This window comes from Amblyomma mixtum, chromosome 2, assembly GCF_055824585.1.
Source record: "Amblyomma mixtum isolate Tamu chromosome 2, ASM5582458v1, whole genome shotgun sequence".
Taxonomy (NCBI): domain Eukaryota; kingdom Metazoa; phylum Arthropoda; class Arachnida; order Ixodida; family Ixodidae; genus Amblyomma; species Amblyomma mixtum.
In genome coordinates this window covers 28,950,561-29,021,860 of record NC_143013.1, presented here as the reverse complement: position 1 = coordinate 29,021,860, position 71,300 = coordinate 28,950,561, and the positions used below count along the sequence as shown (strand labels likewise).

The following is a 71,300-nucleotide window of genomic DNA, read 5'->3' as shown; positions in this document are numbered from 1 at the left end:
TCAAAGTGAGTGGTGGGGGTTGTGAAAGTAAAGGGCTGTGAGTTGTGCCTTAAAAACGGAATGAAAGACCCATTGAAGAGAAGATCTCAACAAATGCGCACATGCCGCAAATGTATCATGTAAAATACACCACCTCATTAAAAGTTTTATTACAATCCTGGCAGGGTAAGATAAGGCGAAAGCTAGTGTTTGTTGCAGCTCATCGACAAGAGCAAAAGCGGCTTCAATTACAAAATAAACAAATGCAAAAACTCAGAAGCCCGCTTGCATCATTGCATAAAAGTATCAGCATGAATTACATACACGGCACTGTCCTCCCATTGGCTGCAGCTTACCCTACTCTCCTCCTAACCAACCGGAGCTTACCCGAGTTACTCCGATGCTTGATACACGACAAGACAAGATTCTTGCTCGAGGTTGGTACGTCTGGAGCAGCGCTTTCGCACTAATATGGATAACGGAACAAAGCTGCTATTTATGCCTGCGAAGAACGCATCTACTTGTTTATAGCGATTAACTCTGCGTCATTAAAACCAACTCATTTTTTTTTCTCCCTTTCTTTTCACAGAGCCTGTTTCAACGTGCCAGTTTAATATTACGCATTAGAAAGCAATTACTCATGAAAAACGTGATCCCAGAATATCCCGGGGATTTTTTTTAACGTTTACAGGCCTTTACCTTAAAAGACCGAAATATTCGTCGATGCGGTCTGGGCGTTCGACTGTATACAGCCAGGCAGACGTTATGTACGTGATAGAACTCAACTTCTTCCTCGTTGTCATCATCATCAGCCTGATACACCCACTGCAGGGCAAAGGCCTCTCCCATGTCTCTCCAATTAACCCTGTCCTTTGCTAGTTGCCGCCACTGTCTCCCTGCAAACTTCTTAATCTCATCCGCCCACCTAACTTTCTGCCGCCGCCTGCTACGCTTGCCTTCTCTTGGAATCCACTCCGTTACCATTAAGGACTGGCGGTTATCATGCCTTCACATTACATGCCCTGGCCAAGCTCATTTCTCCCTCTTGATTTCGACTAGGATGTCATTAATCCGCGTTTGTTCCCTCACCCACTCTGCCCGCTTCCGATCTCTTAACGTTACACCTATCATTTTTCTTTCCATAGCACGCTGCGTTGTCCTTAACTTGAGCTGAACCCTCTTTGTTAGCCTCACGTTTCCGCCCCATATGTGAGTACTCGTAAGATAGAGCTGTTGTAGAGTTTTCTCTTGAGGGATATTGGCAAACTGCCATTCATGATCTCAGAGATCCTGCCATATGCGCTCCACCCCATTCTTATTCTTCTTGTTAATTCCCTCTCATGATCCAGATCAGCGGTCACTACCTGATCTGAGTAGGCATATTCTCTTAATACCACCAGCACCTTGCTACCAATTGCGAACTGCTGTTCCCTTGCTAGACTGTAGGATATTACTCAACCTAAAGACAATTAAATAACTAAAATTAACTAATGAAATTTTAGATCTTTGGCTTTAGGGCGCGAGATTATGTTCCGAAATTGAAACCCGTCAACATCGAAGGCGAGCGAATTTATCAATTTTATGAAGTTTATGAATTAAGCGTCAAAAACACGCTTTTGTGAGCCTTTTGTGTCCGCTTCTCCGCGATTAACGTTTACAAAACATCGCCGGTGCACATGGTATCGTTGCCGAAATCGCGTTTTCTCCATATAGATCATAAGATACACCTACGACATCTGTATTTGCTGCATTAAAAATGCTAGCGGTGCCATTTTTAAATACGAAATGCGGGAAAGCGAATTATTGATCTCACAAACGCGTATTTTTAATGCCTGATAATTCGAACCACAATGCCGATTCACAAACTTAATAAGCTGGGTTCGCGTTCCATGTTGATGGCTTTCAATTTTGCAATATAGTCTTGTGGTATAGAGCTAGAAATTAAAAGTTAGTTATTTATATTTAGAAAATTAATCATGCTTTAGTTCAGCACTATAACGTACATAATGTCCATTTTGCTGCGCAATCCAAATGCACTGACCGCACCGACGTATCTCTCATTGTTGATAGAATAAAAATGCGTAAACATAAAAAACCACTATGTGCAAAGGCATTGTCTTTCATTAATGACTTACTTTTATCCGTCATGATGGCTTTCTTAAAGACAAAAGTTCGCGCTGTTAACTAAAATGTCCAAGTGAAATAGAAACTTTGAACAAGTTTCGCACAGTTTGCAGTGTCCGTTGGAGAGGTGTTTTGTTCTCCAGGATACGTGGTTACGCTGATGATGACGATAATGATGCTTCAAACAGTTATTACACAACAGAGTTGCAAATATTTAGGATTTATCATTACTTGCGTAACGCATTGAGGATTATTATGAAGGCGCGTACTCAGGAAAGTCCTTGGCACAAATGATAATGAACATGTGCCGAATGGATTGGTGGGAATCTGTGCGTGGTGGGAAAACGATGAGTTTTCCCACCACGAACAGATTTTCTGATCACACAATGCGTCACGGACTCGTCCACAGGTTTATGGGCGTCGCTGACACCTGTTTTCGTTTTATACTCTTTCGTTTCTTTCTACCTATTAACCTACTCCCCCGCCTTCTTTCCTACAAGCCGATTCTCACTGCAGAGTCTTCAGTTACGAATCAACAATGGTAGCAGATACGCTGTGCCTGCTGAAGCCCGAGAAGGAAACGAAGGTCGCCCGTCGCTGTATAAATACGCACGTAGATCACGCACGTGTCACTAGCTTTGCCGCCTGTGTGCGTGCTGCCTACCCGACGAACCCTGTATAAAAGCCAACATTGAGGAAACATGCCCCGAGTAGCTGCTTTTCTTGCGGGCGTGCAGACACTCGCCCATCAGGCACGTACTGGACGCAAGTGAAGTGCAGCAATATTCCCAGCAGCTGGCAAACTCGTCTCTTCTTAAAAGCCTCCGCAAGCCGGTCGTACAGCCTTCGTCCATCTGTGCACCGACGGACCAGTAGTGCGCAGGACCAGTGGTGTTCCAGTGGCAGGACCAGGCATGGCGGCCAGCGTGTTAGCATCGGTGCAGGACCTGTACAGATACGTGTGGTCCTTCCGCGACACCCGGATAGACGGATGGGGCTTGGTCACCGAAGGCCGGTTCATCTGGCCGCTTCTGGTGGCCTACGTCTACGCGGCAAAGATCGGTGGTCCCCGATGGATGAAGGACCGGAAACCGTACCGACTACAGGGTGCCATCCTGGCGTACAACGTTGCCACGGCGGTCGCGAACGCCTACTTCTTTTACCGCTACGCCAGGCTCACGTATTTCGGTGGTGGATACAGCTTCCTGTGCCAGGGTGTCAGCAAGGGTACCGACGAACAGTCTATGGCTATCCTGAATTTGAGCTATTGGTACCTGTACGTTCGCATCGCCGACTTTCTCGACACTTTCTTCTTCGTGGCTCGCAAGAAGTTTTCACAGGTGTCCGCGCTTCACGTGATTCATCACACCCTCGTGGTGTTTAGTGGCTGGCTGTGGATCAACTTCAGCAACGACGGTCAGAGTATGCTGGGACTACTCATCAACCAGGCGGTGCATGTTATCATGTACACGTACTACTTCCTAGCGGCTCTTGGGCCTGTGACGCGCCCGTACCTGTGGTGGAAAAAATACCTTACCACTCTGCAGATTGTACAGTTCGTTGTGGTACTTGGACACATTACTATCCCAATTTTTTACGACTGCGGCTACCCAAAGGCTCTCGCCTTTTTGGCCATTGCTCAGCTTCTGCTCGGACTTGTACTCTTCATTAATTTCTACGTTCAAACGTACAGCCGGAGGAAGAACGTCGAAAAGGACCTAGACTCTACTGGTGCTAAACCTAAGCAGTTATAAGTAGAACCTGAATTTTTGTTTTGCTGATCTTGGATAACGTTTTTTGGTGATGTGAAGCTTTACAGAGCGGCAGCCAAGCTTGTGCTCTTCCAATGTTTTTTTTTTTTTTACATTGTGGTTGGTCGACGTTAGCTGAAAGTGAAACGTAGCCATTTGCTTCTCCCAACAAGCCAGCGTTACGAGGGACGGAAGAGATAAGACTTAATAAGCCCAACTTGAACGTGTGCTTATTTTGAGTCATTTCTTAAAACCAAAGGTGTAAAAAAATGATTCAGTAAGCCTATAATCAACTGTCCATGGCCTAGTGAAGTCATATTTGTTAAAGGTTTTGTATAGTGACTAACATCACGAAACATACGCACTTTGTATTTGGTAATAGCCATGGAATATTTCAGTGCCTTAACAAAATGCCTCACCGCTCAATAATTGTTTAACGTGATAGCGTGGACAGTCTAACGTCAAAGGACGCTTCGAATGCATGCACAGTAGGAAGGGGAAAGCCGCACGAAGGAGAGATGGTTTCCTGTTAGTGAGGAAGGATTATATGAACGTTGGATATCGCTTCTCTCAACAACAACCTCGCGGTCTCCCCTGATGTTTATGTGTGGTTAGGTCTCGGTCTGAGATGAACTATGTAAAGGCTTTTTTTGTAAAAAGAAATTTGGTACTGTAAGTAAAGCTGTGGGTATATTTAGAAGTGAAAAGAGAACCTTGGGCCAAATGATGCACATCTTACTCAATGCAAACCGGTACGCAAATACAGCTGAAAACAGAAATCACAAACAGGCAAATCCCTCAGCCACGTCATTTCGCGTACTTCTGCTCCCGTTTACGCCACATAATGCTCTTCAGAACGAGGTACCTCAGCTGTTCAGGACTAAGCAGCAATGCAAGTAGAACTGAGGAACTCATTAGCACAAATCATTTTAGCGCATACTGTGACGGCATTAACAAGATAACCGTCTTATTTATGAGAACTGTGAGCATTTAACCATCGTGTCTTAGCAAATAAAAAGAAATGTTTCCAATTGTACTTGCATGATTCTTACATTGTTAATGCATTCATTCATCGACAGAGTGTTAAACTAACTAAACAATCTACTAAGATGTTCGTGAACCAGACAGGAAACAGATCTACGGGTTGCACCCTCGCTGATAGTCTTTGCTCCTGGTTTTATATCGTAACCACGAATCACGGTTGCGACTTGTGTATTCATTTCGTCGACTTCTCCTTTGTGGCAATACGAACAGATTTCGTTTGTAGTTTTCATTTAAGAAAGAGCAGTCGCAAGATGACGAAAGAACAAATGAATTACCGAACAAAAAACAACATCTAAGACCTGGAAACAATAGGCAATGAATAAAGAAAAGAAAAAAAAAAGTGAACAGCGGGTTCTAAAGAAAAAGAAAAAAAGAAGGAAACGGCATGGTACAGGCATGATACAGGCAATAAACTAGGGTTAAGAAAGAGAGAAAATTTGAATATATTCAGAAACAAGACTAATTGCTCGCAAAGTACATAATAACATTCCAAATTACAGACAATGGAACAGTCTCTATGGTGTTCTTAGCAAGATATATAACAGACTCATGGTGATGATCCCGTGCGAAGGACTTACTTTTTTTTTTTTTGCTGCGGCAACACGCCCTTTGACATAAAGGAGCATTCTAAACCTTCGAAACAAAACCTCTTCCCAGCGTCTGTGCGAAACGGCTAACTAATCGCTGACGCCTGAACGTGCTCGAAGCCTACAAAGATCGACGTAGAAGAACAGTGCGTGCGCGTGAGGCTCGTGTCCTCTGGACCTCAGAAGTAGAAGATGAAAGAATCATGCGGGCAGCACCGCAGCCCAGGCCAACCAACCAACCAACTAATCGGACATCTCTCCAGTGCTGCCGCGGTCCGTTGTTCTACATTCTGAGCCTCCTGTGCCTGATCCCGGTGGTGACTGCACTCTGCGCTCTCATCCTCATGGCAGTGAGGGCGTCCCATACGGGCTACACTTCACGCACCGATGCATCGTGCTGCGAGGAATATGTGGCATTGCTGTCGAGAATCGTCAACCGCAGCATCAACCCCTGTGAGTCTATCTACGACTTCATATGCGACAGATACAGCGCTCAAGCAGCGCCCGGAGCCCATCTCGACACCCGACTACTCGAAGGCTCCTGGGGCTTCAAGCCTGCCAAAACTCTCGCGGGCAAGCTCGCTTACCAGTACTACCGAAGCTGTGTTACGAGCACGGTTCAAGGGGAACGCCTCGGTGCGCAGACCGTCTCAGCCTTACTAGGATTTCTGGGTCCGAGTGTAAATTTTCCCCTCCGTCTAATTGTTGAAATCAGCCTGAAGTACGCCATAATGTTTCCGGTACTGTTCTGGAGCGAGAACATGTTCAGACTATGGCCCAAGGAACTCCCTACGAGAATGTACTTTAGAATATATAACCTTGTTGTTACCTTGAACACCAATCCGGAACCAGCAATGAGCACAGAGGCCAAGCAGATCTACCTTCGAATTCGACGCGATGCGCTCCGCGCAGTAAACGAGGCTTTGTTCTTTAATGTGTCTGAACGCGAAGTTGACGAGATGGATATGGCCCTTCGCGTGAACCTGCATCCAGCCTACGTTGCCTCCAACCTGACACATCTGCACAACATAGTTCCAGACCTTACTGTAGAAGAGTGGCGGACGCTGTTGGAAAATGTGACAAGGTCCAAAATCACGGGCGATGTCTTCTTGATCTCCGACGTGGCCATGCTCAAGCGCTCCTTGCACATTCTGCTGGATGAAACTTCATGGCCGAAGAATGTAGTCTTCTCGCTCGTCAAGGCGACGTCTCAGCTCTTGATTGGCACTGTATTAGAGAAAGACAACAGGGATATCCGGAAGCGATACTTTATTTATTGCCACAATTTATCGTACGTAATGGTTCTGCCTTTGCTGGTAGTGAACTTAATGCAGACGTTGACCGCCGTGAAACTACATGACGCCATGTTGCAAGCTTACTTCCGCGCGGTTACGACGGCAGTTAAAGAAAGGGCAGCAACTCTAGTCGCGCAACAAGATATGGAGTCTGTGAGAAGGTACATCCAGAGCACACGTCCCCTCCTTCCCAGCGAAGTTTTCACTCTGGACTTGCCTCTGCCAAAGCTCACGAATAATTACGCGCAAAATTATCTACTTATGCACGAGTCTCAATGGACGCTGTACAGTGTCCCAATTCCTGGCGACGTCCCTAGACCAAGGATACTGAAAGGAACGTTGGGATGGCTGCCACAAAGCTACCGAGGCGTTGTGATCCTTCCAATCAGTATTTACTTCGTTGTCAACATCACGTCGAGAGTTGATCGCGTTGTTCCATTGGCGACTTTCGGCATGTTGATCGCCGACGCTATCTGGAGAAGTGTTTTAAGGTCGACCTGGAGCGACGCGACAACACGAAGACTTCAGCGTCGCCAATTGTGCCTGGCTAAAGAGAATAGGACTCAACGAATCTTCCCTTTCCCTTACCCTTTCTACCATCCCGAGCTGAGCTTAGACGCCGCTCTTGACGCCGCTCGAAGAAAACACTGGAATACCACGCTTACATTCTATTCGCATCAACTTTACAAGACATCCCGGAGCCAACTGTTTTTCCTGCTTATCCTTTTCCACTACTACTGTCCAGCTATGAAGAACGTGCCACCTGGTCGCCGACGCTTCCAAGCCAACAATCTTTTTCCTCGCTCTGACGACTTCCGCGAAGCCTTCGGTTGCAGTGTCAAAGCAGAGGATGCTGGTTCCAGTGATTGTTAGAACGAACTTTTAATTCCAAGCTCTCGTGCTTCCTTGAAGCTAATAAGCAGGACTTGTTTTGTTCGAACATTGACTACGAATAATGGATAGCGACTAATGAACATAAATTTGGTAATCAGATTTCTTTTTTTTTTGCGGTACCTTCTCTTCGCAACCGTGAATAACGAAGCCAACGCATGTATCTTTTGTCCTGGAAACCTAATAATTACTGGTTAACCATTTGGGAGCTTCTCAGCTTGATGCCTTGCGCCATCATTAATTCGTTTGTTTTTGTGTTGCTCCAATTATTACGGTATCTATTTGTTTTGAGCCTAGAATGCGAAAACGCATGTCACAGATGCAGATTCTGTATTTAACCCGCATTGCTTTGTACCACCGTAACCATTGTATTTTAGTCGCTTACGTTACTTCCTTGGATTTTGGGCTTTGCATTTAAGATTGTATTCTAATTTTTCATAATAAAATGTACGCACTTCAGGAGCTTATATATTGCCAGTTGAATTTAGACGCATAAGCTGTACGTGGTTACATGTCTAGCTGGTGAGCAAGTGGATGCTGTTAAGCTACTAGAGCTGATCCAATCCACGGGTACTGGTAGCCTGGGTTGATAAAAATGTACATCTCCTCACTACGGAGAAAACGTTCACTTCTGCACCCGCACAGCAAAATAACTTAGGGGGAGGCTTCAGTGGATCGTCTTGACAGGTACCGCTTAGCTGCAGGGCTGCCACTGCTTGCATAATTTTATCGACAACTTTCATGGCCTTCTGGATATGTTGCTCGTTGAGCGGGGAAACATGGAAGGAAAAAAAAAGGCAGAATCAAAGAAGAAATTGTTCTTGGTATTATCCCTGCTTTACCTGGTGAATTTGTGCTCGTACTTTCATGGCGGTGTCTTTGTACGTAAGAAAGCTTAGCAGAAAAGTAAACTAACTAGGAAACAGCTTTTCGCCCTCGAGTATCGTTTGGTTTCTTCGGTTGCTTTTATTTTATAGAATACAATCTGGCACACGTCAAATATTTAACTTCGCAAAGAAGTAGCTATGCGGACTCTTGCTGCGTTAATTTAAGGCCTTGGACGCCTAAGTCATTATGGCAATGTGGGCTTTAATACTTTCAGTATAGAGAATAATCAACGGCAAGTTATAATGAAATGCTAAATTACAGACGATATAGCAATAGTAGGGGCTACTGCCTAGAAATAAGAGCGACCTGAAGAATGTGAAAAGATGCGATGTGAACAATGCAGCGCTTCGCACTTGCACACGGCCGCAGATTCTGAAGAGCTAAAAAGATAAATACGATTCGTTGCCCGTGGTATCCATCGCGCAGCGTTTTCGGCTTCTCCGACGAAGACAAAGAACATCATGGGGGATGCGTCCTGTCCTAGTCATTAAGCCTGAGGACATCATCATTATCATCATCATTACGGGCTTTACAGCGGGGCCACTTTACGTTCTGTCTGCTGAGCCCAGTGTGCTCCATCTAACTCCCGTTGGTGACCGTCGGCGCTTTCATCATCGCAGTGAAAGCGTCCGAGATTCTTTCTTCTTCAAGCTAGGAGACACTGTTCTGCTATTGTAACGCGATTGCTTTAAAACTTGAGGGGACGCGTTCTGCCTTAAGGGTCAAACGCGATCATCCTCTGCTTTCACTCACAGATCGTGCAAAGTCCTCACAATACCCATAGTGTCACCGGTTAAGCGATGCGGCACAGCCCCCCAGCAGGTGCTGTTCACAACATAACCAACGGTGGGGCGTGCGACACCTAGGTTGCTCATCCCGTGCGGCCTCTCGGAGCAAATCATTAATTTAACTGTCACCTGTTACGGTGGGCAGCTAGCTCACAATCCGGAGACACTTCAACAGCTACCATGGTGAGGAAGTTGCGTGACGTCACAAGGTCACGTGACCTAGGTAGCAGGTGGGCCGCACACTTTTTCGCTCACAACGTCGGCAACCTCGACAACGACACACACATATTGGACCTTCCCACGTGCCAAAGAGTGACCAAACTACTCACAACACAGATTCCTACCCACCGAGCTAACCTATAGTCGGGAGAGCTGCTCCACTCTTCCTGTTACACTCCCACCAAAACTGTGGGAGATCAAGACTCTCACCCAGAATTCCTCGACATCTGGAAACACTTTACCATTGACTTCGTCTGAATGCTGCATATACAAACGGCTTGCGATACCGTTTTGGACAAATGAACAGTCCGCATTGTGACAACTGTGCCTCGATAGAAACTGTGGAACATATCTTGCTTGAGTGCCCTGCGTATGCTAACGAGCGTGCGTAATATGAACATTACATGCAGAAGCTCTGCCCAGTGCCCCTAACAATGGACAAAGTTTTAGGTCCCTTAGCCTGCCTTAGGCAACAGAGACTTGCAATTAACTTTCTATTCACATATTTAAAAGACACTGCACATCTCGATAAGCTTTAAATTCACTTGCACGTTACCTTCATGCATTCTTCATGCAGTGAACTTCGTCAGCCCATTTGTCGGACTATGCACTCCATCATTCCATAGGTTACATCAATACTCGCCATTGCATCCTTAGTACCCATTTCATGGCCGCATTTTAACTTCGTTTTCTTTACCTCTTCTACACTGCTCTCCTTCTGTCTTTATCTCCCAAATTCCCCTCCCTACGCAGAGTAGCATGCCAGCGATTTTTAAACGCCGGCTAAGTTCTATGTATTTCACTAAAGAGTCTCTCTCTCTCTCTCTCTCGCGATCCCCAGTTGCAGTGATGATGATGATGTCTTCAGGCTTAATGGCGCTGTGGTTAAAAAAAAGCACGTCTTCTGCTTTCACCCAGTCAACCTTGAAGAAGGCGCTGCGTTGGCAACGCAACGTCGGTTCTCCCATAAGAGTTTGGTCGGAGTATCACAGTTCTCTCTCTGATTTCTTGACAGTACCGAGAAAACCGAGGAAAAACAGGATTATTTTCAGTTTAACCGTTGACCTATATTTATTCTGTGGCAGCTTGGTGTTTTCTTCCTTTTCCTAACTAGTCCCCTGGCCACTACTGCCATCATTTTGCAGCGCATGCAGCGCGTGAATCTCGCAATTTTGTTTCAGCTGATCTGCCCTTCTGACAACTCGAATCTGTGGTAATCTGCATCGACCTGCATCGCTTTAAAGGTACCGCCGTCCACGCTTTTTGAGAGCCTCTTTTCATAGATCAGGAATGTTCTCAGGCCTCATTCTTCAAAAGACTGGGTGGCAGGGCAGGGCACCCTCAAGCCGCACTAGCGCGGCCCCGTCGTCTGGGTCCCTGCTGAGTGCTATTTACTTGAAGACTGGTTGCGTTGGGTAACGGCGACGGCCGCGGCTTTTATAAGTGGAAGTCCCCAATAAGCACTTCGAAGAAAACCCGAGAAGCTAAGGAACGAATTCAATTTCAAGGAAATGTGAAAGGTGAGCTAATGTGCTACTCTTAAATTTCTTCGCTGCTCTCGTTGGTTTTAGGGTAACTTTTTTTTCGGGATGACACCCCATAGTCTTGAAGGCGTTCCCTTATCAGCGGCAGAGCGGTGATCAGTAGCTTTTGAAATATCCAGGTTACCTAAGCAAGATAAATTTGTCGTCTTCGTGATAATGAGTCCAGGATTCTTAACCAAGCCTTTTCGATAGCACATAACGCTGAATGCGCAACTCTCGTCCCGCGAACACACTTCGCAGGCGGATGCAGTCTCCAACTCCCGTTCCGCGTGCGAATGCCAATGCCCAGCCCTCGGGAAGCGTTGTCGCGCCAAGAAAGCACCGAGGACTCGGTCGGCCACGAAGAGGACCTGTCGGAGATCATCGGCAGAACCGGTCCCTTCCACAGGATGATGCTAGCCTACACCACGTTTGCGGCGGTGGTGTTCGCCCTGCACGCCATGCTGTACGCCGTCTCCAGCCCAGAGCTCGTGGACCACTGGTGCCAGCTGCCGGACGCTCCTCCCAATACGACGCTCGACGAATGGAAAGAGATGAACATCCCCAAGGGACCGGACGGCTCCTTCAGCCGGTGCCTGATGTACGTGCGGCCGACGACGGCCGGGCCGCAGCTAGACGATAACGAAACTAGCGATACCAAGCCATGCTCCACGAGGTTCTTCGACGTCCCTCGTGACACGCTATCCGTTGTCCAGGAGGTGAGCCGAGCTTGCACGTAATGTCCATGTGGGCGTGCATATACTTGAATTCACTGACCAGGAACAACCGCTGCTTCCTGTTTTGTTTCTTGTCAAAAAAAAAAAGAAGTTTATGGTTTTATGGTTTATGGGGTTTAACGTCCCAAAGCGACTAAGGCTATGAGAGACGCCGTAGTAGAGGGCTCCGGAAATTTCGACCACCTGGGGTTCTTTGACGTGCACTGACATCGCACAGCACACGGGCCTCTAGAATTTCTTCTCCAAAGAAATTCCAGCCGCCGCGGCCGGGATCGAACCCGCGTCTTTCGGGTCAGCAGCCGAGCACCATAACCACTGAGCCACCGCGGAAAAAGAAGTAGAGGGGACACTTAAGCTTCGCCTTAAAGGCATGACGTGATAGTGCATAGGGTTAATTAATGCCCATATTTTCGGGATTGTTCGTTCTCGACTTTACACTTAAAGATCTCTGGTGCAGTTGTGGGGCGGTTAAGCGATGCGCCACTGTCCTGCCATGGTACTTGCTGGCACAGGTGCGGCTTGTGCGAGACCAGGCTGCTCTTTCTGAGCGACCAATAATTAATTTTACTGCCACCTGCCACTATGGTAAGTTTACTAACCATGCGGTGGGCAAGTTGCGATGATGATACAACAAGGTCACGTGACTTAGGTCGTCCACCTGGTTGGTTCTGCCGGGATTTTTCGCTCGCAAGTCTTATTAAAATTGTGTATAGACAGCGTATAGACTTCTTATAGACTCCATTGCTTTCCTATACATATTTCTTTTTGTTCATTCCTAGTCTATAGACTGTCTACAGACAAAATTCTACTAAAAGTGTATGGCCATAAATCTATATCTTGTCTATGGACTGTCTATGACATTAGTATTACCTATAGACTGTTCTCTAGGATTCGTCTGTAGAGAGTCTATAGACTTTATATGCAGAAGTCTATGGACAGTCTATATACTGTATAGAAAGTTTTTGTAAGGCAGCGGGGACGAAGACGGATCTTCTGCAGGACGGGAGCCTTAAGGCTTTCGCGTTAAAACCGACAGCATAACTGTTGGACAGTGTGGAGCAGGAATGAGGACATGCATACGCATACGCACAAATTACGAACAATGGGGAGGCTCTGAGGCAGACATTTCTAGCATAGGTCTGTCTTCGTATCAGTATATCAACGCAGGTCCACTTGCCTTCATCGGTAGGTCAGGCGCACATGTGCCCGGGCACATGGTGTCGAAACACGTGAATGCCTGCAAACTGCACGGAATGCATGAGGATATGCTGGATTTGGAGCCCAATTATTTCTCCTAGCTTTCAGCTAAGCCACACAGTTTCGCTTTAGTTGATAATTGATCCAAAACAGCATTTTATACAGAGCTCTAGGAAACATCAGCATCACCATCGTCGACGTCATAGTTGTCTTTTAGTCAGCACTTTTTTTGTGTGTTCAAATAGAACCGTTGCTCTCATCTTGTGTGGTCGCGTACTATTGGGGACAAAATTTTCCAGGACGAGTGAACTGCAACTGAAGCTGATGATTCTCTTATTAGACGCTGAGCTTACCCAATATGTGTAGGTGAAGGTCAGATTCACGTGTTGGGAAGTGCGATAGTGAGATGAAGCTTCCATTGCCGTAGAAGCGAGCAATGTATCTGGACCCATTGTCTTGTGTCCCGGAGAATTCTGTCGTTAAGATGCAAGTTCCAGGTACAAGTTCCACTGGAATACAAGTGACTACATCTGTGATATTAGTACTCTACAGATTCATACCATCCAAGTGCTACGGGTTTTCTTCATTGAAAAGGAAAAGAAGTACTTTACAGTGGCGTAACGTTAGGTTGTCAACTTATAGTGAAGTGGTGATGCCCAATTTTTTATATACAGAGTATACAACCGTTTTCAGCTCCTGAAGCCACAGGTGCGTCGTGTTTGTGTTCATTACCCATATAGTGCAATCGGAAATTGTGAGGGAAGGTAAACCACATTGAACCGGATGCACGGAGCTCCCAAGAAAAGCCCCTCAAGAAAACTCAGAACTATAAATGTTCTTTTTGATTTCTAAACATCATTTAATTTACCACGCTTTTAAAAGCAGAACGCAAAGCTCCCGCAATACTTTGGACTTTAGTTACATCGTCTCTGACACATAGGCCGGCACATTATGGCTTCAAAGCGGTAACACAAAATTCGTGCGAACAGGTTGCCTTGTGCTTTAAGGCCGTGCTTTTTCAAATGAAATCATCACTCGAAGCTGCCAACACTTGAAAATTTAACACTGCGCAGTGGGATCTGGTGTGCGACAGGGAGTGGCTTTACTCTGCAATCAACACAGCCTTCCTGGTCGGCTCATTCTTTGGGCTCACCGTGTCGGGTCTTCTGGCGGACAGGTAGGTGCAGCCACCTTGTATATACTTCATCGCTGAGATGGCGACACATTATATATGTTACGACCGGTCTGTGCCGAGTCTTGATTCAAGTCGAGTTTCACTCCAACTGGGGGGAAAGAAAGGGAAGTAACGCCACAGAGACTTTTTTTTGCCTGTTTCTGTCCGCCGATTATTCAATTGAATCAACAAATGTACCACATACATCAAAGTTCGTCGTCTCGGCACGTAAAATTTAATTAATTAATGAATCGTGTTGGGGCAAATGCTGCTTCCCATGAACCTACTCTTCCAAAAACCTTTCAGGTAGTAATATCGGGCTTGCATTTAAATTCCGAGAGCTGTATACGTCACAGCGCTACACTTGTAACGCGGATCCGAAGAAGAATGTGCGAGTGTTAGTTTTAATTCGATAATTCTGATCTCTGTGTGTCACAGAATCGGACGAAGGCCCGTGGTGTGTTTTTGCGCCATGCTCCTGGAAGTGGTGGGAGTGTCGATGTACAGCGTCCAGAACTTCATCCTCTTCAACATTTTGCGGTTTGTGGTTGGTGCGGCCCTATCGGCACTCTGCTACACAAACTACGTCCTCTGTAAGTTCACCGCTGCTTTGGATGGTCATTAGTACTTATTACACACGACTGCGTTTTTTATTTCTGCTCAGACAGGGTTTCCTTAACATAGCGCCATTTTCTGAATGTGGAAGTAAAGGCATTCTTCGACGAGTAGGAATAGAAATTACAATCACTCAGCTAGTAAGCACATGGTGATTTTTCGGAACCCTTGGGAGTTGCTAGTTTGCACGAGGCTACGCCCTTAATAGGAGATGGGAGATAAGCTTTTCGCTCGCTCTCTAAGTCTGCATCATATCGCTATATATAAATGATAACTTCGGCATAACATAATCATGTCAAAGACGAACGCCTAACACTCTGATGAGTCATCTGGATATATTGACTTACAGGGGCTTTAGTTCCGCTTCCTTACGACATGTGTTCAGCACAAAAAGAACCCTGTCAAATCTTTAACGAAGTCTTTTTCCGGCTGTCTGCGTGCTTGTACAGTCAAACTTAGAGAAGTTTACCATGTGGTCACTTTGATGCATTCCGTGCGTGTCTAAACCGCAGTGGTGGAGTTCGTCGCACTGCCTTATCGAGCCCTTTACGGCACGACAACGTACTGTGGCTACAGCGTCGGCATAGCCTTGGGCAGTGTGATCCTGGCTCTGGTGCACGAGTGGCGAAATGCGCAGCTGACAGTCATGCTGCCAAGCGCGGTACTCCTAACCAGCATCTGGTGAGTGTGGCCATTAAAACGCGGTACGAAAAAAACGGGACATTCACATGAAGAACATGAGTCCCCCCCCCCCCCCCCCCCCCCCCCCTGTTTTTGTTTTTGCAATCAAGTGCTCAAGTGCCCGTAAGACTGACTTTACAGACCTTTATTATGAATTGCACGCAGGCGTTTTTTTCTTCATATTTGATTGGAGAGTAACATGGAGCAGTGTAGTCACGGTTAACGTGTATAGTTGCCGAACTTAAAGAATTACATCGGTAATTGGCTCGCACGGTGTTTTGAAAAGGTGGAATAGTGCTCAATGGTCATGTACGAATCCGGCGTAATACAGAACCTGCGGTGCGCTTGACTGCGTTTTGGTGGTGATAATGAGTAATTACTTTTGTATTTCAGTATTGATCATACTGATCAGGACAATTCGGATACTCTGCGACACGAATCCGTTATTATTATCACTCAATTCCTCCTATTGATATGGATGTGGTTGATAAAATGATAACTAGAAAGTCCTAGCTTAATAAAGGCAAACTAGATTATTACTCGAAATGGGAACAAATGCTTGGAAGTGTATACCCAAATATATGGCAAGGGCAGGGCTTCCACCTAATGCGAACCAAAGCATTTATGTTACAAAATGAATACGCCGGCATCATGCGAAGAAATTCACTGCTGCAAAGCCTATAAATGTCTTTGTTATTAGTGAAATTTCTAAAAATCACTAAAATATGCAAACATTACCTTAATTCTTTTTTCTGGTTTTAGATGAGTAATTCTCTTTCCTATGCCGCCGTCATGCTGCCAACTGCCGCGTTTTACCTCAGTATCTGGTGAGTGTGGACGTTAAAATCTGGAACGAAGAAAGATTGACAGGCGATCGTTGGGCCGATCCAAGGGAAATGGGTAGCATTAGACTTTCTTCCCGCATTGCATGACACAACAAATGACTAAAATTTCTTTACATCCACATTTATTGCACACTTAGTCATCCTTGTACTACCCTGCACACTTAGTATTCGTTTCCGTGTTTGATCTCCAGTATCCATCGATACTCTGTGGCAGAGGTGGATCACACATAGGAGCTTCAAAGAAAGAGCGGCGTCCGGAGCGCGCGTACAGCTCTCCTATCTCTGCTGATCCAGCTCCGTGTTCTCCTTGCCTGCATAAGAGTACGCAGATCCACGGGGGTCTTGGGCTGTACACAGATACTGGTCCCGCAGTTTCTGTGCCAGTTGAGTTGTGTTGCCAGGGAAAACATGCATGGCTCGCTGCAAATGTTTTTGTGTTTCTGTTCGTGTTTGGGTTGGGTCGATTAGGGCTCGAAAGAGACGCCACGTGTTGCGGCTGGATATTTGTCGCGCTGCCGTGTTACATCTATCCACGCAGTTGGAGTCGGCGAGTTGGGCCGCGTACTCTGCCGCTTTCTGGGTAAGCTCGGCAATTCGAGCTTTAAGCTTTCTGTTATATTTCTGGCGTCGCCAACGGTGGACGAGGCTGCGACGGGCTTCCCAGAGGTGTAGAAGGTGGTTATCCACGTCCGTGACCGCCTCTGAGAGCTGGATCTGAGTTTCATGCGAGCATAGGTGTGTCAGCAGCTGTTGGGACCATGCGGGCGGCCCTCGCCAAAATGAAACGGGGCACTGCGCCAGGAAGGGATAAGGTCACCGTCAAGCTTTTGACGAACCTGCCCGACTTGGCATACCAGTCCCTCCTCGCCTACATCAATGCAATTTGGCGCGGGGACACCCCCCTGCCAATTGATTGAAAAACGGCTCTGGTCACTTTCATCCCTAAAACAGGCAAACCAGTTGACACAGATAACCTCCGCCCCATCTCTCTCACCTCTTGTGTGGGCAAACTAATGGAAACGATGGTGCGGGATCGGTTATCTGGATATCTTGAACACAAACATGTCTTTGCGAGCACCATGTTCGGATTCCGCCCACACAGATCCGCACAGGATGTCCTCCTGCAACTTAATCGGGAAGTCCTTGACCCCCTCGAATGCCCCCATAATGACCGGGTAGTACTCGCCTTGGATCTCAAAGGGGCATTTGACAATGTAACACACGAGATCATACTCACTAACCTAAGTCAGACCGACTGTGGCCTTAACACATTCAGATACATATGCCAATTTTTAATGGATCGTCAATCCTACGTCCGCAGCCAAGATAGAGAGCATGGTCCTTACCTACTCGGCACGAGGGGAACCCCCCCAAGGGGCGGTACTTTCCCCGCTGCTCTTCAATCTGGCTATGATGCACCTGCCCGCACAGCTGGATGGTGTCGCCGGCGTGCAGCACGCCCTGTACGCCGATGACATAACCATATGGGCCACGCAGGGCAGCACAGGAGACATTGAAACCAGCCTGCAAACAGCGGCGACGATAGTAGACCACTACGCCCGCCGCTGCGGTCTTCAATGTTCCCCTCAAAAATCGGAATTTGTGCACCTCCGCCCCTCACAGAAGTGCGCAACTAAAATCTCTCTTTCTCTTGAGAGTGGTCCCATACGCGAACGTGACGAGATACGTGTACTAGGACTCTACATCCACAAACACAGACGGCCAGACACTACATTGGCCAAACTCCGAAAGGTGGGGGACCAGGTGGGCCGTATGGTCCGCCGGGTTTCCAACAAACGCGGGGGGTTACGAAGTAAGGATGCCTTGCGGCTGGCAAACGCCTTTGTAACCAGCCGAATTCTCTATTCGACTCCTTATCTCCACCTACGGAAACAAGAGGAGGATGCGCTTGAGGTCATCCTTCGCAAAATTATTAAGCGTGCCCTTGACCTCCCCGTAACTACTTCAAACAGCCGGCTTATGGCTCTTGGGGTGGTGAATACTTTCCGGGAGCTCCGGGAGGCGCACCTTACAAAACAGTACACGCGTTTGTCGCTAACGGAATCGGATCGCCGCCTTCTTGCTCGACTCCATATCCAACACACCCCTCCAATGGAAGACAGGTTTCGCATACCAGAACTGTGGAGACGTGCCCTCCACGTGCGGCCTCTTCCAGCAAACATGTCACACGAAGACCATAATGGTCGGCGCCTGGCACGAGCGGAAGCGCTAGCCCGACATTATGGCAACAAAACAGGCGTATACTACGTGGACGCCTCCGGTCCTCACCACGGGGGATGGTACACGGTCGCGGTAGTTCACAACAGCAACACGGTTAACGGCCTCAGCTTCAGAGCCAGAAGTGCAACACAAGCAGAAGAGGTCGCGATTGCTCTCGCGGCCTCACATTCCGATTCAAAATACATAATCACCGACTCGCGAGGGGCCTGTCGGAACGTCGAACAAGGCTGCACTCCCTTCCTAGCCTATCGAATCTACCAAAATTGCATACGGGATACGGACCCCGCACACCGTTACCTGATATGGGCCCCTGCTCATCAGGGGTTGGCAGGAAACGAGGCAGCAGACGCAGCCGCCCGCGCGCTCTCTCACCGGGCTGTTTTCTCCTCCTCACCCGATCAGGAACCCGATTTTAATCCGGTGTATACATTCAAAGAAATTACAGCCTACTATCAAAACAGTCATCGCCTTTACCCAAGCCCATGTAAAGGCCTCAAAAAGGCGGATGAGCGGCTCCTTCTCCGCCTTCTCACCAATACATTACTGTGCCCGGCAGCACTAAAGCATTTTGATCCCTCCTGTAACGGCAGCTGCCCGCACTGTAGTGCGGTGTCTTCGGACACCTATCACATGGTGTGGGCCTGCCCCTCCAACCCGGCTATTCCCCCCATCCCCAACCCAACCCGGGAGGACTGGGAGGCGACCCTGCTCGGCTGCCACGACTTACAGGCCCAACAAGCCTTAGTCGGGCGCGCCCGGGCGGCGGCCACCGCCACTGGTGTCCCATACTAGGGACCTCCACCTAGTGTTTGTAAGGATCGGTCCCTTACGGGCTGATCCAAGCATACCTCCTGTCCTTTCTTAATAAATGTTTTCACCACCACCACCTATCTCTGCTGCTCTTCTCTCTACTCCTACATTCCACGGTAGCCACCCGCCGGGTTGTTTCTGTGGCAACCACGTTCAGGCCTCACTCTCTCCACTACATGGAAACAGGGATTTACCTCTTTCCACTTTTTCACTTGCCAACCATGGCAGGAGGTTTTCGGAGGATTCAGAGAGCACTGTTCTTCACGAGTTCTAATGCTATCGCAATAAAAGGTCGTGACGTTTGCTTGAAGAACAATGCACCGCACCCATTTTTGGAAGCTATCAGCAAGCGCCTAAGTTTTCCTAAGGCTTTGCAAAAGTCCATTATTAGAAACTGCATGTCATCCTTTTTTATACATTCGGATTGAGAGTGAGCTTGCGGCAGTGTAGTGAAGGGTTACAGGTATGATTGATTAGCTTATGAAAAGTAATGAAGGTGGTCATCAAGACGAACGTCAGTCACTGGTTGGCTTGGTCTGAAAAGATGCAGAATGCTCATTGGCCAAGTAGGAATTCGACACAAGAGAACTTATTATCGCAAGGATGCGTTTGGGCAGAGGCTAATCAGTAATTACACACGTATTTAAATATTATCACTACTATAAGCCTTACTATGCCAGGGCAAAGACCTATCCAATATCTCTCCAATTATTTGTCCAGTGAACCCAATCCTGTGCTAGCCGGCGCCACGTTACCCCCGAAAAACCTCATCTCATCCGCCCACTTAAGTTTCTGCCGGCCCCTGCTTATCAAAGCCATGCAGAAATTTTGCGTAATACGAAGTCGTCGTCATTGCTCGATTCCCCCTGCGGAAGTTTTGCCATAGATGATAAAAATATTTCTCGAAATGGAAACAAGTGTCCAGAAGGGTGTCTGAATACATGACACGGCTAAGTTTTCCATCTGATGTGAATAAAGAAATTTAATGTAATAAAATCGCGATACGCCCGCACCATGCCACTAAATGCGCCGATGTAAAATGTGGAAATGCGATTGCGACCCTAATATTTGTAAAGTTCAGAAAACAAGCTGCAGACATAGACGTACATTTCTTTTTTTTTTTTTTGCGGGGGTTCAGAGACTCCTTTCTCGAGTATCCATGCCCCAAAATAGTGCTTCACAATAATAGCAAAGCAAGAATCACAAAGGGCAGATCTTGGGCCTTCGCTAAATAAAATTCCGGGATCAGCTACTTACCAGCGTTGCTTACGCCACCCGAAAAGCCATTAGACGATTAGCGAACATTCTGTGGTCCTAAAATGGTCTTGCCTTGCGACGGGTGCAGGTGGGGACTTTACTTACAGAGCATGCTATTCAGTTTCAAGTGCAATCACACCTTCTTAGTGGAAATGAAGAAATATTCTTTGTCCGTGAGAATGGCCATCAACGTCCACTAACAGCGTGCTCATGCCATAGCTGGCAATTTCAATTAGCAACTGTGAAGAAGGATCGAAGGCAGTCGCTTGTTCCATTTACTTGTGTCCATATCTGTACGGTCAAGGAAAAAGTTAGCGCGATGTGGATTGGCCAAAAAAAATATTTTCTTGTCTTCAAGGCAAAGTAGCTTCATGAAAAGCCCAGAAGCATGAGGGACAGATGTGCTCCATTCGGTGGACCAAATGCTAGCTGACTAGTATACTTAAGGCAGCGAAGAAATGATTTTTTTTTTTTCCCGCTGACATGCATCCCGTAAACTTTTCTGCATAGCTGTAGAATAAGAGGCTGGCTTTGGAGTTCTAAAGAGCCGCGAAAAATCGTGGCGTACTAGTTGGTCGGGAGTTTTATGTGCCATCTGACGGAGATCTTAATAAGTTCAGTCCGCTTCTGCCGGCCGCCGACAGGAGCCGCTTTCTAAATAGTCAGGTCCTTGAGTTCATTGTACGTCGTATGTAGGAACGCAACCTATGTGTGCGCAATAGGCAGAGACATCAGGATTATCATTTAGCGTGTGAATAAGTATAGTTATGGTACATAATGGTAAAAGAAACTTGGGACTACATTCAGCTGATGATCACAGGCTCCTTAGCATATTATAAAACATGAGAGGTATTGCAAGCGGTATCACAAGAAGGAAGTAGTGAAAATAGCTGAAAGAAATGGCGCTGTGATGAATGAAGCCTGTGAGGAAATAAGAGAGGTGGCCGTGTGATAGTAAGAAGCAGCCTGTAAATATCTTTAAATATTTATCTAAGCGGCATACAGGGCGTCCTTTTTGAGGATCTCCCAAATGCCCTTTATGTTTATCTGCGGATGTGAAGCACTGGTGCCTATACACTCTCCCGACGCAGTAGTTATTCTAGAAAATTTCGCTACATGGCCACTAAGCTCTTTAAGTCTTTTTAATTACTCTTTTTTATTTATTATTATGTTGTCACTGTTGTGTTCTCCGTGGAGACCAACCTTCTAGAATCTTTTATTATACCGCTACACGTAATGACCTTCGGGCCTTTAAGGCTATATATAATAAATGATGATGGTCATGGTGATGATAATTGATCTGTGCAGCATTCATGAAATGCCGAATGTTCGTGCTCATATATACGACTTCTGCAATGGAAAAGTCAATGGGCTGCTTGAGATTAGGAAGCTTTTATATAACACAGCATCTTCTGAAGTTTTTTTCCAGTACGAGAAGTCCTAAGTTAAGTGATAGTAAGCGGGTGTGTGGAGAAGAAAAAAGTGCGCGGGCCTGTCGACTGGCACCAAAAAAGGCGCTATCGCTGCTAACAGAAGGCAGATAAGAGAAAGAGATGTGACAGAAAGTTGAGGAGATTGTAGACACTTGTTGCAGCCTTCGCTCGCGACGAAACGGCTGGGAAAGTCGGCTGCGCTGAAGAGCTGGAAGTCCTGTGTTACTAGAGGCTGCTCTCACCGCTTCGAGCTTCCGGCGTAAGCTCGTAGTTGTTGAACACCTCGACTGAGAAGAGAAGTTGGAAGATTAACAAAGGCAAGTTACTACAAACTAACAAAAAAAGGTGTGTATATATACTATAATCGAAGCTTAAATCTGTTCTTTTGGAACCGGAATCACTACGCAAGATTGTGCATCTCATGTTCTCGAGCGCTTTATGTCTGAATTGTTCAGTGACCCTCCAAGAGCGTTGACATGCCAAATTTTTTCTCACAACTACTGTAGTGCTGCAGTTTAAACGCATATTAAGGGCGAATTAAAACTGGCCCGAGTTATAACAATCATTTCTGATCGAAAAGCGCGTGAAAAAAACATCATTTTCTTTGCTTCAATTTCATCAGCACTGATTATGTCTACCGAACAAACTGCAACAGAATCAAAAGAAGCTCAGCAATCGATTTTTACTGAGAACAAAAATTAAACGGAATCCTCCTTCGTATTTCTCTAACTGCCACAGTGTTCAGGTGCCGCACTGGCATATAATCTCCTCCTCCGTTCCTGTACAGGATTCTGCCGGAGTCTCCTCGCTGGCTGATCACCACGCTGAGGATCCGCGATGCCTGTGTGGTGGTGTCTCTCGTGCTGCGCAAGAACCGGATGCCGCCCAAGTCCATCCGGGTCGTCTGCAGGCGGATCAAGACGCAGCCTATCAACATGCTGTGTCGCAAGACCCCCGACACGAATCTCGAAAGCGGAAAGAATTGCTCGCCTCGTCGAATGGGAATGGTGCGGCAAAACTTCGTACCGTTTTTAGAGCAAGAACACTCGTAGAAGAAACGCCGGGCCGACTGTGCAGGCCGAGGAAATGTAGCGCTACTCGCATGCGATGCTGATGAGGTCTGGAAACAGAACCGAATCTTTCGACCGAAATATGCCTTTTAGGGGAGTCGGAGTGCAGATGGCTGCTATTAACTAAGAAAAAGAGAGAGGGAAACAACTTTATTTGCTCGAGCTAAATACGACGTCTGCTTAGACGCCGTCGATGGGAGTGGTTCCCTCTTCACGGGACCCATATGCATCCCTGGCCGTATGGCCCCTGGAGATCAGGACGAGCTGGTCTTCCACGGCGGAGCTGGTTAGCAAGGTCTCCCATCGCTCGGTAAGGGAGGATGAGGGATGGGGTGGGGTAGTGGGGCAGGTAAGAGGTGGGGGATTTCCTTACCAAAGTGCTCACTTAAAGCGTGCACACAAAAAGCTTAAGGTTTGAAAACGCTTACTCAAAAAACTTCGTCCAGCTGCGTCACCGGCACCAAGTTTTGCAGCTTGCTGTATCAAACCATTCCCCAAAGCAAGAAAAACGAGAGAGAGAATTTAGGCGCCATACGCAAGGCAACCGCGCTGAATACGTTTTCTATCCTGCCTTTCACCAAACACCGCCACCTCGGGTTAGGTTGCGGTAGCATATACGAGCAATGTGCCACAAACACAGGTTTGACGACTGTAACCTTTTCAGCAATAAATGAAATCGAAGGAATTTTATTCAAAAGGAAACGTGAAATGCCTTATGACGAGTGTAACGCACTTAGAAGAGTTCGCGCAAGTAGGGATACACTTTAGGTATTGTTGCATTCGTCTCTCCATGCCGTCATTTTATCTTGTTTATTAATTCTGATAGGCTTATTAGGCAGTTTATTAAGCAGGCTGACGCTGGGAACAAGGAACTGAGCAGGCAATTTTACCACACCTGCAGGGTCAAGAGCTAGAGCACCAGGAGAAGTCAATACGGGACCTGCTGGTCATCTTCGGGACACAGTACCAACTTTCCGGAACGGTGCTCTCCCTCTGCTGGTGAGCACACATAGGAGCTGCCTCCCGCACTGCACTGTTAGAATCAATTCACGCGCTGGCTAAGTATGGCTTCCTGCTATGCAAAGTTAAACAAGTAATGTTTAACAAGGCGGGAAGGCTATTCTGGGCACTGCACCTAGAATTATCGCGACATGAATTTAAACATTCGTCATCATGTACTTTTGAGGACAAAACAAATTTACTGCGAATGTCGGGACATGGCACATGAACATGAAATGAACGCTTGGACGGCTGAAGGGAGAACTTTGAAGCCTGTGATGAGAACCTATCCAATATGTGTGCGTTTGTAGCGAAATTTCTGTGATTGCATCATGAGATTTTATGGAAGGCTTCGCGTTATGGTGACTTAAAATATGCGTTAACATTCGTTACGCGAACATTTCTTTGCACATATGGCACCTTGTGTAGACGCTTTCGGGACGTGAACGCATTACTCTCTATGTTGTCTTGGGCTTAGATGAATGAAGCATGCTTCGACAAGAAATAAGTTTTAATCTCGCTTGGACAGCCTGCCTTTATTGTAACGTACTCTTGGGAGGATAGGGCGCTTTAACGCTTTGAAACTATGTGTCCAACTCTGGCTAAGCTTTTGAAGCGTTGGATAACTGTATGACACGAAGAGAAAATTCGGCGATATACGCGTGTATTGTACATAATGTTAGTTGAAGCGATATATTTTTTTTTGTTTAGAAATAATCATACTCCACATTCCTTTGACATACACGATTGAGGCACACATTTTCACGCACCTTAAATTTAGATTATACCCCGCCGCTTATCGCTTTGGCTCGCTTAGCCACACACTTAACACTTGATTGCGTTCAAGCTTCAAAACGAAACCATAGCGCGCAAACGAAGACGAGAGAAGGCACTGACCAGAATGGACGGATAGGGCTTCTCCGTTTGAAGTTTCTCCTCTACTCTCCATTCGCGTGCTGTGGTTCCTTTCTAAATACGAATAACCAACAGGCCCATATCCATTCTCTTCTGAAGTGTTCCAGCGTTCGCGAAAAGTCCTAGGTCATGATGCATTCCATAACCGCATTCTCTGGATGACTTCAACGCATGCAAACGATGCCATTCTTAAAAGCGACATTTTTTTAGTACTTTGGGGCCTAAATAAATGAGGTGAATACGCTTCCCGACCGCTTATTTGCGGCTGAACGTTCAAACTGCCGGCCCCACCCCGTAGTCGCGAGCGCTACCGAGCGCACGCCGACCACAGCGAGCTTAGCTCTGTGGAAAATAAAGGAACGACATTTGCTGACACCTACAAGACATTTATTGCTGAAGAGCAATAACGACAGCTAGCAACAAAACACGCTGAGGAGTCGAGGTCGTCCAACTCACCAGCAAAGTTACGAGCGAATTTTCGCCCACTCTAAGGCAGGAGGAACTCTGAGACCGGACGGGACGAGTTCGCGGGAAAATGTTCCCCCCTGAATGGCGGAGAGAGGAGGGCCGCACCGAAACGTCCACACGCGACGAGTTCCCGAGCCGATGAGAGAGGTGCTGCCTCCATCGCGGGCACAGCTAAGACGCCGTCCGTGGCGCTCGTCTCGATGCGATGTAGGGGCCCTTTCTCGTCAGTTAAGGTAACTAGAAAGGAGGACACAGCGGAGAAATGGACCCCAAGGGGACGGAGCTAGTATCCAAATATCTGAAAACTTCCCCCTCAAACCCTCGGTAGATTGTTTAATATGGTGGCGAAAACACGCAGCAGAGACTGTGGGACTTGGCAGCGGAGAAACCTGCTCCGTCTCCTCACATAAGAAAATAAAGCCTTCAATAGACAAAGTCCCTAAGAGAGCTCATATTTTCCCACCTACTGCTTCTCTCCCTTCAATGGGCTCCTCCCGTCTTTATTGAAATAAATTTCGTCATCCTCTCTTTCGGACCTTATGACATTTACGAGGGCTGTAAGAGCATACTGGTGTCATTCACGGGTGCGCAGGTTCTCGTGCTCGATTACGTACTACAGCATCGCCCTCGACGTGATCGCCCATTCAGTGAGCAACATATCGCAATTCCTGATCGCTTCGGCGGCGCCAGTGGCGGCGTACTTCCTCATCGTTCGTCGGGGGAGGAGGAACGTCCTCTCCGGGTCGCTCGCTGCCACCTGTGCGAGCTGCGTACCTGTCGCTGTCCTTCCCAGAGGTAAGCTCAGTTGTGTGAAACATGGGGGCTGCTGCATACGGACCACTATAGACGTGCGGAAACACGAATCATTCGTGTGCGAGGCAAGGACTTGTACGGCCGGGCACACCTCGAGTGACGAGTGAGTCATTCTGGCTGCAAGCGATTTTTCGTCAGCGGCTGAAAATGTAAGTAGCAAAAAATAAACAGATAAAAAACATGCGTGGGAATGCATAAAGCAAGAGAAGCGGACCCTGTGGGCTATAAAACATCTTTGTTACCCTTCATGGACTTCAAAGCAAGAGATATGACGCATGGGAAACCTGGTTCACCCAGGTCATTTACTCACGTACCGATCGACCAAGTTTTCATATAGCTGACAAAGGCACCTCATAGTGTTTGGCAGGTGTCCACAGATGCAAAAAAAGGTACGTCTTGATCTTGGAACTCTGATAGAAATTCACAAAGTGCACGTGTTATGCTGCTTTACGGGTTATGCTACCATTGAGTGCTTTTTGATGACAGCTCAGCTTGTTTGCAGAGTATTTTCGAGCCGACACCTGCCACCAGAGATGACGAAGGTGTCTTTTTGCCATATAGACTGCAAGCAAGCCGCATTTGGTGCTTTGTTTAGATGCTAAGAATTTTAAGCGTGTGTACATTGTAGCCACCACTTTCACGCTTTGACTGAAGTTCGACGCTTCGAGGGTTATGGACTAAATTGAATCAATTTACTTCATGCTTCGAAAAAAATCTACTGGCGCTATGCGCGAAGTATTTAGCAGTGTTTGCTGCGGCTTCCGTGCATTCGAATTACCCGCCGATATGAAGCGATATCATTGGTTGGTTAAATAACACGAGCATTCTCGAACCGATGCACAAAAAACACTGCACTCATGGCGTTGTTCTGCAAGCCCACATTTCAAGAGCAGTTCTGACAGAGCAGGAAACAAATAACGCTGTCATCGAACCACTGGTCACGGAGAAGTTTTTCCAGAGAACCTATCTGAGCGTAGACCGCTTCGTTTGGATGAGATTTATTAATGGTAAAATGGGCTCGCTTGATGTATATTTTGTAACGCGAACCTTTCTGCGGGCTCTCTTGATGTACATTTTGTAACGCAACTTTTGTGTCTGAAGGCTGACTTAATGTCGGATGCAAATTAACTCATAAATGCTACCCTTTTTATTCTTAAGTAGACGGTAGACTCGAGTATCTCATTCATAAGCACAAGTGCGCCAGTTTTGAGATAGACACAAGAGGCAAGCTATGAATTTTTGAAGTAACTTATGCTGTAGGTATGACAATAGAGGAATTAGTCTGTTTGAGAGTATATAAACACTGCTGTTCAAATTCTTCCTTACCTGCTACTCCGCCAGATCAAGTGGAGACCTACCTCACTGTTATGGTAGCGTGGTTCTCCATCAACCTTGCTTACACCGTGGTATTCCTCTACGCGGCGGAGCTCTACCCTACGACCATCAGGGCTCTGGGCTTCAACCTCTGCGCTGCCTTCGGCCGAATCGGTACCTTAATAGCGCCTCTGATCTACGGGAAGTCTGCGGCGGTGAGTGACATTTGCGTTCACCTTTGCGTCAATATTCATAACAGTGGAGCGCAATAATACGGTCTGAAACAGTCAAAAGTCAATGTTCTGATAAAAAGAAAATTAGGCTTCGATTCGAATTGGCCGAGCCGAGTTATGTCGCGAAACGTTCCGTTATATACAACTCTCGACGCTCATGTCACAGCCACACTCCATCACGCCACAATCACGTGACTTCTTCCACACCTCCGCACCCACTGTAAGGTCAAAGGACAAAGGGCAAGGGCGGTCCACTGAGTAGATCCCACATGGCAAGGCTTAAGCGCATAGCAACACCAGTCATCATAGGCTCGAACCAGAACCAGACATAAGCGCATAGCAACACCAGCCATAGCTCAAACAAGGTCAATCAAGGTCGGCGGCTAGTAACGCAAAGTGTGAGTTAAGAACTCTAGTGTACCTTTCGCTACAAAAGAGAAACATTGGGATCAAATGCAACCATATCATAGCGGCGTACACCGTTGCCAAAATCGCGAACCGCATGCGACGAATCCTTGTGTAGCATAAGAACTGAGAAGGCCATCAACCACTGCGGCAATAAAAGAGCCGTGTGTGATACTGAGGCAACCTAAGAGAAACCTCAGAGGGAAAGCAGGATGCCGGGAAACGTGAAACGCCATCAGAACAGCGTCAACCGCATTGTTCGCTGCCGCCACTCAGCACTACATAACTGAAGAACGCGAAAGGTGCAAGCGAGTAGACTGGGTGCTTCGTAATGTGCGTCAGTCTGTGTTCCTTTATTGTTTTTGACATTTCGGTAGCGACACGCCGTCGCTACCGAAATGTCAGTTGACGAAACTGCTTTCGCTACGTATATCCTGGATGAGCTAGGCCACTGCCATTTTTCTTTCTGGCACATTTGCCGCAAATTTGCATGCACTTTTCCACTTGCAAATAAGTACAACATGGCTTCATGATTTCAAGCTTGAGGACTCTGCACCTGACTTTGGTCTCTCTCCATTCTTGTCTTAAAAGAGCACTCGCGCATTTTGGTTAATTCCTGAATCCGTCATGTTAACGCAGTAGTTAGAGCGCTCGTCTACCGAGCCGGAATACCCGCGTTCGAACCCGACCGCGGCGGCGCGTTTCGATGGATGCGGAACGCAAAAGGCACCCGTGTGCTGTACGATGTATCAGTGCACGTTAAAGACCCCCAGGTGGTCGAAATTATTCCTGAGCCCTCCATTACGGCCCCTCTTTCTCTCTTCTATTTTCGCTCCCACCTTCCTCTCTTCCCTCACGACACAGTTGAGGTGTCCACCGAGAAGTGAGACAGTTACCACACCTTTCATTTGCTGATAACCAATCATCATCATCATAAGCCTGACGCAAGTATCTATAATTTCGAAATAGAGAGAAAAATGTCTTTTTGAACGATGAAATTAGAAGGGTCGTACCATCTAGAGCACTGCACGGGCCTGAATTTGAGGCCCGAGCCCGGCCCGGGCCCGCGACCTGAAGCCCGAGCCCGGCCCAGGCCCGCGGCTTCAAGCCCGGGCCCGGCCCAGGCCCGCTAAATTATCGCTCTAGTGAGCCCGGCCCGGCCCGTGAATCCCGGAGTGAAGCCCAGCCCGGGCCCGGCTCGGCCCGCTTCGCAGTACCGCTTGAGGTATACTGCTCACTCTGAGCAAGTAGACTGCTACTAGACCGATAAGAAACTGGCCGACAAAGGTTCTGAGTTTGGCTTGCAGAAACTTGGTTCTTTTTGACCCAGAAGGAAGTGACTAAGAGTAGTGCTCGCCAGGCCCTCTTCTGGACACTGATCTCGTGTACGTGCGCAAAGGTAAACTCGGAAGTTCCGAGAACCAAATAAAAAGGGCTGCATACGCGCGTAATAGACTACTTTGCATTTCCCTATGATTTTAATCAGTTATATTTTGCCGCCCGCGAAGTATAAACATTAAAGCTGCCTAGCCAGCAGTGGGGTGACATTTTTTTAGTGAACGCGATCTCACAGGTTTAACTCTTAGCCGAACTAGTCGCTTTTCAGCAGAAACGAAAAGCTAAAAGGCTTGAGTATTTCACGGTGTGTGTTCTGAAGACTATAAGCGTCCTAAACTAATATGTCCTTCCCGAATGCAATTCTAATAGTGTATAGGTATGTTTTGGGATGACGAACGATCAATGGGCGATTAAGACCGGTTAAATTTTACTCTCGTTGGTGGAGCAGAAGATAACGCGCGAACCACGTGATAACTTACAGGGCAAAACACTTGTCATGTCAACCAGGCTGAAGAAGCAAGGAGGGATAGATGTGGTTATCAGATGAAATTTACAAACTCTCGCGAGCTTTTGTGACTATTTCATTTACGAGACGTTCCGGTCAGCTGATCAAAAAGAAAACCAAACGCGCTTTAGTTTGTGAATTTTCTCACACGAGAAAAATATAGCTATAAAATGAAAGCGATGTTTTTGGGGCTTAAGGGCCCAAGGGGAGTCAGGCTGTGAGAGACAGCGAAGCAGAGAGCTCCGGATCATTTCGACCACATAGGTTTCTTCAAATAGCAATGATAATACAAAGTACATGGCTGTCATGCTTGCCTCCTAAATAGAAATGCGGCCGCCGAGGCTAGGAGCAAATCCTGGTTCCCCGGCTCAGTAATCAACACCTTATCCACTAAGCCACCGCGGTGCGGAAACAAGGAAATAAATAAGTCAATCAATAAAGCTTAGGTCTTTTCTCAGCGCGTACTATAACCCATAGCTCACCTGTGCCGCTGCTCCAATGCCGCGATTGTGTACTTCACTCTGCAATAGTGAATGAATAGTCGGACACCAGCCGTTTCTATACGGACCGAAGCCCGGCTCGGGTCCGCAGGTTTAAGCCCGAGCCCGGCCCGGGCCCACAACTTCAGGCCTGGGCCCGGCCCAGGCCCGGCAAAACAGATCATGTCCCGGCCCGGCCCGGCCCGCGGGCCGGGCCGGGCCCGGGCTTTCGGGCCGGCCCGAGCCCGTGCAGTGCACTAGTACCATCATCCAACGACTTAAGAAAAATTCCTCTTCGTATGCTTTCTTTCGCGGAATCAAGAAATTTTTTGATTGGCAAGTGAACTCACTTTCGATGGCCGCCTGATGCATTTTTCACCTGCCTATGCTACACTACTTTAGCTATTGCAGAGGAGTATTCCATTTTTAAAACATTTTCATGCAAACATTTTTCGCTATATTCTCTCTGCGAACTGCGATAGCGCACGCTTGTGTCGAATCAGAAGACACGGGCTGAAATTAGACAAGATTTTCACTTCTTGTAGAGGACAAAGGGTTGGTGCTTCCAAGGAATTTGCCTTCGTGACCAAAACTGTCTGTGACCATGACTGCTCTTCTCGTTTCATATTCGGTGCTTTCACTATTGACCAAGCTCCTGACATCTTGTGACATGCGCGGGATTGTTACCTCGGTGGGTAATTTTTTTTTATCCAGTCCGCTTGTGCTTTCTCCCTGTCCCTCAAGGAGAAGTACGAGTGGCGGTTCACTGTATTCGCGATCTTGTCCCTGATCTGCGGCTTGACCGGTTTCCTTGTGACCAAGCTTCCGGAAACCAAGGAGTCCCACCTTCCAGAGCAAATCAAGGCCGAACAGAACATATTCGAGTACGTTTGTATTTCTTGTAATCAGAGATGGAGCGTTGTTTCAAAACAATGGCGGTGGAGCACTCACATTTAGCAACCCTTTCTCCTCTGGAATTGATGGCAGTGACTACAGGTGAAAAAGAAGGAATCAATCAATCAATCAATCAATCAATCAATCAATCAATCAATCAATCAATCAATCAATCAATCAATCAATCAATCAATCAATCAATCAATCAATCAATCAATCAATCAATCAATCAATCAATCAATCAATCAATCAATTTATAATGATGAATTAAGAATAATGAAATAATCTACTGATCAATCCTTCTACTGATCAATGTAATAGAATCTACTCATCAATCCTTCCACTGATCAATGTAATAATGACAGATTTTCAGTTAATTAGCTAAGCAATCAATCAATCAATCAATGAAAGAAGAATGCCCTAGGAAATTCGATTTTCTCCTTTTGGAAATGAAACTTCCAGGGAAACAAACTGAAACAAGCATACATAGCAGTTTAAGTACCAGGTACGACGAAAGCGCAGAGCACATTCCCCACTGACCGTGTATTTTCGTACTGCTCTGTGAACCAATTGCCAGCTTCACCCCGATGCGGTTCTCTGGCGGCCGCCGTCCCAAGGACAGCAGGAGGGACACCTATGCCGAGACGTGGGCCGAGACTGGTTCCACTCATCTGACAAACGCGTTCCGCCTCATTGCGGCCATCGAGCTCTTCAGCAGCGGCAGTCGCAGATCTTCCCGGCTTGACAGATTGGCTGCGGCGAACGCCGCTATCGACGATCGGACGACCATTTCCAGCCACAGCAGTAAGCCGTGCTTGGGTGGGACGGGTGTAATGCCATGTGAAGGGCCGTCGGGTCCGTAGGCTGCAGTTTGCTTCTTTAGCACTTCTCACTTACGGCTTCGTATGATGATCCCAGAGGGTTTCGTTAATACGGAAAATACACCTAGGCAAACCTGAACATGCGATTGGAAGCTACACAAGAACGATTATCTAAAACAACAAATATTATAAAAGAAACGAGGATAGCTTTATCAGATCCTAATTGACGCAACGAATAATCAGCATGCCTAAATACCCAGGTTTGCTATTTTTCAACATTATGTGGAGGCTTCACTCAGGTTGACGAAACTGTTTGATAAAAGTCCAAAATGGCCTTGTTTTCGAGAGTTTAATATCAACTCAGGCGCATGTATTGACATTTTGTATACCGTTTGAGGTACAGCGTTTAATATTGGTCTATTCTCAACTTATTTCTTCGGCAGAGGACAACAGCGTGAAGCCTCTACAGAAGCCACTGAGCCAGGAGGCCGAGATGAGGCCGGTAGACGCTGCGCAACGCCTGCAACAGGATGGACTGCACGTACCAAGGCGGACCTCGGAGCATGCGCCCTCCGCGGAAAATGTGCCAGATGCTGCCCCATCAGCCACGGAACTTGCTGCACTTACAAAACCACAGGCATCACCGGTGAAAAGAAGTTCAGGGGAAACTGGCTGCAGAGTCGTTGGTAGCGTTGAGTCAGTAGGGAAATCTGAGGATGGGCCTCGCAGAAGCCTCGCAGAATGCGGTCTCGGCAATACGGAAGGTGTTTCAGCGCATCGAAGTGCTCCTGGTCACCAGCCATCTCCAGCTAGCGACGGAAGTTTCTTTGAACCCGTACCGCTTCCGAACTTGGATACCGTTGAGTCAAACCAGGCACCCGGCTTTTCTGTGCCCGCCCGAAAGTCATCAAGCACAGTGTCGAGTCCAAAAGGCTCGCCTGGTTTGCGTCACGGGAAGGTTTCGAGTCTGGAAGTCGCAACGCCCTCAGCACCAGGAAGCCAAAAAAGCAGCTCTGGATCGCCGTTCCAACTTCACAGCGGGGCACCGAGTGGCGTTCAGACACCGTTGTCGTCCGCAGGCGCTAGCAGTGGCGCTGTTACACCGGCCCTGGTGAAAACGCCTGAAAGCGCGAGTTCTCGCAAGGGCAAAGCTCGTTCTCAAAGATTGCATTCTGCGGACACGACCTCTGGTGTTGATTCGGGTATTGTGAGCATGACTGAGACACCAGCATATCCGTCGTCGCTCACTGAAACCGCGCGTACGAAGGATTCACGCTTCAAGAAGAAGGCAAAGAAGACGCAACGATATAGACATTTTGATAACCGCAAGTAGTATACGGGTAGTCCAGGCTCTCACTTCTCTTCTTATACTATAATGAGGATTTGAGCTTGATTTAGGACTCGTGTTTTGGTAGAGGTCCCAACAGTGCATGCTAGCATAGGCTTCAAGGCTTTTCAAAGCTATCGCCGCTTTCCTTTGGACTTTTTTCAACACATGATACTCTCTGCGTGCACGACGGCGCCGTAAATTATGTGAACATATTTTCGCTTTGTGTTGGCTGATCATCTGGCCGACGTAAACCGAGGTGAATCGCAAGAATTGCGCAGTCTTTAGGACTCTTCTGTCATTCGTTTTTAGCAGCGCTATTTTAGTGGGACGTTTTTTCTACTACCGACATTGTGACCTTTAATGACAGCCTTTTATTGTCGTGTGTTTGAATCATTTTTATTCTATATTATTAGGACGGAGGCGAAACTGACTGATCACAAAAATAAATTCACATGCGCCCATACCATGTCATGCGACAAATCGTGATTAGCTGTTTTTGCTGCATGGTATTGTAGAAGTAATGGCTGTACGGATCGCTATCCCGTCACTACTTTGCACTGTGTTTGGCCGTCACACTTTCCTGGCAGTGCTGCATGGGCTTCTAGTGTGTGAAGGAGCCAGAAGGGAGTAAATGAGTGGATGGGCGGTGGGTAGGGCCTACTCTGGAGTCAAGGTGGGTGCCAATTTGCCGCGGTGCTCAGGCGCGAGAGAGATGATCGCGTGACGTGAAAAGGTGAAAGCTGCAAGCACAACCTAGGTAGATAGGCCTCCGGTTCTCATTGATTACTCAGTTTTTCCAGCGTGTCGACTTCGAAGAAACATGCTAATGGGAACTGCTGTAGGTGATGTGGCGCACTGAAAGTTGCTAGCGCGATCGCATGGTTGGTACTCAGGCAGGGACCCAGTCCAGGCAGAGGGAACGCCACTGGTTCGCTCTTCTGCTGGCTCCGTGAAGCCGCCCAGAACCCTTAATATTACCCTGCATGATGTTGTTTACAGACCCACCACAGTAATTTCGACACGCCCAAAATAAACCTTATTGAAACCACTACCACTGCACCAATCCGAAAACACTATATGCGTGAGAGGAATTCATATGATCTGATTTCAGGCATATTCGCGCTGCATGAAGTACACCTTTGTGTGGCTTTCTTGTGTTGAAGCTTATGCCTGCGACGGGAATATCTTAATTACGAACAATTACTCAGACATGCATGTTCCTCTGTCCTTCGTGGTTGCATGCGCAATATCATGGCAAGGCGGCGCTTAGGCGTTTTCTATTACGAAAGCAATACTGCTAGCACTTTTCTGCCGTCGGTGGAGGTCGTTCCTTCGCTCCGGCGCAGTTGCGGCGCACGACCACGTGACAGCGTGACGTCACAACCAGAGGAGAGCAGGGGCCCCAACTCGTCTGTTCGGCCGTAGTCGTTCCTTCGCTCGGCGCGGCGGCTACCACGTGACGGCCTCCTCGGCCCGACGCGTGACGGCGCTCGTTAGGACAGGATAAACAGGGCGCCGCAGGCGCGCTCCGCTTAGTCATGTCTGAGGAGTCGTACAAGGCGTCGCTGGGGCGACGTGCTGCGCGCAAACGCCGGCGCCGTGCCGAGGAGACAGATGAAGAAAGGCAAGAGCGGTTGGCTAAGCAACGCGCCTATGCCGCAGAATGGCGAGCCCGGCGGCGTTCTACAAGTTCTCTTTCTTTCAGTCGCAACAAGGCATCGCGCCGAACGGGGGGTGGCGTTCCTCCCTTCCTTTACGGTGCGGTTAGGGTGACCACCGAGATGACAGAGAATTACTGCGCCATTTCCTTTCCTCAAAAAGCCGGTAGTCACGCGTGACCTGTAGACGCGGCGCACTGCGTTCCAAGATGCTTTAAGTCGTCGCGCAGCGCCGGCCGGTAGCCACGCCTGACCTGTAGACGCGGCGCACTGCGTTCCTTCAGTTGGAGGCGCTGCGCGTTTTCGTAACCTACTAGGCTTAAGCAAAGCTAAGCCCCCGCCATTTTTTTTACGTCCGTCAAAAAGGAACACTAAATTATAACTCCTATTGTTATTATGCAGGGTGCAGTTTAGAGACTAACCACCTGGAGTTCTTACGTGGGCCCAAATAAAGAGGTTTGGTTTATGGGGTTTAACTCTTTCGCTACCGCGGAAAAATGCACGATTTGGAGCGTACTGGAAGAAAATTTTTTTTCTCAAGAACTAATACACCCAGCACATATTGCAATGCATGAAATTGTAGCTTATTAGTTACACTTCTGAATGAAATAAACACCAGAGTTGTGTGTGCAAAAGTAAATGAACATTTATTTGTGAAATTTGCTAAAAACACAAAAAAAGTATATAGCAAAAACAAAAATTACCGGCTGCACTAAGCCCGAACTTGATTAGAGGAAAACTGGAATATACAAACTGTTGCACATGTTTATAGCTGTCATTATTCACAGTTTCAGCTATGAGAAAAATTTACTGCAGTTTCCATGGCTTGTCAAGTCAGGGGTCATGACTGTGGTGCCACTGTGAAGAGCAATCAGAGGTGAAGATGTGAAGCAGAGGTAGACTGACAGGTGCTTCACATAAGGTTTTATCTTTGTTCCTCCCTTGTTTTCTGATAGCCGAGCTTGTAGTTTTTTCTTTTTTTCATTCTTTTCGGTTGGTGTTGAATGGATTCTATGAGAGGATTGGGGGCGTGGACTTCTTTTCCCTCATCATACCCGAAGATTTCTTGAATGAGCTGCTCCCTGAAAGCCAGCTGATAAAATTTGGCATTTTAGGCAAGCTCTAAAACATCAGGATTGAATAATTAAGTTTTATCGATGTGGTTCAAAAGCTAGGACACTTTTCAAGTATTGCCAATAGAAGCTGCCGCCACTGAATCATCCGGGTCCGTTACGTGCAAAAAAAAAAAAGCGAAAAACCAATTTTGAGAAATTATTTTTTATGGCAGAGGGCCAGAATAGATCATTCTGGTATTTCAGTAGAGATACAGTCGTGGCAGGCCAACAATTCCAATGTATATGATGATTCCAATGAACATCAGAATCTCCAACAGATTCACGGCTTCCCATGAGCCGTCACGCCGAATTTGCTGAAAATCTTCATTCATGCATACTTATTAGTGTTTCCGCACACGATCTTCATCATTTCCGCCGTGAAAAGGATCAAAAAAAAGTCGAGAAGTCGAGCGAATCTCCGAGCGCCGCTCCGCAGCGATGTGCCGATATGGACACCTAGCTGTCGTCTTGATTGAAAAACGCGACGCGACCTTGAGCATTTGGCAAACTGTCTTCGCCATACGTTGTCAAGACCCTGAAGCACAAAAATAAACCACTGTCATCAATTACAAACCGTATGCACCGCAGAAAACACACAGCGAACGAAAACAGAGCTTACATGCAAGTACGCGCTGACGTTCCAGGCTCCCGAGGCGAAGTCTCGCTGCCGAAACCGAAATCCAACGTTTGTACATTGTTGCCCGACTAATAACCGCTGCTTTCGTCGCAAAAAACGAAACCGAAACCGGCCGACGTGCTCGGTGTCAGCTTTCGCTTCCGAGGAGCGCTCGGCGACGCGGACGCCATTTTCTCCGGCTGACGGTGCTGCGGGCGTTCAAAGTTTTATTTTTCACGGCGCCCCCTCATGTCAAAACACTGAAACCAAGGCTGCAATCGAAAGAGCAGTTGTTGAGCTCGCTAACTAGATGGCGGAGCACGTCCACAAGGCTCCAAAATTAGCTTTTTTGCGCGGGCGATTTGAATCGATCATATGCGAACGATCGCCTATGGCACGGTAGCGAAAGAGTTTAACGTCCCAAACTAAGGCTATGAGAGACGCCGTAGTGGAGGGCTCCGTAAATTTCGACCACCTGGCGTTCTTTAATGTGCACTGACATCGCACAGTACACGGGCCTCGAATTTCTCCTCCAAAGGAATTCAACCGCCGCGGCCGGGATCGAACCCGCGTTTTTCGGGCCAGCAGCCGAGCACCATAGCCACTGAGCCACAGCTGCGGCTTGGCCCAAATAAAAACTAAAGGGCGTACCAAATTTTCTCTTGCTTGCAGTTCCGCCACTAAGCTGCCCACCTTGGTGGCGCTTCATCGGCTTCCAAGCACAACTGTCCCCGAAAGTAAAAGGCTTTTTCCTAAAACGGTATTTATTAGGCTCGCAATCACGCGCATTTATTAGACAATGTCACAACTGCGGAAATACTGCCTTGCTGATTACGCCAGTCTCTACTTGTTACACATGCGGCCGAAAACTCCGATACCGGAAACATTTCATGGGCTCTATAATAGGGAACTTTTCTGAAAACAAAGTAGTCTCCTGACGGACCCGACGCGGTGGCTCAGTGGTAAGGCGCTTGTCTACCGAACCGGAGTACCCGGGTTCGAACCCGACAGCGGCGGCCGCGTTTCGATGGAGGCGAAACGCAAGAGGCGCCCGTGTTGTGTGCGATGTCAGGGCACGTTAAAGATCCCCAGGTGGTCGAAATTATTCCGGAGACCTCCACTACAGCACCTCTTTCTCTCTTCCGTCTTTCACTCCTACTTTCCTCCCTTCCCTTACGGCGTGGATCAGGTGTCCGCCGATATATGTGAGACAGATACTGCTCCATTTCCTTTCCTCAAAAACCAATTTACCAATCTCCTGACGGGATTTTAAGGCGAAAGCCTTTAATGGGTCATGCTCGCGGTGTCCGTCCATGCTCGCAGTGTCCGTCCGTGCGCTGGAATCGTGCCAACTGTGGCCTCTCCTCTGCACAGCAGGGAGCTTATGTTTTTTTCAGCCAGCGTCCGCTTCGGCGGTCGTGGTTGTTGCGACGCGCGTCTTTTCTATCTTTTTCTCTTTCCTCTTATCTTTCAACACACTTCTATCTGCACGTGGAAGCGGTGGTGGCTCGGCTTGAGCCAGTCGGCAGGCCCGTGCACTTCCCTTTTCATCGTTATCGCAGTCGCAACAACAACAACAGCGGCGCAACCACCTCCGTAATTTTCTTTCCTAAAATTCATTTACTTCATTACGGCCTCCCTTTCTGTTTCTTCTTTCACCCCCACTTCCTTCCTTCCTTCCTTCCTTCCTTCCTTCCTTCCTTCCTTCCTTCCTTCCTTCCTTCCTTCCTTCCTTCCTTCCTTCCTTCCTTCCTTCCTTCCTTCCTTCCTTCCTTCCTTCCTTCCTTCCTTCCTTCCTTCCTTCCTTCCTTCCTTCCTTCCTTCCTTCCTTCCTTCCTTCCTTCCTTCCTTCCTTCCTTCCTTCCTTCCTTCCTTCCTTCCTTCCTTCCTTCCTTCCTTCCTTCCTTCCTTCCTTCCTCTACAAACAGATTACGGGTGTCCACCAAGATATCTGAGATGGTTATTGCGCGAATTTCCTTTCCTCAAATACAATTTTCATTTTCTTCACTACGGCCACTCTTTGTCTTTCTTCTTTCACTCCACCTTTCTCCCTTCCTGTACGAAGCGGTTCGGGTGTCCACCGCGACGGTTGCTAAATAACGGCTCATACGGCCGCATCAATAACACAACAGCGCGATTCAGGCGTCCACTAACCCGGGGAGCCAGTTTGGGCACTTCCTTTCCTTAAAATGATCGGAGTGTAAGACTTCAACGCCAACGCCAATGAACACAATGAACGCCGAACAGGCAACGGCGACGCCGACGCCGCGAAACGGGGTTGAAAGAGCTGCGCTCTAAAACACTACAATAAAAAAGCGACCGCAGTCGCCAAAGACAGTAAAAAAGATGCCCGGGCTTAGCTTGGTTAAGCCAAGAATGCGTAGCATATTGCGCGGTCTTTTTGCGCGAGGTATTGCTTGGCGGCACTCGATTTTCTCAGCAGCTTTTCCTCCGTGACGTGGATGGATGGATGGATGAATGGATAGGAGCGCCCCCTTTGAAACGGGGTACTGGCATTTGCCACCATGCTCAGCTTTTCTTTCTTTATTATTTTTTTAAACTGTGTTGGCAATTCTCATTAAGAATCGCCATCATCTTTACCTACAGTTTCCTACAATTCTAACCTTATGCCACATCTCTGCTTTTCAGCCACCAATCCCCCAATCGCTTTTTGCTAACTTCCACTGCAGATTTGTTTACATGGTCATTGTTATCTTTAAACCCTAGGGCCTCAGGAAGAGTGACTGCGCCTGCATCGACATCCGGATGGATACCATCACATTTGATTATGAGGTGTTCAATTGTTTCCACAGGTCTACCACATACGGCACATGAGTCATTTTCTTCGTTAAATTTCTTTTTGTAGCTGCGCGTTCTAAGACACCCTGACCTAGCTTCAAAAAGCAGGGCACTGCCTCTTGAGTTATCATAGAAAAATTCTTTCCTGATCTGCCTTTTCCAGTATCGATATAGTTCTACACTATGTTTCTTTTCCATTGAATTCATCCAATTTTTAACTTCTGCGTTTTTAACCTGTCGTTTAATGCTCTTTCTTTCTCCGTCCTCATGACCTGCATACTTACTGGTTAGTTTTCTAGTTCTTTTCCGCCACTGTGAGTCAACGCTCTTTCTGTATAAATATTTAAATACCTTAGCTGCCCACCTGTTATCGTCCAATTTCCTCAGGCGTTCTTCATATAGTATTTTACTCTTAGCTTCCCGTGCTTCGAACGATGCCCAGCCCATATCCCCTTGTACTGCCTCGTTTGTGGTTTTGCCGTGGGCACCTAGTGCTAATCTTCCAACAGCTCTCTGATTTACGTCTAATCTCGACTGAACTTCTGCCCTTAAGCACAGAACCGCATTGCCGAAAGTAAGTCCCGGCACCATTATTCCTTTCCAAATACCTCTTAGTACTTCATATTTGTTGTACCCCCATAATGCCCTATGTTTCATTATCCCGGCGTCTCTCCGTCCTTTTGCCCTAAGAGCCTGTTCGTGCTTTTCCGTGTATATCTGCCCTTCGTTTAGCCATATGCACAGGTATTTGTATTCGGCCACTTTGGGCATTTCGTAGCCTTGTATTGTAAGCACCTGGTCAGTTGTAGCGTTAAAAAAATGGCTGAGGCTTAACTTGGTCAAGCCTGGAGAATGCGAAGCATCATCGTGTAGCGTAGTTTGGAGGCGCACAACCACAGCGACGGCGCGAGGTGGGCCCCCGTTTCTCCACTGTCGTGACGTCATCGTGTCACGTGGTGTGACGTCATGTATCACGTGATTTGGAGGCGCACAACCACAGCGACGGCGCGAGGTGGGCCCCCGTTTCCCCACTGTCGTGACGTCATCGTGTCACGTGGTGTGACGTCATGTATCACGTGATTTGGAGGCGCACAACCACAGCGACGGCGCGAGGTGGGTCCCCGTTTCTCTACTGTCGTGACGTCATCGTGTCACGTGGTGTGACGTCATGTATCACGTGATTTGGAGGCGCATAACCACGGTGAAGTGGTAGCTAAAGTAGTATGCTTCGCATAAAATCATCAGACCTGATTTAATTGCGCTAAAACTTAATCCTAGAGCGTCTCCTTCGTGTCCACAGCAATTAACCAGTTTGTAAATCTTCCTGGCTATCTGCTAACAGTACGAAAAATTCAGGGGCACTTTGACTGTCTATAGTGGGTAGAGGCGGAAGCGTTTTTCGCACCACCTTCTCTGTTTCTGTGGCACTGGTGGCGTCACATATATTTGAGTACTAATTACTAAGTGATGACAAATCACTAATTAATGGTTAATTACTGATTAATGCTTGAATACTAATTACCTGCTAATTAATTGTGCTTAAGCTTCGCCTTTAGGAGTGGAACGCGACAGCGCGTTGTAGCGCTGCCAGGGAGTCCACGGAACGCCACCACCCGTTCGGCGCGATGCCTTGCCCTTTGAACGCAACGCTTTTTGAGGAAAGGAAATGGCGCAGTAATTCTCTGTCATCTCGGTGGACACCTGAACAGCACCGTAGAGGAAGGGAGGAAGTGGGAGTGAAAGAAGATAGATAAAGAGGAGCCGTAATGAAGAAAATGAAAATTGTATTCGAGGAAAGGAAATTACGCAGTAACTGTCTCACAAAATTCAGGGGGGGGCACTTTTTTGACCTAAAGTGTGGTCACTGACGTGTGATTAAGATGTTAAGCTTCGCCCCTAAGAGTGGAACGCGACAGCGTCTTGCAACGCTGCCAGGGAGTCCACAGAACGCCATCGCCCATTCGGTTCTACGCCTCGCTCGTCGGTAAATTGGTTTTTGAGGAAAGGAAATGTATCTGTCTCTCATTTGTCGGTGGACACCTAGACCTCGCCGGAAGGGAATGGAGGAGGATGAGAGTGAGTGAAGACACCGTATTCACTGGACGCGCCTTTGTTCATTCCAAACCGTCGAGCTGGCATGGCGGAGTGGATAGCATGCTCGTCTCTCACGCCGAAGACCGGGGTTCGATTCCCGAGCTGGACCAATTTCTTAATCGGTTTTATTTATTTATATGGCCTGACTAGTAATGCTAATTAGGCTAATTGGGTAATTAAGCAATTAACTAAGCTCAGTCCCACTTACTTGGAGCATCACTATAGGATCCCTTCAATTGGTTGCATGGCTACTAGCCAAAGTACAATTAGCCCCGTTTGAAATTCGCGCACTGTGACGTCACGACCTTTTCCACCAATTGAAAAGCGTGACATTTTCTGTCGACAACTGCTGCTTACAACGATGAGACATTAAAGGCTTCCGCCTTAATATCGTCCGCATACATTAAACCCGGGAGTCGCTGCTCAACTACATTTCCGCCTAATCTGTACGACACGCGCCGGCGCAGCGCCCCTAGCGGGAGGAGCGGGAGTCAGGTGGTGGCTGCGGCAGTTGGGGCCCAGCTTTTCGTCCGTGACGTCACGCGCCGGCGCAGCACCCCTAGCGGGAGGAGCGGGAGTCAGGTGGTGGCTGCGGCCGCGCGCGACCGCGCGAGTTGGGGCCCAGCTTTTCCTCCGGCTGTCGTGACGTCACGTCACGTGGTTTGGTGCCTTCCCGGCCGCGACCAAGGGCTGAACTGAGTGATTGCAATGTCCTACGCATAAATATTCAGAGGGGCACTTTGTTGACCTATAGTGCGGTGAAGCGAAAGCCTTAAGCGCGGTGTTGCTGCTTGTGTCACTGATGCGTTGTTAAGATGTTAGGCTTCGCCTCTAAGAGTGAAATGTGACAGCGTCTTGAAACGCTGCCAGGGAGTCCATAGAACGCATTCTACGCCTTGCTCGTCGGTAAACTGGTTTTTGAGGAAAGGAAATGTATCTGTCTCGCATATCTGGATGGACACCTAAACCTCGCCGTAACGAGAAGGGAGGAAGATGGGAGTGAACGAAGACATCGTATTCACTAGACGCGCCTTTGTTCATTACAAATAATGTAGACAAAAAAAAGAGCTGGCATAGCGGAGTGGTTAGCATGCTCGTCTCGCACTCCGGAGACCGGGGTTCGATTCCCGAACTCGACCAATTTCCTACTCGGTTTTATTTATTTATCTGGCCTGACTAGAAGGGTTAATAAGGCTAATCGGGTAATTAAGCAATTAACTGAACTCAGTCCCACTTACTAGAAGCATCACTATACGATCCCTTAATTGGTTGCATGGTTACTAGCCAAAGTACAATTGGCCCCGTTTGAAATTCGCGCACTCTGACGTCACGACCGTTTCGACCAATTGAAAAGCGTCACATTTCTGTCGACAACTCCTGCTTGTCGCTGCTGGTTAAGCCTGCTGGTTAAGCCTGGTTGGTTGCGAAAGCAGTGGGAAGAGCGCGGCCGCCGTTACCCGACGAGCCGAGTTGGTAGCCCGTCTCTCGCTCCTGGTATGACGTCACGCCAAACGTCACTAGCGCCTCTAGCGACATCTTAGGTGTTAACTCACAAGGGGTAGACTACATGCCCACCGTACCGGCTACATATTGATAGCGGTCTCGTTTTCCCAGTTGAGAGCGCTCATGGCCATGTCTTTTTTTTTATATTGCATTCATGATAAGAAAATGTTGTAGCTGTGATCCAGTATTCCATTGCTGGTCCTCAGTGTGGTTTATGGTTTGGTTTATGGTGCTTTAACGTCCCAAAGCGAATCAGGCTATGGGGGACGCCGTAGTGAAAGGCTCCGAAAATTTCGACCACCTGAAGTTCTTTAACGTGCACTGACATCGCACAGCACACGGGCCTCTAGAATTTCGCCTTCATTGAAATTCGACCCCCTCGGCCGGGATCGAACCCGCGTCTTTCGGGTCAGCAGCCGAGCACCATAACCACTGAGCCGCCGCGGCGGCTGGTCCTCAAGGCGGGTGATACACCTTGCGCAACACTTTCTTCAACAAATAACATAGCGTAAAAATGTCTTCGAAATTGCGACCGGAAATCTAAAACATTGCCTATTTCAGGCCAAAATAATGAGAACGAATCTCACCACTGCGTAGAGAGAGGGCAGGAAGATGGGATTCTATAGACAACACAAAACAAAGGGAACAAGGTTTGAGCGGGAGCCTCAGTCCGCTAGCCAACCTTTCGAAAAGAGGAGGGGTGTTTGTTGGGGCTAAGTGCTCATCATCGGCAGCGGTTAAAAGGCCTTCGCACTGAGGAAGAAGCACTGCTAGCGAGGTAGGGTGTGTAGCGGGTAGTGCGGTAGGGCGGTGGGTAGGGCTGCGACAGGTTAAGTGTTAAAGAAGTCGAGTTGGCGCGAAAAAACTGCGGTAAACAAATAGAGCACCATTGCAGAGCCAAACACGGGGAAGTAAAGTAAGAAGCTGGAGTGAGAGCTCATGAAAAGTAAAGGTGAAGTAGCGGCAGAGAAAAGCATGTTTAGCGTCAGGGAAAGCCAGAAGAAAGAAAAAACAATAAGACTTCGGTTTTAACTTCGGTTTCGGTTCGAAGCTCACGTTATGACGGCCTGTAAGAGCGTAATTAGGCTTACAGTATGCTTAAATAATAATAAAAATAATAAATGTGAAAGTGGCGTGTTCTGGATCTATTGCGCACAGATGTAAGTTGATGAAGGCGACGGCATCCTGAGCAAGGTGCGATATACTGGCAATTAAACACGCGGGATGTTCGGCTGCGGTGATGACGTAGTGGTCTAATGCAGTGACCAGAGAAGCTGATCTCTTCACTCCGCCGCGTATTCGAAACCATCTCGTAGCCATCGAGTGTTTCCCCATAAAGTGCTTTGCGTAGTTGTGCATAAAGCCCACATCCAGGTGCGCAGGTTAGCACCTGTACACCGTGGAAAGTGGGCCACCTGCTAGAGGCGATGGACAAAAATCGGTGAAATCTGAAATGGGGGGTTTTGGTGCTAGCTCACTGAAAAGTGAAAAAAAAAGGGGCAAGGGTGTACTGGAGCCAAGTGCGGCTGAAATATGATAGCAGGTGGTGCAGAGCAGAACTGTAAATATATATAAATAAAAAGAAAATGAAATAAAAAAAAACAGGAAACAAACAAAAAAAAACGAAAGAAACGCTCAAGAGGGGATGCGAAGTACTAGGGATGTAGCGAAAGTTTTTTTTTATTTCTTGCGGTGTTATATCTGCTGTGACCAGGTGACCAAGCTCGCTGATTGTTCTCTCTGGAGGAGCATTGTAACATATAATATCAGACGGCGCGCAGTTAAAGCTCGCCTTTATGTCGAAAATGAAGTCGCAGGCTGTGCTTCTGCCATCCATAATAGCACAGAACGAGCTGAATTGCATACGCTTGCGCAAGCAGTATCTGCGCATTTCTTATAAGTGCACCAAAGAACAATAGAAAAAAAAAATCAGCGCGTAATTACATTGGATTTTCCGTACTGTAGCAGTCCGAGACCAAAAACGCATACTCTGTCTCTCGCACAAATGCTGTCTGAGAAATCTGCGCACGCGCGTGAACGGGGTTCATAAAAAAGCCTCTCAAAACGATATGCAAACCGTCTGTTGTCGAGGCGACCTTTACTCAGCTTTCAAAACGAAGAGCGGCTCGGACATTGCTCGGGTAACAGGGATGGGCGCGTCCGTAGGTGTGCAACGAAAGGGGAGACAGGATGCAGCTCGCAGGTTCTTTGCAGTGTTCGTACACGTTCGCCGTTAGCGTCGGCAGCGGCTTTTATTTAACCATCACACTATTAGCATCCTGCATTGTCACTAGGCTATCCTTGAAAAACATCACGTGCTCCAGTCTAAAGCGTTACAAAACATCTTTGGTGAAGCGCTGTCTGCGACGGGCTTCGAGAGAGCGTCTACACGTAATGAGCGATGAACACCTCTCAATGAACAGCATTCCAAGATCCGGACAGGCGATAACACAAAGATTGAAAAGGCAAACGTAATCCACGTCAGAATGCCAGTGTGGCTTTCCGGGAACGCCAAGTAAATCGAGCTCATGCGCCGCTAAAGCATAGTGCCATTTCGGCCGTCATTCGCTAGCTAAGCAGTTTTTCTTGCCGAGCATCTATCGACCTTGCAGCACGAAAAAGCCAGCACACAGCTCGCGAGGAGCGGCTTACCATCCCGGGTTCCTCCCCGAATGCCTTTTCCGCGTGTTAGGAACAACAGAGCGGCACAGACATAAGCGGTATCATTAGTAGAGAGCCCGATGGTTTCTGCAGCTTATAACGCGACTTACAAACCAGGATAGGAAGCTGCTCGCTACGCAAATAATCTGTTAGACGCACACAGCTCTGCTTAAAATGCTTTAAGAGACAAAATTAATAAAACAACAACGTGTAGACTTACCATGAGCGGAAGATTAAGTTGGATTTCGTTGGGAACGTAATCGACGAGAAAGAAAACACGGCGGTGACACTCACACATCCGCGCACACAGTTGCTAGCAGCCCGAGTGATTTTCCGCTGTATCAGCGTAAAACGTGAAACAAAACCCCGTTTTACGGGCGCATTTCTACCATTCGCGTGCTAGCGATGCGTAGCTTGTTTTGGTATCCAAGACCACTGTGGGCATTTTGTTTATAAGCTTAAATTCTCCACTCACGCTTTAAGGACCCTATTGTTTCCGCGAAAAAAAACCGAAGCCTTACTGCTTTGTCGATAGCGCCGCGTTTCCCACCGACTTGTACGTGGCATACTTGCCAAATAAAAATTAAAAAATTGCATAGCACAAAGCATTTTTTAGCCTTTCTGCTTAGAAAACTGTTATGGACGACATGAGCGTGTCATCAGCTCCCGAAGCAGCACATATATGGAGAGGAATGAAAAAATACTTTTGTGACTGTTGCGTCAAAGCACTTTTAGAAGTGAATGCAAGCGGCAAAGGTATAGGCTAAAGAGTAGACGTTAATTGGGCCCACGACAATGGTTGCTTGGCCGCCGCGGTGGCTCAGTGGTTATGGCGCTACTGACCGGGAAGACGCAGGTACGATTCCTGACGCGGCGGTCGAATTTCGATATAGGCGAAATTCTAGAGGCCCGTGTACTGTGCGATGTCAGTGCACGTTAAAGAGCCCCAGGTGGTCGAAATTTCCGGAGCCCTCCACTACGGCGTCCCTCCTAGCCTGAGTAGCTTTGGGACGTTAAACCCCATACGCCTAAGCCAATGGTTGCTTGGTTGGTTTATGGGTTTAACGTCCCAAAGTGATCAGGGTATAAGGGACGCCGTAATGAAGGGCTCCGGAAATTCTCTTTGAGACAATTCTAAAGGTGTGTTCAAGAGGTGGGCACACCCTTGAATTCTCAGACAGTCTTTCCGCGTTGGCTTCAGGAAGTTTCAAGGAGAAATGTGGAATCGCTAATGAAATGTTTATGAGTTAAGTGCGTTGGGCAGTAACATCGAAAAATGGAATGAAATTGCCTCGGGTGATTCCTTTCAGCGAGAACGTATTCAGTTCATTAACACAGTTTGTGGATATCGTTACTTCAGGAATGGCTGCTTTTCCTCGCTTTACCTATCAGCACTAAACATTATTTATTTGTCTGTACAATATACGTCATGGTACAACGAAAGGAACCATTCAAGGCTTCTTTAAAATAAGGTACTGGAGGGCGTTAAATTGCCCTCAGCCAATCTTTTTTTTAATACCCGAAAAGCGAAGGTGGAGGACACTAGCCAATGCAAAGAGAGCCTCTTCGGGGTACACCGCCACGTCCACGTACGTTACGTGCGGGTTGCCCCTTGAATTATCGCCGCTCTTGGTCAACGCAAGCCTTGCGCCGACCTTCGCGGAGTTCGTTGTTCATGTGGTTCGGGATGGGGCTTGCCTTGATTCCGTTGCTGACCTCGGTTCGAAGCGAACGTTGCCCATAGAGAGCGCGGAGCGGCGTTACCATTTCAGTCCGATCTATGATTGCTCTGCCCGCTGCTGTGTTCTGCAGTCTGGCCTTTTGCGAAGCTAGAACCGCGTCCGACAGCTCGGCGAAGGTGTTGTAGATTCCGAGAGCCGTTAACTTCTCTATCGGCGTGATGACGGCGAGTCCCAGCGATGTTTTGTATGCGTCTCTGATTGATGATGGGTTCGACTAGCTCTTGGTCTCGTGCGTCAGCGAGTGGTGGCGGCATGCCGTACGTCACTGCTAATCACCAGGGTCAGCATTTGCTGACACACTGCCTAGAGTTCGAACAAGCGAGTTACGACTACCGTGTGAAGCAGTGCAATCTTTTACGCTCAATACGGCATGCGTTGTGCGCTTTTAAAAAGACTGAGCCAATAAGCTGGTTTTACGAGATTTACAAAACATCTTTGTGTGGCCGGCCTAGGTTTTATTTATTTTATTACATATCGCCTTCATTTACCGGAAATAAGAATAGGTAAGTGTGACAAACAGATAAACTGCATCTCACAATGGTGTTGACAAACAAATTTTAGAACACTGACTGGTGTTGAAACATTATTTAGCTACTGGTGCCTGTGCAGCCATATTTGCTCAGTTCCAGATATAGTGAAATAAAAGTATACGAAAGCCGTCCGCACGGGATAAGCGACAAAATAAAGCTAGAATCTTGCTTCTTTTGCAAGTAATTTTTTTCAGTTCCAGCACCATCAGTATATCCACGCCCCGTGCGGCCAATCCACCTTTTTTAGAAAACAAAGTGTACTTCAGAGCGAAGCACTCGATTCGAACTTTGTTGCCGTGAAATTAGACATGCAAATTAACCTTCAGAAGCGCATCGTCCTACAAGACGTCCCCAATGAGAATGCCTTAGTACGGGCATTGCTTGCAGATGTATGGTCAGTTGGGCAGTGTGATGCAAAACATCGACGATGATGCGCACTTCACATCCGTGCGAATGATGAAAACAAAAGTTGAGTTGTTGGACCATTTAATTATCGCTGCTCGATCGTTGTAAGTAAGACGATCGCTCAGTGCTGCAGCTGTGTAGGGTGGACAAGCTGATTGGCAGGTCGGTGGAGAGGGTGGGCGCCAGTGAGACCGTACCGTCAGAGCCGCCGCTACGGCTGGGTTCCACAGACACGGCCGCCTTTTCTCCGAAGGCCGAGTCAGGAGTCTGCTCAGCGCCGCGCCACCGGGGCCATGCTTCCTGAGTAGGGCGTGCTCTGTCACTGTGACCCACTGGCGACATTCCGCAGTTAGCACGCCTTCTGAACTTCGGCTCACAGCTGCTGTGAGGGCTGGTCAACGCCACTGAGTGGACGTACGACCCAGATGTCCACGGGGTGTCGCACTGCGCTGCACTTGAAGCCGTGCTGTCAGTCGTAGCTGCGCGAAGCTGCCACCAGCTAGAGAAGTCTCCGCTCGCTGGACTGCGGCTGCGGCTTTCCATGAGCGTCCAGGGCGGCCTCGGCCTCTTCAACTGCTTCGACCCCACTCGAGCGTGGTGGAAAACGAACGCTTCGCACGTCCTGGCTCTGCGGTCGGGGCCCTTCCAAATGACACGCTCGGATGGCCACGTTGGCTGGCTGCAAGTAATCACAGGTCTCATGGCCTCGTTGGAGTATTCGTCACCAAAGAACTTCATGCAGGACTCGGTGGACCATCCGAAGGTGCTCAGCGATTCGTCGGTGGGAGCACAGAAGTGCACATTCGGATATCCCGGGCAGCCGCATGGAGAATCTTCTGTGCGCTCCTCAGGAACAGCCGCCAATGTCCTTCCCATGTCGGACGCTGCGCGCCGCGTTCGCTTGAGAGGTGCGACTTCGAGTTTCTCAGACGTAAACTTTTTAGGAGCTGAAGCTCGAAGCTCGCTTGCGGTGAAGTTGGCAGAGCTGGGCGTCATTCTAAAAGATGGCGCAGCATTATCTGGCTCCTCAGTATTCGTTTCCGCATCCGTTTCGTGAAGACTGGGCATTCCCTTCTGCCAGAAGCCCTGTCGGTTTCTGTAAGTGAACGCGCCAGGAGTCGATGATCCAGAAAGGGAATTAAGATTACTGCGCCTATTCGCGCGGCGAGACGGCATAAGCGTGCTGGTTGACAGAGTCGATACCCTTGTTCTTTTCGTGGGGACAGGGTGTCCGCTCTCCTGCGCTGATGTAGGCGGTGAGTAAGCTGATGGCACAGTCTGTTCACTTGCGAGTTCAAATGACCTTCGTGATGCAAGCCAGCTGCCGACGACGGGAGGTTGGGCAAAACAGGAGCTACTTATTTGCCTCCTCGTGCCCCTGTGCTTGGGAAAGAACATTAACGATTTTGCCATCTCCTCTTCTTGGGTCATTGAGCAAGAAGTGTTCGAATGGGCCAGCGGCCACAGGCAGCGGCGTTTGCCAGCCCTTAGACCTAGTGTCGTATTCTCAGCGAAAGAGTGTTGGCGACTCCATGCGGAGTGAGATGAGATACCAACGTCGGAGTCGCTCTCAAGAGACAAATCTGCTGACTTGTCCAAACGAATGGCGTAGGCAGGGTGACTGACATTGCCCAAAAGAAACGACAGACCCTGAAGATCCCGGGCCTTGTCTTCAGATGTCTTGTAGAGCCTGCAGAAGTGTTAAAAGTTTATCCTTTACGCGCGAATAAATTTAGTTGGCAGCATGACGTTATCTGTCCGGTATTTTTCTGTATTCTACTCAATACTCATGCCATATTGTAATGCGCTGCTCACTGCTCCTTACACAGAGATGCTACCACTTTTTATTAGCTTCTTTTAATTTTTTGAATTTAAAAACTAGAAGTCACATTTATGCTGTAGATCTGATGCCTAGCCCTAGACAAGCGTTAATTTTATTATTTTGACCAAGTAACCATTAAAATTTTTTGTACGTCTGGAAGATACAAACTGAATTTAAAACTAGTTCAGCAGCTAAGGTAGCGCGAAAGTGGAGTGTTGGATTGGACTGGAGAAACTTTATTCATCTAAAATATCAATGGGGCGGGATGAATGGCCCCCTAACGGAGGGCGACCTTTCCCACCCAGTCCGCAAGCTTGGCTTGCGTGTTCTTGTCAGGCTCCCTCAGTAGCTTAAGCCAGGCCTCCCGGGAGGGTGTTAGCCTGTCTTCAGTCGGTTCACGCCATGTGAGCAGAAACACTTGCGAGAGCATTGCGTTCGATGGGATAATGTTTTGTTGGAACGGAGTGTTTGTCATAACGGAACGACCCGCACACAAATAAGGGGCATTAAATTATATCAAACTGCATGAGATTAGCGTTACTAATACCTGCCTTGTTTGCGTAGCTTTTGAGCAATGTTGAGCAAAGCTTATGAGCAGCGTTCAATGGCGTGAACCACAAGGTTAGAATTTAAAGTGACCAGCGGTTCTTATTACGAGGAGGCAGTTTTTGACACTTTTATTAGTGACTGATAAGGTAAAGAAATCGGCTGGGGAAGATGTACTCCAGAAGTACATTAGAACAGATAAACGAAACCTCGCGCTATGTATTATACCCCTGTCACACGGGCACTTTCGATCCTCATTGAGTCAATGCTCATCGAACTCAATGCAGATCGACGGTTGTCACACGGCCACTTTCAAGCGCAATCGAGCTCGATCCTGCTTGACTCGATGCCGGCCCCTCAAGAGTGCTTGAGGTTCCAAGCACAATCGAAAGCACTCTCGCTCTCACGAAGCTATAAAAATAAACACTAGTTAACAAAACAAAACTACAACTGTTGTTGTTGTAATTGATTAAAATGCAAGACAGAACATTTTCAGGCACTATGCCTGCTTATATGCAAACATATTTATATATAATCTCGGCACCACGCTCCAAGCTTCGCCGTCAGTGTAAACAACAAAGATGGCGTCCTCCTGCTCGTCGACGCGCACACGGTGGAGCGAGCGCGAGACAGCCGCTGTCATCGACTGCTGGCTAGACCGCCTAGATAATTTGCGGCACCAGAAGAGAAACGCCGTAGTCTATGCAGAAATCGCGGAGGCGTTGCGGACCCTCGGGTTCCATCGCACAACAGCAGAGGCACAGAGGTGCGTCGCACGTCTGGCTACGGATTTGGCTGCCGCTGCCCCCGACTGCACAGTGTTGCCGGACATCACCTTGTTATGGCTGTTGGAGAAACATTTGGCGCCACCTAACACACATGAGGGAAACTTCTCAAGGAGCATTGAAAATTCCCGTGTAGCACCGGATGTTTCGAGCGTGCTCGAAAATCTCGATGCAGATCGAGTTCAATGAGCATCGAAAGTGTCCGTGTGACAGGGGTATTATTGCATTTTAACTGCTCCGAGCTCTTTCCGGTGTCTTTGCGCAACTACAAACACCAACAAGCATTGTGCATTTCTCCAATTAAGCCGATAGATCTAAATTGAAACAGGAAAATGCTTGACAGTTTGCTTAATTTATTGAAGGTGCGTCTGTTTTGGATATACTTTATTTCGAACATCTACTTGTGTCACGTATTGTGTTTGGTTAGAGGTACAGAAAACACGTGAGTGTAATTTTGCAATGGGCAAGAAATTTTCAAACGTGGAATTACTCAAAACACATCACTGTGGGCAGTGTGCGGCTTACCTTCGATAGCTAAGTATTCCAAGGATGGCAAACCCCAGTATGAGCAAGACTGCCGGCAACATGGCCACGCTCAGGGGGTTAAAGGTTACAGCCTCTGCAGAAAAAAAGATCAAAGAAATTACTGTTGCGGACATTTTTCTTCAAGCACATTTAGAGGGCCTTTTTGAATTTCTACCCGACAGGGCACAAGTTTCTTGGTAGAACGTTGGTAAATGTTTCCTTCATTTTATACCGTACTTTATTGTACTTTGTAGCAAATAAGTGGCTAATTCTGTAAATACTTCGGTTGAGAAATAGTTATGAACAGAAAACTAATTCTTGCAAATTCGTAGCTTTGAAACGCGCATCTTCGACAAACAACTTCGAAAAAGTTGACAATAGTTGAGGAGCGTTTACACAGAGAGCACGTTAAAAGAGAACACTAGTTAGCATCAGAAAGTTCAGCGCCCTGTGTGTGTCCGCTGTCGTTCTCTATCCTGGTTCTCAAGCTCTGTTGGAAATGAACATACGCAAGCTTTTAAGCGCGCCCGTAGTTTCGAACGATTGAATCCCATAGGGACTATTTAGCCTTCTGGCGGTTGCTGCAGGCAGCTTGGAGACACTCATCTGTTACCGCAGATAACTGCCAGCGGCTACAAACAGCTACGCCAACTTTGCGACTGCGTGAAAATGAAGCAAGTCTGCAAGCAACCTTTCCTGCTTACGTATACCTGCAACAACTCGTATCGAGAGGCAGACTTAAAAAACTTGACCTCTAACACAGAAGGATGAATGCGTCCATCGGTGCAAAACTGAAATTACTTCTAGCAGCCGCATCCTACTTGGGATGCTGATGAACCTGCAAAGGAGCTAAAAAAAATGAGTTCCACTTAAAGAAGTCGAACAGTGCTCCGGGTACGGAATTCAACAGTTCACGTGGAATAATAGACAGTTTTAGCTGAGCGTTTTTACTGCCAGCGGGCGGAGCGGGGATGCATATACATCAGCGTAGAGGCGCACGAAAAAAGAGCGTCAGCCGGGCGTGCCCGTCTTGTCGAACGGAGTAGAGTCGCTTGCTCTGCTGCTCCACCTAGCGGTCACAACAATTCGAGTTAGAGGGAAAAGAATATCAATTAAGCCTGCTAATAATGCGCTGAAAGTTTTTAGTACACGTAGATTCTGTGTTTCTAGTCAATTATTTGGTAAGTGTTGCGTTTTAGGTGTACAAAAGAGGCTGCCATCTTGAATACGCCCGCGCGCTCTTACGCGCGCTCGCGCGCTCCCTATCGCTCCGCTGGAGACGGCTTCCCAGCGGGCGTAAGCTTCGCTCCGTAAAAACGCTGGCCGGCCCAGAGACGTGCGCATGCGCAGTGGCATCTGCGCTTATCCGCTCCGCTCCGCTGGCCGCAAAAACGCTCAGCTAAAACTGTCTAATATTTCAGTTCACTTTCGAAAGTTCTGTGCGAAATAGTTATCTATAAACGCTCATGTCTGGAATAGAGTTTCATTGAGGTAGTACAAACTTTTTCAGTGCATATAACTGCATCTCAGTACGAACAACACCACTCACCGGGAAGGCACTCCGACCTGTCGAAGCTGGCGCGGAATCGCGAGGGGCAGCTGCATGTGGAGCTCAGGCACAGCGCGCGCTTGTTACTGTGGCTGCACTGGGCGTGTCTCAGGCACGGCTCGTTCAGGCGTCGCGCTGCAGAGAGGGATAACTCGGGAATAACTGCGCAACGAACTGATTGAGGTAAGCATTCTTTTAACTTCATAAAGGGGAACGTAGCACGTGACACCCTTGTTTCGTACTCAAGTTTAGGCACTCATCATATTCCGCATTTCACCTTCGTATTCCAACACGGATTACCTGGGGCTTGTCTTCCATGCATGTGCTGCGATGCTTTGCTAGCACCGCACATGTTTTTTCCTATATGTATAACATACTCCACGTACGAAGGCCTCAGCAGGAAACGTCCTAGGAGGACCCAAACTGCACACAATCCCCAGAACCGCCAATTTGCTGTGCGAATTAGCTCTTCGCTACTTAGTGCAACGCAAGCGAGTGCTCTGAGGCTAACTCAAAGGATTTTGGTGAAAACTTGAACTTCCATGACCTTTGTTCTTTTGTAGATACGCACACTTCTACACGACGACTGTTAGGAGCCTTTGTAAAAATGGGCAGCGAGCTCGTCTAGTTTGCTTCAAGCTGGCTATAAGTTACCCCAGTTTAACGATAGCCGGGAACTTTGACGGCCAAGGATACAAGAACACAATACGCATGCTGAAGAAACGAAACAGGGATAGCACGGAAACAGACATCATCAAAAGGCCAAGGATAGCCCAGCCAAGAACCTCATATGTGATGGCTGCATAACGGCTTCGACTAAGCACGACAAAAAAAATGGCGTGAATGTATCGTAGCGGTTATATGAAAAGCGACTTACTGCAAAGTATTTCAGCTTTCATTTAATGAGCGGGAGAGAAACTTTTTCTAATAAGCAATATTTAACTGCAAGAAGCCCACTTCATTCGTTTCTAATTCCAGGTCTTTCAGGGAGGACCTTAGGTAACCTTAAAAAATAGGCTTTTTGGTGTAAAAACTTGGCTTTTGCGACATACTGTTACCATTGTTGTCGGACAGCGGAAAGCCGGTTAAATGTCTTAAGTACTAAGCTGGTTAACTAATTTCTGATAATTAACGTTTTAATTCTCGAAGCCAGGCCACTAACTGCAAGTAGAGATTTGTAGCCGGTCGTTAGTAGGAGCCATATCATTGTTTTATCTGGCTACATTGTGTCGAAATAAGAGCTGCGCTTTAGAAAAGTATGCAAGCGAAGCAACCTTTCCTGTGCATATAACTAGTTAAAAAAGCCAAATTTTGTCGAGCCACAGCGCCAAGGGTAATCGCGTTTTCTAAATTTTAAAACCTGACATGGCTATTACTAACGACCGGCTACAAATCTCTAATTGCACCTAAGCACCTAACTGTAATAGTTAGAAAGTTAATGAAAATTAGTTAAACAGCTTACTACTTGAAACCGTTTCTGGTGTCCGCCAACACTGGTAATGCTATGCTGAAATAAAGTCTTCCCTGAAACACCTGGTATATACAACCCATCCTTTATCCTCGGCTCATTCTTTCGACCTAAAACTGCATTAATGTTACAGCTACACAAAAACAGTTTCATGCTATGACAGGTGTGGTTGTATATGTTGAACTCAGACAATCTGTGCGTGCGCATAAAGGGACGCTATAGTACACAGCTCCAGATTAATTTCAACTGTCTGGGTCTCGAACAGACGTCATAAGACTTTGTCTTTGCTGATAAGTATCACAATAAGTGCAGTGGGAATATAGTGTTAACTGGCGGGTAAGGCCCGACTCATGTAGTGATCAAAAAATCAGCCGCATGAGATGATCACTGAATTCTTACTTTAGCGATTCTCAGCAAAGATGATTGTTCCATAGCAAACACGCCTTGTGCTGTGAAGGTAAGAGATATTCATTGCTGCAGTATGGTCGGAAGCTTGTGAGCAAAAGCAGTAAATTGAGCAGAATTTTTTGTAACTTTGCTAATATCTTGGACGACTGCTATGTACTGTCGCGTACTAATTATCAGGTAGTCAAGCTAACGCACGTGACACGCAGGTGAAGCCTTCAACGTCGGCGAGCAGAACGGGCGAGAGCTCCGAGCAGCCGCAGGTTCCGGTCGCAAGGCAGATCATGTCGCCCCCACAGTCGGTTCGTTGACGGCAAGGTGAACCCGGTCCCAGCGTGCTTGTTCCTGCGCCGATGAGGGATGTAGAACATGTTGCCAATGTGATAATCGCTCCCTAGGTGACTTTCCACCATGCGCACAGCCTAAAGGACGGGACAGACAGACAGATGAACAGACGGATGGACGGTGAAGGTGCCGCGTTAGAGCAGTTTCTATGCATAAAGCACACAATGTAGCGCATCATAAAAACGGTCCGCATCAAAGTTTGTTTGTTTAAGCTTGTTGAAGTTTGTTTTGGAGTTTACAGATCACGGGTAAAAAGAACTTCAACGGGGGTGGTGCAAAAGTACGTTAATTCCTAGCACATTTTAAAAAATTCGATACGTCACTGATCCCTCGTCAGAATCAGCCACATGTTGTTAATCTCAATACACCTCGTTTATTTTGATTCAAAATACTCTGTGTAAAAATAAAATAGACTCTAAAGCACATACAAATTTTGCTGGCTTCTGAAGTGACTTGTACATAGATGCGTTATCGTTGCTGTATGCCATAGCATGTGAATGTTGCAGTGTATTGCGCAATCTGGTTTGCTTGCTTTGAAACAGCGAAGAAAGCAATCCATGGAGTTTGCAACATATTCGATGATACTTTGCGCAATAACTAGCACTAATCTGGGAACGTATATAGAGCTGCCTTTGGCGCATATACAATCGAGGTTATTCACTCATAGAGGTCACGGTTTCCTTATGCTCAATTCTCGCCGAGTGCTGATTGGGCAAAAAAAAATAATAATGTGCTCTAGGTGTGCAGAACGGCTCTGCACAAGATGGATGGCGGTAGTTATATTAATATTCTTGCGTTACGTACTAGGCGCTGCGCTCTCATTACCTTTTGGACTCTGGGTATGCAGCTATCAGTAATCGGGCTTACTCATGAAATGTTTGATATGATGTTACGTTATTTTGTTATGAGATGGCATTAATTGTATCCGTTGGTAACCATTGTCGAAGTAAGTATTGCTGATACCATTTAATCACTACTGCAGAGAAAAGTACCCTATAGTTCCTTGATCGGAGAGCCGTAACAATTGAGCCTCGCAGCAACAGTGAAATGGGAAACAGACATGTTTCTAACCCACCGTTGGCGATGTGAAGCGGACCCGGCTGCTCCATGGACTCATCATCCTCTGTTGAGACAGCGTCTTCGAGGGTGGACGTGTGTTCTTCACGTTCCACATTGTGACTGCGCGAAAGTAAGTTGTTCGAGTTAGTAAGTTGTTCGAGTTACCTCAACCTTGGCATTTTTTCTTGCAAGAACAGGACCTAACCAGCCATGCCTTGTGCGAGTGGCAGCAATATAGGGCCTGTTAAGTGACAGTAGGCTATGTATATTGGAGCGCAATTAAGTATGCAATCAGTGATACTTACAAAGTCACGGAAAGTCCTAAAGCGACATTTTTGCTTTTCACTATTGAGTTACCATACAGATCCATGAAATAAAATGAGGGAATAATCAAATTTTCTCAGTAGCTAGACAACGTGTCCCGTCTCATGCACCACTTTAAGCTTAGACGTGCCCCGCCGCGGTGGCTCAGTGGTTACGGCGCTCGGCTGCTGAACCGAAAGGTGCGGATTCGATCCCGACCGCGGCGGCCGAATTTCGATGAAGGCGAAATTCTACAGGCCCGTGTACTGTGCGATGTCAGTGCACGTTAAAGAACCCCAGGTGGTCGAAATTTCCGGAGCTCTTCACTACGGCGTCCCTCATAGTCTCAGTTGCTTTGGGACGTTAAACCCCAATAAACCAATAAATCCAATCTTATACGTACTGATAAAAACTGAAAACAATCAACCATTCTTCCTGAAGCGGGAAGGGTGAACGGTGGGTTTTTACCTATAGACCCTTGTGCCCACCAAATTCCTGCATGAAAAATCCGTCAATCTGTCGCATAAATTACGCAGTGCCCTGAGCGCGTCAAAAAACTGCCTCTGTGAAAAGTTTGCTTGAAATATAAGCACGGGCGTTGCAATGCTAGAACGTAAAGCATACGTGATGACAAAGAGAACTGACATGAGGCGCGACTATGCGCGCCCTGCATGCTCTCTTCGCGTGTTCACATATGCATTTATGTCCTGGCTAATAGAGCACATCAGCTCTTCCTTCGAACGACATACGCACGGAACCGGGCTTCCCAAATTTTTGCTAAAATAATTGCCCCCAGTATTTATGACGTTAAACTATAATTGGCGTTGATAACTCGAAGCGAAATGTGCAAAAATCATCTAGTGCTTGATAACTCACAGCTGAGTTTGATACACTGATATGTTAAATGTTAGGCTGCACCTGTTAGGCCCAAACGCATTGTGTCGTAGGCTGCTTAATCAGAATGAGTCAATGAGTGTTACTCAGTCGCGTACATGACCGTTCTTATGCGATACCGCAGTCTCACCTTATGGTTTCCAGTTGCGGGAGGCACTGCACGGGCGGCCTGAACAGGACAGCGCCAATCGCTAGGATAGCCAGATAGCTTCGCATCGCTTCGCAAGGACAGCCTCAGCTCTTCTTTTCGTCGTTGTCAACTGGTTCTTTTCAGACCGTCCTTTTTCCTCTTCTTGCATGTCAGTCAGGAAACCGCACAGTGCGAGGAATTCAGCCATGGTAGTGCACAAATTTATCATTAAATGTAACGAGGAACAAAAATTTTCATTTCACACCTTGTTATTACTGTTACCGATGAAAATGACATAAAACTACCAGCGTTCGTTGAAAATACCTTGTAAAAGGCAAAATTAGCGGAGAAGTTACTTATAGTGACATTGAAAAAGAAGAAATCCAGGATAGGGAGTTCATTTTACCTGAGTAGTACATTGGTATGGTTAGAAACGATTGGTCAGAGGCCTCAAGTCAATCAGATTGTTTGGAGTCTTATATTTATTTCGCCATTTTTGAAAGATAGATGATCAGACTTTTGAGTCATGATTCCGTGTGGAAGTCGAGAGCGCGCGCTGTTTAGCTGCCCTATTTATTGCTCATGACGATTCCCAAAGAATCAATTCAAGCCAACAGCCGAAAGGTATGATGGCCAACACATTGGAAGCTTTGGCTTTGAAAATAAATAACCGGTTGCCAATACTCATACTTGAGCACTCAGCAGTAATGTTGCCTCCTGATGGCCGCTACGCTGAGGCGAGGCCAGCGCCACCATCGCCGCTGAATACCAAGCAAAACTGGGATCGGAGAGCAAAATTATGTATGTTTGAAGTTCAGAATGGCGCAAAAGACACACACACAGGAAAAATAGGGGATGACAGAAAGAGCGCCCCCCTATTTTCCTGTGTGTGTGTGTCTTTTGCGCCATTCTGAACTTCAATCATGAACCAACTAGCCCCAAAGCAAGTTCTTCTGCAACGCATTTTGTATGTATTTCTACTAGAAGACGTTGGCCCAGTGAGCAAAATTAAATAACGGTGCCGTGGAAATCCCGAGGCATGCGCAATTAAGGGATCCGGTTGGCAGATGCAAAAGCAGGAAATTGCAACGTTCGATTGCTGTGTATCGGCACTTCAACGACACGCTCTCAGCAAAGCCACACACAACTCTTATAACCTCGTATACTAACCGCAGGGAAGCAGAAGTTTTCTGAGTCCCGCCCACGAGGAGCGGTCCCACAGTCATCCTCGTTTTTAATCAAATAAAAATCTCAGGCGATCCTCGGTGGATCGTTTGAATGCGTTAGTATTTTCTGTTCGTGCTGATTCTGTTGTTGCAGATTAAAGTTTACATATATATTTGCTCACAAGTTCACGTATACATAGTCATGGCCATGACTATAGTCATGCCTTGTTGTCAGTTATAACTCATGACACAGTCATTAAGCAACACAGCATGACTCAACACTTTAATGCTTTTGCATTCTCACACATAAGCAGTATTAAGCGTCTCTGCCGAATTTTTGTTGTGTTTCCACTAGATAGTGTAACGACCGTGGTGCTTTGCAGCTAATAGAAAGTATGTAGGTGTAGAAAAAGCGTTTGCCATTGCAGCGGTCATGTCGAGCCGAAGGCACACGTCTCCATGCAGCTTTTTTCCGCGCCTTTCGCACGTCAGCATGATTGCGTGCAACCATCATTCGCGAGCCATGACCGGAGAAGGAATAGGTCTGCTTGCGCGGTAAAGCCTTTGCGCGGCTTCTTTCTATGCAGGCGTGCTGGCGCCGCGTCCGTGCACAATGATGCTGACACGCCAGCGTCCACGCAGGAGGCGGCCATATTCGTCTCCGCAACACCGGTGACGACGCTTGCTCGGTGGGCGCCCTCGGCTGACACGAGGAGATTTGGTTTATGGTTTGGTTTATGGGGTTTAACGTCCCAAAGCGACTAAGGCTATGAGAGACGCCGTAGTGGAGGGCTCCGGATATTTCGACCACCTGGGGTTCTTTAACGTGCACTGACATCGCACAGTACACGGGCCTCTAGAATTTCTCCTCCAAAGAAATTCTAGCCGCCGCGGCCGGGATCGAACCCGCGTCTTTTGGGTCAGCAGCCGAGCACCATAGCCACTGAGCCACCGCGGCGGCGGCTGGTACGAGGAGACAAGCGGGCAAGCGCGCAGTACCGTAAACTCGCCGGCCGCTTCTGCGTTTTGCGCATGCGCAATGGCGTGATCTCCAAGCCGCTCAGCTATGCTGGCCACAATAAACACGCTCAGGTAAAAATCTCTACTAAAGTTCAGTGTATCCGAAGTAGTATGCTCGTCAAGCGTCACGCTTGACGGCGGTGGCCATTTCCGCTTGTAGAAACCGTTCTAACGCTAGCGCATTGATAGAGGGTTTTTACCATCACCACCAAATATTGATGGGAGCAACGATATGGCTTGTAGGTTGGTCAGTTGCTTTCTTGGGAGGCTCCGAAGCACTCAGAAGGATCAAAGGTAACTGTAGACAGCTGTCGTCATCCATTGCTATATTTTTTTATTTATCTTCCTTGTGCGGAGCATATAGGGTAACTAAACGGCTCTGACTGCATTCGTACTTCGCTGAAGCCTTCAAAATATATTGCAAGTTACATTCGCGCCGATTATGAACACTATAAAAACACGCGTAGCATAATGACGTGCCCAACCTTGTGCGCAGTTTAAAACGTAACCAGGACGAGCCACAACACATTCCTGACATGTTAAAAACATTGACTTCAAAATATCGACTAGCTGTAGAATGAAATTCAAGACACACTTGCTGAGGTATCTGAGGTACTGCGTTAAATTTACTCTCTAGATGAAGCCAACCGTCAATGCGAAGCCTCTAGCAGGAAAGTTGATTTGACTTCGTACTTATTGTGGGTCAATATTTCACGGCTTAGCACTCCGCTATCACCTGCTAAAATACTCTAAAGTGACGCAAAAGATGTTGCAATGTGTTAAGTGGCTATATCGCAGGTCGAAATGGCGTTGTACCTGCCTAGGAGCACCTACGTACAGAGGCAGCGAATCACTATAAGGTTCTATGAAAATTGAAGAAATAAACTTCTAAAATTGGTTTAATCGCCAGCCCATTGCTACCAGTGTAGCGACCGTTTAATCGTCGGGGTGATCGAAACAAACATTCGATACAAATTTTCATTACGAGGAGAACGCGGAAACTTCGCAAATCTCCGATCTAGTAAAACTAAGTACCAGTAGGGATTCTCGGCTAGCTTCTGTATGCACACCAAGGAGTGTGTGGGAAGGCTTTCGAAATTTTGTGCTTCCCCAAGTTCAACAGGAAAAAAACTGTTCATATGCGTCTGGTGGTCACAACGATCTCAGAAAGCACGAAGCGATGCAGATGGGAAAGGTGGGAACCTATTTCATGAAGAACACTGTAGTGAGTCCAGACGAATACACAACTATGACTCCATTTGTCTGCATAGAACAAAGTAACAGCGTTGGATCTCATCACTAGTTGCGTTTTGTGCAGCGCTTAGCCGAGGGTCCGGTCGAGCAAAATATTCAAATGTCCCTAAATAACTAATGACAATGCATAGTCTTCTGAAACAAGACAAGGAAAGCATTATCGCTACTTAGAGCACATGACTAATTGATTTAAAACTGACAAAATAACGTGCGTACAGCGGGCACGTGTGATGACAAAGATATGCAGTGCAATCTGAAGTAGTGTGGTAGCGGTGCAATGGTTCAAGGGTCGAGTAGGTACAGCTCCTGGTGTTTCAGCTACATACATTTTCATGTCCAATGAGTGAGGAAGACTGTAGGCTGCCACAGTAAGTAAGCAAAGCTTAGAAGGAGCTGCCTTTCACGCGCCTCTCGGCACGCAACATGGCAGCAGCTAGCGCAGAATCCGGAGTGCGTGGTCCGCTGTGGAAGCGAAGCGGTGTGCTCAGCCGCGTATCACGGCAGTCAGCACCGCTAACGGTATCCTCGGGTGAATCTCCCAGAAAGCCGGGGTTGAAGTAACACGCATTGTTACTGCTGCCCGAGGAACCACTGGTCGGAGCCTCGTACTGTGCAGCGGACGTGGACAGTTGGGCTGTCAGAGACTCAACTGCAGTCGATTTGAAAGCATGAGGCAAGGGTAGTCGGCGCAAGTGCATCGCGACGCCGCTAGGGGGCCACCTGCTTGTTATCGACGGGGTCTTCCGGTCCTCTTTCGTCAAATCATCCTGTTTGCTGCTGATTATGGTTGCCTTTGTCGTATCACGGGATGCCCCGTCGCAGGCGGTGGACGTGTCTCGCAACCTGATCCTGCGACCGAGGCGTTTCCTCAGAAAGTTAGCAAGGAACCAGCTTTGCTTCCTGTGAGTTCGTGCCTTCGAGGCGACGCCTTGTTCGACGGTTTTCTCAGGACCATCCGCACAGAGCTCCGTGCGTATTTCAATGGGTGCTACTGGAGAGTGGTAGCCCATCGGGAAACCCACAACGCCCTTCGCGACAGTCATCGTCGGACTTCGATTCTCAGACATGGCGCGGCGGAGTCGGTTGATGGTGGGCCTCAGCAGAGTCTCTGATTTCCACTTCCCGGAAAACCTTTCGTTATGCTGGCCACTAGTTTCGTAGATATCTGCAGTCCGGTTCCTTTTGCACTCTGGAACACTAGGTCGCTTACTGCCAGTTTCTTGGTGAGCTGTGTCGCGCAGGTTGTTGACTCTGTTACCCGGGAAAAAAGTTGGAATGCTAACGTTGAAAGCAGAGCTTTTTGATGGAGTTGCAGCAGTGAAATTTGTTCGTTGATGTGTGCTCCGAAACGTAGGAGATGACTTCAGATCACTGAAAGCTTGTGCTCTGGACTTGAAAATATGTTTTAAATTTCCGGTTCCGCCTGCAGGAGGGCTGCGGTAGAGGGATCGGCCATCAGAAAGTGCAGGTTCGAACTCTTGCGAAACAAGCTCGAAAGGCGAGCAAGGAAACGGCGACTGTGTATAAATGGGGTCGAAAGTCGCACACTGCGATGAAAGATCTAATCGGGTTGAGGCGCCGACTCTACCAGAGTGAAAACTATTTCGTAAGGCAACTTTCTCCAGCTCAACTTGCCAGAACTGGGGAAGATAACACTCTTGTAGAGATTCGTGCTCTTCAGAGGAGCGCGAGTTGGGCCACAGCCTTGACATGCTAGGCCCTTTCATCCATTTGCGGATGCTGCTGAAGCAATGGGCGCTGTTCTTTGTTGTAGGTGAGCGGTCTTTCTGAAGTTCCGCCTTGTCATTGTTGGGAGTCTTTAGCCTGCAACCAAGAGAGAGTAAGTGAAGAACCGCTTGAGGCAAAATGCAAAATGCAATAGGAGTTATTTTATCCAGATTTAGGTACGCAAGGCGTGCTATCTGGCACCGGCTGTCGGTACAAAGGTCTTCGGTCGCTCTAAAATTCCGAGTTCTTTTGTACCCTCTCCCTAATAGTGTCGGGTGGGCACTAATTTCTTTAAGGGGTCCCAAACATGTGTCTTTTTCGGAAGAGAAAATGTAATCGGCTATTATGCTACCAGGGCCCTAGCAGTATGCCTGATTTGGTGTGACGTTCACCTCCTGAAAAGCACTCCCTTCTGCACTGGCGGACAAAAATAACACAACTGCGCACGGGCTTTAACAAAGCGCATGGTGGTACTGAAGCGAGGAATAGCCTAACAACTACAAAAATATAAGCGAATCCTTGAAAGCCGAGCCTCATTGCTTATCCTTGTTTTTTTTTTTGTTTTTTTACAGCGTCGCGGAGATAGCAAATAAGGGCTTCAGAAGCTTTCATCCATAAGTTTGTAAAATAACATAGAGACGCATTCATTCACAGCAATCAAATTACAGTACCAGCAGCGTATCCACGAAACCACAATAAAAATTGACACGCCAATTTTCTCCGTCCTTCATGCTGCGGCTCCAGACAAACACAATCGTTTTAAGCTGACCGCTCCTGATGTCAGGGCTTGTTGGCTCAAAAAATATAATGCATAGTTTTCATTATGCATGTTATGAGAAAGAAAAGCACCTCGCGGGTTACCTCAGGTGCAAAATGTTTGACAGTCTAACAAGAAAGGTTTTGCGTCGGCTTCTTTGTCTCGGCTATTAGACATCGCGTATAGCGAACACATTACGAGGGAACATAAGTTGCCCCTGAACCATCGAACGTATGCTGGAGAACCACTAGCTCACCTCTTGTAGCCGAAGATGCCGAGGATGACGAATGCCACTATGAGCAGTACTGCCGGGAACATGACCGCGCGCAGGGGCTGCCATGTCACGGAGTCTGTTGAGCCGAAAGGGGAGAAAACATTGAAACTATTCGGCAGTGGAGCTTAAAACTGCTCAAAAGTTTTAAAAAATTGCTTTAAGAAAAAAAAACTTAAAAGGCACAGTGCTCGCAATGCACGCAAATATTTCGAATCCTATATCTTAGGCAGTGGAAGTACGGCTCGGAACATGAATTAAGTACAAATAATGCTGAAATGTTCAATTCCCAAGCCCTAAATGCATTTTCTTCGCGCTATACAAGTCGAGGAAATGACAGAAAAGACAACTTAGCTATAGACAGTACTTTTCCGAAAGAATCGATCTTCAAGAGAAGCTAGATTATACGTTTTTTGTGCCAAATGGGCACTCCGAGCAAACATATATGCACTTTCGCGCTAGTAGCGCCCGCAAACAAATATTTTAAATGGGTTATAATTCCTCGTTCGAACTGTGCATAAAAACTCGCTCGCGTTTCAGAATTTCTCATTGCGTACCGCAAGCATCTTCAATTAATGACTTAGATATTCATGAAACATGCGGCACTAAACTTATAGGCCATGATGACAGACTTCAAAATGAGTTGCATTATTCACAGAGACAGCTGCAATAAGCATTCAGCTAGCAGCCTCGCACCAGTCGTGTCGTCTTTGTCCTCTCCGCTTACCGGGGAGGCATAGTGAGCTGTCCGCGGAGGCGTAGAAATGTGCTGGACAACGGCACACAAAGTCCAGGCATCGCGCGTGCTCATTGTCGTGGTTACACTCGCTGTCGCCCACGCACGGTTCCTTCAGGTGACGTGCTGCAACAGAAAACTATGCTGGGAATCATGGTCGGAGAAGATGGGTTTTTCACCCGAGCGATGTCTCAGATACCGTTACGCTGTGCTTCTGAATACGTCCTCGATGGTGTGATTTTAGACCACAACGGCTACACTTCGGTGAAGGCAAAAATTTGGGAAACACTTAAGCCTCGCCTCGGAGGGTATTATGCGATAGCGATAATAGGTCCCGGCAGTGGCTCCTTTTGCGCACTGTTTACATCTAACGTTTACATGTTGCATCTTTACTTGCTCTGAAATCAACCATGCTACCCTAACGGACCATAGGTTATGTTTTCTTTCGGAAAGATAAATACCATTATTACGCAGGCAAAAACATACTGAGTAAAAAAAAAAAAGATTTTGCCCGGGCTACGTTGCAAACAGAGGTTTGCCTAAAGTAAAACGAAATAATTGAGCGCACGATGCTATGGTAAGAATTGCACAAAAGCCCACGTACGCATGGCACAGGCGAAGATTTCTTGGCGGTGGACCAGCACAGGTGCATGCTCTGGGCATGAGCAGGTGTCCGAAGCCAGACAGACGAAGGTGGGTGCGCAGTCTGAGTCTTGGTGGCAGGTCGATCCAGGCCCAGACAGGACTGTCCCTGCGAAGACTTGTGCTCTCAAATGACGTAGTCATACCGCTGGACGCCGAGTGCCTGACACCGGAAAACGTTCGCATAAAGTTTACACTCGCGCTTCTCCGTGTGTGCAGCTGACACAGAGTCGATACCTTTACGGAAGATGGAGCCCAGGGTGATAAATTTCCGTCGTTAATTCTGCAGCTTATAAATGGACCATTAAGACGAGCATTGCTTGGAAATATTGAGCCAACTTTTAAGCTTTTCTCTACCCTTGCTAAAATCCTAACATTATAGTGCTACCGCAGGAAGAAACAAGAACAAAACAAATTATTAGTTAGACAATGTTATATTTTTTGTGTATGCGTTGATGGTCTTAGTGACCACCAAGCCAGCCTCTTTGTATTCTCGACGCATGAAGTACGTAGTGTTCGTATAGATTTGCTTCTTTTGACTTGAATAAAACGCGCTGCTCATCAGAAGATAGATTCGTTAAGAAACAACGGTAATTTTTCCTTAACAGTACTGAATTGTGTCAAAACATGTGTAGTACTGCAGTAAAAGATTCCGCTTCGTGAGCACTGAACTTGTGAGCATATATGTGCTGTTGTTCACTTTGACTGCACTGAGTTGCATTGGTGCTGCAAGATCAACGAATAGCTCAAATCTGGAAGCTTTACTGAAGAAGGGTGGAAAGCTGATTGGATTGGTACTGATTCAAGCTTCAGATAAACAGCGCGAAATGGTGTGGAATTACGCGAAGAAAGGAGTAAAACAGACAGACAGATGACATCCTGTCCTTCCTTATCTGGTAGCACTTCCTTTTCGTCCTGTTGTTTTCAGCTATCGCCCAATGAAATTTTACACCCGTAAATGACAGCATTGCCTGTAAGGATCATTCTTTCGCACTGCAAATTATACGCAACAAATTGTTCTTGTTTGTGGGTAATGGTGGGCGATAGTGGACGCCTGTTGTCATAATGGATGCATTGATGTACGGCTATAATTGTCTGTTCACGCATGTTTCACTGGTTAATTATCATATTACGTGTATTTGGAGCAAAAACAACGGAACAACAACGGTGGATTTCGCTGGAAGGACTGGCATACCATTTCCGGAGCGCCCTTGCCTTCCTTCCATCGTGTGGTCCCCCGCTTCATCTGAAGCTGGAGTAGTCCTGGAAATAATATTGAAGTGTTGTCCTGCAGCTTCCTCAAGCCTGAAAAGTGGAAACGCTTGAAACAAAGAGCCAACTACCGTACGCTTTTTCTTTCCAATAATAAACGCTATGACCTTGTTGCGATACCGGTAGAGCACGATGCACGAAGGTTACTTGCCCCTAAAACGGTTCTAAGTAATTTGCGGTGCATGTAGGAGGCATACAGTGCGAACTCATTCTTAATCAAGCAAAGTGACATTTGCTGTCAGATTATGAAATGCTATGACAAACAGCGTCTAGATAACCGCCAAGTTGTCGTTGCATGTACTACAGAACAGTAGAATCTCGTTTATACGGTACCCATTGTTTCGCCGGGGCGGTCATTGAGCAATGACTTTAAAGCGCAATTTTTTTTTTTTTTTTTGGCTCTAGCGTTTACCCGATGGCATTATTGCATTTTCTTAAGGACTCATCTAGGTAGGTTGTAGGCTATTATACATTTATGGGAGTGTGGTATTTTAATGTCTCATGTGTAGGTTTAACAGAGTACACTGTGGGGCCAGTTGGTCATACTCGTACATAATCTGAACGAACAAACGTAGCGTTTAAACAGGACACAGAAAGATGAGGACAGGACGGGTCTACAGTAGCCCCGTCCTGTCCTCATCTTTCTGTGTCCTGTTTAAACGCTACGTTTGTTCGTTCAGATCATGTGTAGGTAGCGGATTGTCCGGAGATGGTAGGTAAGTATGCCTGATTCATAGGCCCTGCTGTGACATTGTATACGGCAAGGCATTTCGGGCTTAGTGTCTTGGCTATCACGGCCCAGCAACGGAGTTTTTCGGATGAATTTAGACCACCGGAAGGTCATTAACAGCCACTGTGATCGCAGAGCATGTGGGCTTTTTTTTATTTTGTCTGCACCGAACTGCGGAAACCATGGCCGAGATTCGATTCTGCGATTTTCAACTCAGCATCCGAACGTCATAGCCTCAATGAGGGGGTTGGCGGGGCTGACTGCTTTCAAGACAGAGGAAGATAAAGAGGGATAGGGAAGGCAGAGATGTTAAGCAGAACAGTGTTCTGGTTGACTACCCTGCAGTGGGGCAAAGGGATGGTGGGATGATTGAAGAAGGAGATCCGGATGTATATATTTTTGAAGTCGTAATGAAGTACGCACTTGAGTTAATACCACTGGTGCACTATGGCAGAAGGAAATAATAAATACTCCTAACGGTGAATACAGGCGGTTCACAAAGAAGGTTCGGGCCACATGAATAATTCAAACCACGCATAACGTCACGTAATATGGTATAGGTGATGTTTTCGGGAAACATCACAGAAGCATGCTGTAATCTCAATGATCAACAGCATCCGCTTACCTACGTTCACTGGAAGACTAAGTGTTTTCCCGCTGACCTCCAAAAAGACAATGCTTTGCGCAAGCTGCGGCTATCTTATCTTAGCAAACTTGCTAATATCACCCGCCCACCTGACTGTTTTGCTGACAAACGGCTACGTTTGTCTTGTTTTGGCATCCACTCCGTTGTTATCTGTCTGAAGAGGCCATTGGTTAAGTTCTCCACATGTTACATGCCCTGCGAATGCCAATTTGTTTTTAATATCAGGTAGAACATCATTAAGGCATCTTTGTTCTCTGACCCACTTTGCTGCCTTCCAGTCTGTTATTGTTCCATCAACCATTTTCTCTTTGTATCTTGCTGCGCTGTTCTCAACATAATATGAACCCATTTCTTTAGTTTGTAACTTCTGCCTCATATATTAAATGACAAGTATTACATACTTTCCTCTTGAGGGATACCAGTAAGTTTTATTCAGAATCTGAGAATACCTGCCGTAGTCATGCCAGCCCCATTCTTATTCTCCTATCTATTCTTTCTCGTATCCCAACCGGGAGTCACTACCTGCCTTAAGTTGACGTATTCGCTTACCGCTTTCAATGCCGCGCCGCCTACTGTAAAATGTTGTTTGGTTCCCAGACTGCCGAATATTACATTAGTTTTGTTCATGTACCCCTCCATTCGGCTTTATCTCTAAGGCATCCATCATCCTCTGCAGTTTGTCCCCTGAGTTATAATGCAGTGTGCTCTCATCAGCTAAACGGAGGTTACAAAGGAAGTCTCCATATCTTTTGTCACCAAATCTTCGCACTCCTCTTCTCCGAGCACCTCTAGTAAATATGCGTTGAATTGTACCAAAACAGTGATCTGAGCTAGTTGGTACATCTTCACAGCTTCACCAGCGCTGCGACGAGGAACAAAGACAGAGAAGGAAGGACAGGGACAAGCGCTTGTCCCTGTCCTTCCTTCACTGTCTTTGTTCCTCGTCGCAACGCTGAAGAAGTTGTGAAGATGTACAGTGTACAAATTGTGCCTACTTTACTGACGTCATTGTTATTTGGGATTTTGCCAATTTCCACATGACAACTTGGACAGCTATAGAGTCCCGATAGGTTTTTTCCATCACGTTCACATAGGCCTCCTCCACTCCCTGATTACGCAATACCGGTATGAGTGTTGATAATTCTTCAGAATAAGATGCTCGTCTATACATTCGTGTCCTTTTTATGAAGGCATGCCTGAGAGAAAAACTCGAAAGCTGAACGGGTGCGTGGTGTGACAGCTTTCGGTTTCAGCTGCATGCGTATGGGGGAAAAACAAAATGTGAGGAGAGGAAGTGGTTTGGACAAACGAGCAACGATTACCCCATCAGTAACGCGACGCCTGTGATTTGTGACCCATTAGTAAGGAATGGGTGCGGTAACAACTTCATTTCTGGCGGACGATGACTGCGAGGTATTAGTCAGGCCTGTCTATAATTCTGGCGCTACACAAGAAAGCTGGCGCAAGAACACTGGCAAAATTTGGCAGTACCTCGCTTCACGCCCTCAAGTTAACAGCAGCAAGCACTATTGGAACCCCATATCAATTCCCAACGCTTTCGTGGACACTCTGTCGGTAACAAAAGGCCACGGAAACTTTAGACAGGTATGTACTGCTAGTTCGCGCCAAGAATCGGGTGGCCGTAACAACCTCAAAGTAGCACTTTATATCTGTTCGGACGCAGCAAGTGAAAATCGAGGAAGGGCGTACCGACGGCAGCTGAAAAAAAAAAAAAACGGTGCTTCGGCATCCACGCTACCCTTACCTGACACCTTCCAGGCGAGGCATAGCGAGGGACAGCTTCGCCAGAAGAACAGCGGCCACAGCAGCGAAGACAACGTTGCAGCGTAGCATTTTCCTCAATAAGCAACCGTCTTCTTCGTCGTCGTTCAAGTTTTATATTTTTGCTTTTACCTCATCAGTAATCGCTCGTGCCGCTGATGGAGATCGGCTAGGGTATATCTTGCTTTGTTATTCAGTCACTTACGAGCTCACCGAAAAGCTAAGAGGCAAAAAATGAACCACTTAAGTTAGCTCAGTAGCTCAGGCAATCGCTAATTTCTTTCGTCGATCGTATTTAATCAAGGAACATTATCCAGGCCAGAAAACAGAATTTTTTTAAGTTCCAAGGTAAGCCCCATGTCTCAAGCAGTAATTTTTGTTTTATTAAATTCTTGACCTAAATTAGTCTTTAATAGTATGCCAGTCCATTTCTTCAAAAAAAGCACTCGTGCAGAGTTCTTGGCGGCAACCCAAACACCAAACCGTGTGTGTTTCAGAGATATTTTTCTTTCATAAAATCGATAATTTTTTCCATTGAAGATAGTTGACTTTCAACTCAAATTTTCTATAAGTTAGTTCTATAATAACGTTATTTCTGTTGTAGACACTTTCATTTTGATGCTATGCAGGGGTTTGGAAAGACGCTGTCAGTCCGAAACCAATCAAGTAGAGCACCTCT

General features: G+C 47.2%; 3 protein-coding genes and 1 pseudogene across 3 annotated transcripts; 3 read left to right on the top strand and 1 right to left on the bottom strand.

Annotated features, from left to right (window-relative positions):
- Window positions 1–3,017: 3,017 nt before the first annotated feature.
- LOC149358806 (very long chain fatty acid elongase AAEL008004 pseudogene) lies at window positions 3,018–3,857 on the top strand (annotated as a pseudogene).
- A 7,528-nt stretch (window positions 3,858–11,385) lies between these two features.
- Window positions 11,386–14,204, top strand: LOC149358805 (solute carrier family 22 member 7-like). The gene is made up of 2 exons (XM_089568919.1): window positions 11,386–11,808; window positions 14,097–14,204. Exons 1-2 carry the CDS (start codon window positions 11,386–11,388, stop codon window positions 14,202–14,204), a joined length of 531 nt encoding a protein of 176 aa, XP_089425045.1.
- A 492-nt stretch (window positions 14,205–14,696) lies between these two features.
- On the top strand, window positions 14,697–31,618 carry LOC149358804 (solute carrier family 22 member 2-like). The gene is made up of 8 exons (XM_089567579.1): window positions 14,697–14,790; window positions 15,325–15,493; window positions 22,867–23,086; window positions 24,051–24,148; window positions 26,124–26,326; window positions 27,686–27,873; window positions 31,363–31,502; window positions 31,606–31,618. Exons 1-8 carry the CDS (start codon window positions 14,697–14,699, stop codon window positions 31,616–31,618), a joined length of 1,125 nt encoding a protein of 374 aa, XP_089423705.1.
- Window positions 31,619–48,867: 17,249 nt separating this feature from the next.
- On the bottom strand, window positions 48,868–67,987 carry LOC149358803 (uncharacterized). The gene is made up of 11 exons (XM_089567578.1): window positions 67,387–67,987; window positions 66,154–66,300; window positions 65,541–65,675; window positions 64,799–64,892; window positions 62,452–63,881; window positions 58,618–58,723; window positions 57,307–57,410; window positions 56,085–56,231; window positions 54,014–54,148; window positions 52,465–52,558; window positions 48,868–50,476 (listed from the first exon to the last, which is right to left on the bottom strand). Exons 1-11 carry the CDS (start codon window positions 67,415–67,417, stop codon window positions 48,868–48,870), a joined length of 4,032 nt encoding a protein of 1,343 aa, XP_089423704.1. The 5' UTR covers window positions 67,418–67,987.
- Between the last annotated feature and the right edge of the window lie 3,313 nt (window positions 67,988–71,300).

Coding starts and splice junctions, on each gene's coding strand:
- LOC149358805 (XM_089568919.1), top strand. CDS start 11,386: ATGCCAATGCCCAGCCCTCGGGAAGCGTTGTCGCGCCAAGAAAGCACC. Junction 11,809..14,096: donor CGCTATCCGTTGTCCAGGAG/GTGAGCCGAGCT, acceptor AACACTGCGCAG/TGGGATCTGGTGTGCGACAG.
- LOC149358803 (XM_089567578.1), bottom strand. CDS start 67,417: ATGGAAGGAAGGCAAGGGCGCTCCGGAAATG. Junction 66,301..67,386: donor GCAAGGGCGCTCCGGAAATG/GTATGCCAGTCC, acceptor AAGTCTTCGCAG/GGACAGTCCTGTCTGGGCCT. Junction 52,559..54,013: donor CAGGTCGGAGTGCCTTCCCG/GTGAGTGGTGTT, acceptor TTTTTTCTGCAG/AGGCTGTAACCTTTAACCCC.
- LOC149358804 (XM_089567579.1), top strand. CDS start 14,697: ATGTACAGCGTCCAGAACTTCATCCTCTTCAACATTTTGCGGTTTGTG. Junction 24,149..26,123: donor ACGGTGCTCTCCCTCTGCTG/GTGAGCACACAT, acceptor ACGGGTGCGCAG/GTTCTCGTGCTCGATTACGT. Junction 26,327..27,685: donor TGTCGCTGTCCTTCCCAGAG/GTAAGCTCAGTT, acceptor CTACTCCGCCAG/ATCAAGTGGAGACCTACCTC.